Here is a 72,089-nt window from a genome sequence, read left to right as displayed (position 1 = left end):
ATTGTCTTTGTAGGAGATCCGCGAGGATGCGAAAGTGAAGAAGAGGAACCGCCGAGGTTATTGGGCAAGAAATCGGATCGATGGCCCGCGGCTAGCCAGCACGACTTGAGAAAATCTCTCGAGATAGAGAAAAAGAGAGATATCGGCGCGCGAAATCGGGCGCACGAGCCTCGTTACGATTCAGGCCTCGATCGCATTTCTACCGTCTTAGTCCAGCAACCTCTGCACTCTCTCTCCTCCTCTCTCCCTCTCTTACTTGGCGAGGACGATACGGCTTTTCAATTTCGCGCTTATCGCGGCAATGGCGGTGGCCCGAGCTTTAATCCGAATTCGGCTCTTGGTGAATTTACAAATATACGAGCCAAGGATCTCCTCCTCTCTTGAGAAGCTGGATTAGAATCGCAAGGAGGCGCCGGCTTAAATAATCAATCGACTTCTCCTTCTACTATTCTTTATCCTTGGAGTCCCCTGACGGCGAAGCTTTGACCTGTCTTACGCGTATAATGTTTACCGTCCTCAGGCTTTGCTCTACTTTTTTTTGCTCTAACGTACACTCTAATACTTTTGTTTAATGCTTGCCACGTCCAGCAAAAACAAATTCTTCTTTCCTTTTGCAGTCGGGTGAGAAACGAACGGAGAGATAGAATGAAAAGAGGTGTTGTTTTTCGTTGACCCTCTTTTCCCGCGATGCCTCATTGTCTCGCCACCGAAAAGCACTTGACGCTCTCTCACTCTTATCGGACATACGACTGCTGCTGCTTGACGTTTTGTCTTACTCTTTCCAGACTGCAAGCAGTGATCGCGAAACTATTCAAGTCGTTGCTCTTTCCCTTTTGTTGAAGGATCTTTATAGCGACACAGCTGTGACGTACCTCTCTTCTGAAATCGTTACCGATAAACATCGGTGAAATACGTAATTTGAAAAACAATCATTGTCGAAGATATTTCACTTTCGCAAATATTAAATCGTGAATTTATAGGTCAAGCACCTCGTTGCCAATGCATTTATTCAAGAATCAGATCCAAAAGCGTCGTCGGCGTCGTCGAGCTTCGAGTAATCCCTTCTAATTTGAACGAAAATCGCGGGGCGCGCGCGTCTTGCGCCGAAAAAAAGGAGGGCAACGGGCACTTCCGTCTCGGCAAGCTGACTCCACGACACCTCTATTCCCTCCCAAATTTAATCTTTGCATTTAAATCATAAATCACGAGCGCGCGGCGGCGGCCGACTTTTAAGAAGTCAGCAGAAAACGAGACGTCAAACTTTCCTCTAACACTCGAGAAACAGGCGGACGCCCCCCCCCCCCCCCCCCCCACCCGCAGTTAATTTGGGAAATCATTGTTATGGAAATTGAACGGTTGTCGGTGACTTTTCTAACGATGGTAAACGTATTTTTGTGCTTTCAAATGATTTTGAACGTTTTTACAGAGAATTTAGTAAGTGATTCAGTGGTAAATGTTAAATGTCAAATATTTTTAATGTTTCTTTCATTTTCTAACTTGACAAATGAAAAGACAAAGTCAAATTATAAAATTTATTAACTATATATTAAATCGCGTTTTATAAATTTTCATTGCAAGAAGAGTATAACGACAATAATTACATAACAGGCATATAAAAATAACAAGACGAATAGTAATTTGTATAGATGATAAAATAATACTATCCTTACAAATATTTTCTGTAATTTTGCATGATGACTAATTCAATTATCATTTCATATGCCTTAAAAAAGACTTAGAAATTTAATTTAAAAAATTTTCAAATTATCTAAACTGAATAATGAAAAATTGTTATGGAAAAAATTAGATTGTTCGTAAATTTATTTAGCGTTTCATATAATTATGTCTGGCCAAAGCCTGACCCACTCTACTGATTTTTTTCCAGCAAAATCATCAACATTCATGGTCTACACCTAACGATTATCCGTTAATAATCTCGGTTTTCTGTTCCTTTTTTCTGTCGCGATTTCGCTTCTTTTTTTTCTTACTGGTGATCTCAAACTTCCGTTTACGAGGAAGACTGGTAGGATCTACATGAGCAAACAGTCGTATCAATTGACATTGTACCTTGAAAAAGGCGATATTAATGTAAAATACTCACGGTTTTCTGGTATGTTCATAAGTTTACGTAGCTCAGCTCGAACTTGCTTGTTGATGATTTCTCTGCACATTTCATCAAAAGTAGGTGGGAGCCATCCTAACTTTTCATGACAGCTCAGCATTTCTGAAATTCTACCAGACTAGGAGGAATCGCAACACCAGTTTTCAAGCAGAAAGAGAGAGAAGTATGAAAAAAGAAGAAGAAAATAGCGTCGGGCCAATATCGCGAAGGCCCGCGCAAAATAAATAAGCCGTCGGCTGTCGGCATTAACGTGCCCGCCGTAGTAGTAGGAAAGTCGATGGAAGCAGGCCAAGAATCGGACGAGACGAAAATCGCGAATCGGACGAGTTTGGTCGCGTCACGTGTGTGCCAGTCGATGCTTTGAAAGCCAAGAAGGAGTAATTAGGCTGCCAGAGATGTGCTTTTTCGCTTGTGCGTCTCTCTGTCTCTTTTTTTCGTTGGCGCGAAACTCCGTTTAATTACAGACGATACGCGCTTTAATTAATGCGAACGCTGCCAGTAATTCGAGAGAAAAGAGGTAAGCTCAACGAGCCTTGTTTGAGGGGTAAAACAATCTCGCAAATAAGCGCCATCGTAGCGTAATATAACTCGTGAATAAATTTACAAATTCATTATGAGAATATGTACGTTTGATATTTTCATAAGAGAAAAATAATATTTATATAAGTATATATGCTTTAATAATAATTCAATGAGACGTAGAGTATTGTTATAAAATATATTATAAATCTATTTTCCATTGACACTTAACTTTAAAAGCATACTTTTAAGTCTATAGATGAAAACGTACCTATGTTCATATTTTAGTAATCAAATAGTTATTCTATAATGTATTTTACAAATGCTGTCATTTTAATACACCTAATAAAGTTTTTGATAATTATTCTAACATTATGCTGCTGCAAATCGATTTCAATATCAAATCTTTTTAGGTTTAACGCACGAGCAGCCCTCCTCTACTTCAAATATAGCAACTCTGAAGTCGTTAACGTTAAAATACTGTTTATTATTCGGTAATACTAAAACCTTCACGTGCCGAAAAGTTTGTTTACACGTGCCTGAGCTCGGTTTTGGTTGCCTCGCAAAGTAGTCAGCACAGGCATTACCGACATTGCTGTTGAAACAAAAAAAACATTTATTCGTAAAAATGTGCGCCTAACATACGAAAATTCATCGTTTCTCTCTTTTTTAATGTACTCACATGCATTTGTAAGCTTCGAATGTTTGTTGAAATGCTGGTACGTTGATCAAAAAGTGAGATAAAGTAAACTCGTCATTAAAGTTTCGAAGCAATGGTTTTGGAAGTTCTGTGCTTACTACTACAGAACAAGCTCCTCTAGGTCGATCCCTTGTACTAGTGTTGCGCCCCCAAAAAGGAGAACGCAGTCGAAAATCACGACGCTCTGAAAAGTATTTTATGACTTTTGGATCTACGTATCCTTTGTCTTTGCCGTTATTCGATAGAACTTCACGAAGTCGATCGAGGCCGACTTTGATATTTTCTGAATTTTTTACATTTTGTTCCTCGGTGGTGAACTAACGAATAAAAACATTCATATTTTGACAAATAATCGATGAAATGACAAAAATATTATTTCTTACACTGTTAATGCTTTGTTTGTCGTAATCGCCAAGACTGCTTTGCACGTCTCGTCGAGGTCGATTAAACCAGATGCCCTTGTGCCGACAACATGTGGAGCTTCCATGAAGAAGCTAGTTAATAATAAAATTACTAAATAACATTTGACTGACAAAAATTATTCCAAAATGAATTACCAAAAACAAAAGTAGCAATGCGCTAAGCAAATGATTCCACATTATTACAGTTAATATATCGAAATTTCAATGCAACCTCTGTTCAGCTAATAAATTACCGTCAAACGAAGGTTTTTACGTTTGATATGATAACTGCCGCTGTCATTTATTTTTGTTCTGATTAGCGCATTTTTTCATTTGCGTAGTCTGGAGAAGCTGAAATAAAGTTAATTACCAAGGCGATAACGAGTGTATCTCATAATTAGCTAGATTGATCATTGTGACGAATATCCAAGAAAACGATTTTTAAAATAGACTTTTAGGGCAACGTACCTTTCAGAATTTTGTAACCGAAGAGCGGCAAAGAAAGTCCGACGTTAGTAGTATTTTTCCGAACGATGGTAATTTCAAAATGTTTTCTTCTTCACTCTAACCTCAAAGTTACAATTTTGTCGTTGCATATCCCTGCTCTTTATGCGAGAGGAAAGAAAAAACACGGTCCAAAGTAACACGTGCGTCGGAGCTCTCTTGACGAAACTCGTTACTTGCAGCACTCGGTTCGTGTCGTAAACCTCGCGTTTCACTGAAATAAAGTCTCCTTCCTGGTACCTGATGTCCGCGAGTGCGTGATGCGCGTAGCGCGAGAGCCAGCTAATTACTACAAAGCCGTGATTTTGGATTGGAAAAAAAACGCAGAACGGTTAATGTTTTGATAATACGAGGAGATATATCTGACTTGGAGGAGAGAGGGGACTTCCCTCCTACTTGCTCTCTGTTGTAACTACAAACTTGTGATAAATATAGTTGTGCGGTGTACATATAGTTGAGTGCTACTCGGTAACTTCTCTACTGCAGTGATCTACGAACACCGCTCTGATTATGCACTATTAGCCACTATACGACTAACATCTATATACCGCATCTATTATATTAATTTGACTGTAACTTTTGAAATCGTGTAATTTCTTTTTTTTTTTCATTATTTTAAGAAAATATCGAAGACTGCTACTCACATGCGAGTAACAAATTAATCAAAAAAGTGTTCTATATTTGTTAAAGCTACGAATTCGAAACGAAACGAACGAAAGTTCGAACGAAAATTTCAAACTTTGTTTAGTATGTGCATCATAAAAATATAACAAGTAGTACGGCCACACTTATTAATTAACAGAAATTTTACAGAAACATAACGCTTATGTCGTATTCTTCTTTACCAGTCGGCAACGTCAGTAACTCCACTTCTCGATGCATTTGCTTATACGTACTCATTGATTGCATTAACTAACTGCCGCCAATTCAAACAACTCCGGGGCTAATTTTAATAAAATCGAGAAGATTTGTGAGTTTTTATCGGGAAACTCTTTGACTTCTTAATTCTTACCGTAACTTTATTTAAAATGAGTCAGGTAACAAGAAATGTATAAAATAGTTTGAATATGTTATCACAAAATAGATTTGTTACTCAGAGACATTCAGAAATGTTGATCATTTGGTCAAAATTTGTAGTGTGTACCGCAAAACGAGTACCACCATATTTCTCTCTGGATGCATTGGTCGCACATGAAAAATCCTGTTTGGCCCTGTTTTCTCTCAGAATTCAAAAATAATTTAATTTAATTTAGATTTATTAATCATTTAGCAATTAGTAGTTTTGAGGAACCGTACCACTATTGCTAATATATAAGCCAATAGAAAGTGTTTCGTTAAAATATAAAGGAAGGCATTAGGCATTAACACTCTAATTTTCATGGAAATCATTCGTTTTTGAACCATAAATATATTTAATACTATTTATTTCCCTTGAAAATGTCAACAGTTATCGAATAAATGATAATAAATGTTTTTTTGTGTATAAATGTAAGATATATTTATATTATAAAATATAATAAAGATAAAGATGATTTTGAATATTGATTGGATATTCAACTTTATTTACATTCTATTTTATAACTTTCAAGCTTCTAATTAAGCTTTTCTGCGTAAATGGACCAGTCAAAGTATAGTGTATAGATCTTCTGAGAATGACAAAGCACAACAAATATTGTTTTGAAGTTAGAAGCTGTAAATTCATTATAATTGTACAAAGCACTGTACTTCCTGTCTCCGACAAACTTTGAATCCAATACATTATTTGTTATTTTATGCTCGCTTTATCTTCATTTACTGGCGCGTGAATAATTATTTTCACTTGTACTCTTTCGTTCAAGCTTTCGCACGAAGAACCAAAAAGTACTTCTCATTAGACTGTGAGGCATTCAGGCCGAAAGTCCGGGACGGAAAAAACATCGAGAAAGAGAAAGAGAGAGTCGTACACTCATTTTGCGCGTTCGTCCTGTGTACGTTTCTCGAGAAGATTCGAGACGTCAAAGCACATCGGTTGAGCCGCTCTCTCAGTAGCAGCATCAGCCACTTTCCTATCCTTTACCCTTAATGAGATTAGCGGATGATCCGTTAAGCTTCTTGGACATGCTCTCGACTTCTGCGCTAAGGAATATATTTCGGATCTCCTCTCTCTCTTTTCAAGGGAGAGCAGGTCCGCCTCTCGCTGTTTATTCGTAATTGCCGGCAGCCGGAAAATCTCGGCGTTCGCGCTGTAAAAGCTGCCCATCGTCATTTTAATTCATGGCGCGGAGCCGTTTACGTCTTCCCTCTCTCTTTCTTACTTCACTCTTATCGCTTTCCAGCACAACTTCGCTTTATATTACATTTACGAGGCGGAGCGCGAGCGCGCGCTTTATTGCCGATACTCACGGCTGATATTTACAACTCGCAGCAGCAGACGCGAAGACCTGTCGAAGGGCACATAAAAGCTTCCTTTCAAAGCGAAAAACACATTTCTGAAGTTGGACGCTTGACGCCGGGAGGAATGAGCTTCATCTTGCTCGCCAGCGCAAGACGACGCGGATACATCCACGCCGTTAAGACTATTTGGAGCTGGCGCATCATCAATTTCTCGCAAGCGCTCGCCCGAGCAACTGTTGATTCCGCTTTGCTTTTTCAGCGAGAGCTCGCCTCGCGAAAATCGCCGGATGAACATTCGACAAAAGTCTGGAATTGGTTTATCAGAGTGAAAAAAAAAACGAGAACGTTTCGGCTACGAACAGCAGTCAAATTAGTAAACTTAAAATCCAGCCGATCGATTGCAAGTCTACGAGCGGTTCAACTTTTTTTTCCCCTCCCCCGCATCTCCTTTAAGTGAAACATCAATATTCGAGAGACCGCAAATTAATAATACGCGAGCTCGGCCAATCTGGCGCGCGGGCGGGAGGAGTTTTCCTCGTGGCGTAACGAAAGGGGGGTAGGAAACTTAGAGCTGCGAGCGGAGAGAGCAATTTCCCGGGATACCGACAGTTCGATCATTTTGAAACAGTATACCGGTGCGATACACGAGAAGAAGGAACGATGGAGCTTGCAAGAGCGAGAGAGAGGGCATGCTAAGTAGTATAGGTTTGCTGGCAGAAGATGCCTCGGGGAATATGCGCGCCCCGACGAAAGCAAACACGAGAGCGAAAGGACGACATTAAGGAGGAGACGGAGGGAGATATGCGCGTCCTGCTCTCTCTCTCTCTCTCTCTCTCTCTCTCTCTCTCTCTCTCTCTCTCAAGTTATCATGACTTGAGCTGTAATCCAGAGCGTCGTGTCGAATTGAGAGTTTGATATGATGAAAGATTGTGTCGAATAATTAAACTAATGGAGATTCATTTTAAGATATTGATATCAGTCGTTTTATAAAGGTCATTACAAGTATGGAGGATGTAGTTCTCTTTTTTCTTTCATTGCGAGAAGATATATATGTGTTAAACAATGTATAAATTTATGTTAAACAAAGTTCACCTTACGTGACGAACTATAATCGATTGGTTTTGTTTTATTTTGAGAAAATGTAATGTTTGTGTGATGAAAAATGTTTTCGTTTTATATTAGATTATAGGTTGAAAATTGTAAATAAATTGAATAATTATTCATTATTTGAAACATAGCAAACACTTGTCCTCGCTAAAAGCTATTTTATCAGAACTTCTAATTGACTTATTTGTCTAATTATAGCTGGAAGTGTGACGGCAAGTTGCTCTAATTATGACTCTAATTGCGTGTGTGTGTGCGTGTGTGATAATAGAGCTCAAATCATCTGAAATGAATGTTACACATATCCTAAAATTTTAAATATAGAGAAGTTAGTTTTTAGAAATCTACTAAAATGAATGAATCAAACATCGTGAATATTCAGTTTCTACTGAATATTATATTCTTTCTACTTGTGGTACGTAAAATATTAACTATTTTGTGTTAATGCAACGTTAGTCGTGATATTGACAATATTTCAGTTTTTCCGTTGAATCTTCAAATGAAATAAAATGTGGTTTTTACAGCAAGACAATTTTGCAGCTTTTGGCGGGTGTAGAACGCTGGCAAGTCCCCATTTGTTATATTAATATTACTAAGGATAATAATTAATTTCAATTAATCATTATAGCTTAAAGAACGTCATCCAATAAATATGTTTGGTGAAGATAATAAGCGATATTTCATCATAAACAATGACGTAGTAATACAAAAAGTTGTATCTAACTTATGTTTGTAAGTTCATGCATTATAAATTCTCGTTTGAAGATAATAATTTCAACTGGCACTATTGAAATTTTGTTCTACAGACCTGATCAACCATGCGCGAGAAAAGGAACGTGTGAACAAGTTTACAAGATAGTTTCACTACTTGCGGTACCAGCAGACGATCATCATTCTGATTATCAACTTATTGATTTCAAATTTCCCGATGGTTGTAAATGCATAAATCTGTTTTGAAATTATTATGATATCGCTATATTTTTCCAATTACGAACGCTTTATACATGTTTTATTCCATTTAAATGTAATGGTATTTAATTCATTTTATGAAATCTTTATAAAAGTACGGAAATATTTGACCTAACCTTGACCTGCCAACGGAAAGTGTTACATAATAATAAATATTTTAAGGCAGATATAGTGAATTATTTTTATTAAAAAAAAATTATTTATTCAATATAATAAATATGAAACAATTCATGTGCGAAGTTACATCTCTTACCTTGTAAGTGAAAGTGTGACGATGCGACATATCTTTGCAAAGAACTGCTCACAGTTTTGAGACTGTTACTGAGATACATTTATTAGTTTAGTTTAAAAAAGCTTTTACTGTTATTGTTAAAATCTCTACTAGATGTTTTAGCGATCTGAGACTTTTAATTTCTTTCAAGTCGAAATTAATGCCATTAGATAAAACTTCAGAAAACAAATGTTATCGTTCTTATAAACACTCTATGATTAAAGTAACCATTCTTTGACGTCACTTGCTTCAATGTTGACACACAAGTTCCACGTCAAAACAATATCTCGCTTTTTTCATTTATGTAGCACGTTACTGTATTTTGAAATATGATAGTTTTACCCGGGTTATAAGTCACAATAAAAAATAATGTACGTATAAATGGATTCCGAGTCTAGCAAGTTCAAGTTGTCTATTTGCATATCTACTACCAATAAGTAGCATTTACAGCGTGCTTCGCACGCAGATTTCCGATTACTATCAGAAATACGTATTTAAATTCAATTTGAAAAGTTTGATAATTACAAATTTCCATGTTCGAAGTCAAATTTTTGAAATTGAACCATTTTAATTACAGCCTGTATACATAAATTACTTAGTGAATGACCAATATGCTAACTCTATGTAAATTTACTTATCCAATAATATAGCAGCACCGTGCCTGACGTACAATAAAACATTAGTTGATAATCATAATTTGATTCAAATGCGATTAATAATTTTCTAATTACATAATACTTGATGCACAATTGTACAAGACATCTGGTATAAAAAGAAAATCCTCTTCAAACTGGCATCGCATAGTTTCGCAGAACTTGGTAAAGTTATGATTGCCTTTAGCGCCTTATCAATGGCTAAATGCGATACTTACAGTAAAGGTGAGATGATAAATTGGCGCTGCGGTGGCGTATCGAGGAAAATGTAATAAGAGCTCTACTGCGAGACAGGAAAATGAGATAGTACGAGATATCGAACATTCTGAAAGCTTGTATTATTACGGGAATATCAGTTCCAGTCGTCAACTTTGGTTTCAAAAGATCATTGCTTATTTTTAAAGTACTCATAAAGTTTCATTTTTTAAACGATTGATCTTGGAGTAAATTTCACTTTTTAGAATTTAATTTCAAACTTTGAAAAATTTTCATCAATTTTATTATCTAATCAAAGAAGCTTTTACATAATATTAAGGGGCACAAAACAAAATCGAAAGAGAGTGAGAGAGAGAGAGAGAGAGAAAACTCTCTTATGAAAAGGGACGCCGAATAAAGCCAATAAAGATATCTTGACAGTAGCAATAACGAAGTTCGAAGTGCAAGTCGCAGAGGCGGAAGAACGGAAGCGGCACGGGCGCGGAACTATAGGGGCACAAATGAGAACGGAAGAAAAACACGTCGGACGCGCGGGCGCGCGGCTGTCAGCTCGGCGGTGCGCAACAGCCTTCGAAATCCAACGCGCAGGGGGAAAGAAAAGAGCGCGGGCAGAAGAGCAAAACCGACGTGGAAACGGAAGCGCACGCGGAAAGGAACTCGGCGTTGCCTCTTTTTCTGCATTGATTTTTCTGAAGTAACTTTGATTTGATACTTTGTTTCTTTCGCGTGCGCTCTCACGGGATGTGAATGAAGTTACGTTATTTTTTTTTGTCCTCGTTTGAGAGACCAATGCGCTTCCAATTGGCGATTGCGCTTTTATTTATCATTTTTGACGAAGTAAAGGCGCTCGTTGTTGTTGATTTAGAAAGCCACGTTGATTGCAGTTTGTCGATAACCGTTGTTTGTTTTGCAAATAGACTCCGTCGCTTCGTTTTACCGATCAATCAGCGAAAAGCATGCAAAAACATTGATTACTTGTTTAACAGTATATATTCGCATCAGAGCTTCTCGGATGAATAATCGTTGTTCACGGGATAATGTGGATTACAATTGGATGAGTAACGTTAACAATCGATTATCTAAATGGGATTTGGATTCAGAGCATCTATCCCGACGGTAACTAAATTCACGCCGGTAATCTCTACTGTAAACGGATTAATTTAGTCTCATTTATTCTATACCCACTATTTCGATAAAAAGAACAACCGATTCGAACCTGCTCCTCTTAGAGCATCGTCGACATCAAATGAAAAAAAACAACTCAATTTGCATTTGCCCCGTAGCGAACGAGCCTCTCAAGGATAGTAAGTCGAAGCGACAGAATCGATTGGCCAGAGGTGTCCTAATGCGTCTCGACTTTGTTTTACTTTTCTCCGAGTCTGCTGGTGCGCAGGAACATGTCCGCGCGCGAGGAATCGAGGAGCCGCCAGACAAAAACTGACGCGAATAAATGGTCGGCTTTATTTTCGACCGCGCGCTTTGCCTAGCGAGCAAGCGAGCTTTATTGTGCGGGGTAAATAAGGATTTTCCTCGCGCGCGAGCTTTGAGATATCGTCGTGGATTTTCATTCGCGAGAATAATTTAAATGCTGCCATCAGAAGCTATAGGGTTTTTTTATTCCCGCCGAAGAGAAAAACTTTTCTATTCTCCGCGGCGGAGAAGAAATTGAAGGACGGGCTTCAAACTTTACGTCAGATTCTTCGGAAGCGATTGCTTCATCGCTCTCGCGGATCTCCGTGAGATCTACGCGCCTACACTCGGTCTTCTCGCGCAAAAGGGGATATCGGTGTCGACGCTGCGAACACCGACGACGGAGCTTTACTTTCTATCTTTCTTGGCGCGCGTATCTTTTATTTTTGCGCTCGCGACCCATCCCCCGAAAAAGAAAGAAGCACTTTCTCAAGTTAAAAGGTTTCCCTTTCCCTTTTAGTTACTGTGCGTTCGTTTCGTTTATTCGTGGCTCATTGCTTGTCATTTATTAGCTGATTATCCGAAGAGTTCGATAGCGAAGCGGCTATATGAATCCCATGACCCGACGAAACATGAGAAACGCATCGCCGCGGTTGGAATCTAACGAGCAAAAATTCCTTGGTTAATTTCTCCTTCGCCGTTCTCTCGCTGAAAAATTTACCTGTTCAACAAGCTCGAGCATATAAATTGCCGAGCGCGAGTAAAGTCGGCATAGCCGGAAGCAATTGCAGCTAGCCGCGCGCAATTTCCCGGCAATAATATGCAGCGAAACGGCGAGAGCCGGAAGAAAACGCGAGAAAGGCAAACGCAAGCGAAGGAGGCGAATCCTTAATTGAGACGGCCGATTTTCCGTGCTCCTTCTTATTTTTACAGCCCCCTCCCCTCCGTTCCCCGCGGCCGCCCCGGCGCTTTAATTAAGGATTCCAGTGCACGCGCGCGGAATTCGAGCTTCGAACTTGGCCCTTCGGGCGATCCTTACGCACCGCGCGAATGCGAATTTCCCTAAGCACTCGTGCACACGGCCGCGCGAGCGAATACGTAATCTCGATCGCGACGCGCGAGCTTCCTTCGCACAGGCTAGGAATTAGAACTCGCGGAGCTAAGGAGGCGGGCCGAGGGAGGGCGAGCTCGTGTTTGGAAATGAGAGCGTAAAGGGGGGCTCCTGCTCGAATCAAACATTCAGAAGCTTTTTCGAGCCGCGAGCTCTTTCCAAATAAATTATTCCAACTAATCGTTTATTGATATTGGCCAAATAGGCATGCAGCCGACTGCAGTCGATCTCGATTATCTATAATTACGCGATTTTTGGTTGACGAATGGACTCCACTTGCTTCCCTCTTCATTATGCTAATTGAATCGGTTAAATTCGTCATAACGTTGTGAGTCTTCGATGTCAAGGTTCAGAATTGATATTGTCGAAAAAGGAACAGAGGAGAACTGTAAAAATTTGTGAAGGCGACAGCGGAACGTGAAATATTTTGCAATCGCATCACGTATATGGTATCAATAATTTAGACCAACCACGGGTGCTCCAGAACATGTGACATGTTGTACATTTTTATCAATAAAGAATCGAGAGTCTCCGCATGAATTGACTACTTACATCGCAGTTTTCAATATCACTAGATTACATCGACCCTGACACCTGAGCTCAAAACGAATTTATCTGCGGTTTGTAACTTCGTCAATCGATTAACAACGATCCCAACCATTAAAAATTTGACTTTTCACTTTCATTAAAAATTGTTGACTCACCGCAAATTTTCCCCTACAAAAAGCATCACGTAACATCCACCCTGCTCAGAAATTGCGCACAAATCTTTCGCCCAACATGTCTCGCTTTGCGAAATAAGAAATCCATAACCCTTTTTCTTCGTCTCCTTCGTCTCTACGAGGTATCGCAAACAATCCGTTTTCGTGAGTTCGAGTAGAGCAAGCGAGAAAACTGGATTATGGCGGTGGTTTGCGCCACGTCGTCGTCACGACGAGCCGGCTTAGCACGACGAGCTTATTTAAGAGAAAATAAGGAGCCGCCTGTGAGAAGAAAGGAGAGAATCGAGACGCCGACGTGAGCTATATACTTATTCTTCCCTTCGATCGTTTCTCCGCACAACGCGCTCTGTATAACCCTATGAGGAGCTTCACGATAGCAAAATTTCTTTCTTGCACTTCTTTCAATGATTATTATATGATTCACAAGATAATCCCGGGGTATCCTCAGATTGGATTATCTGTTCTTAATTTTATCAACTACTGCGTTGCGGCTTTCGCACTTTCATTTTCATTGCGTTCACGGAATCATACTGAACGCTTCCATAAGCTCTTTGTGAAATTAATGACTACAAAGCTCATAGCTCATGGGGGGAAACTCACAAACGAGTATTCAGCGGAATCACGACATTCTGTTAGCGTAATAATGCGCACTAATTTTTCAAACGTAATCAATCGATATTAAAAATGGAAAGGATAGAGTGTTCTCCAGCTCGCTAATAAAGCTCATTTTACGAGCTGAAAAATTCGATAAATCCAGCTGCCGAGCCATCGGAATCCACCGATAAAGCTCGGCCATCTTCGAAGCTTTTTCTTTCTTCGATAGCGCGAGAAAAATATACGCGCGAAGACGAAAAAAAAAGCGTGGAATCCGTGCACCGCCTGAAGACTTGCGCATTATTCATACTCACGGTGCTGCGCGCAAGAAGAAGAAGACGAAGAAGAAAGAAGAAGGAGAAGGTAAAAAAGGGAAACGTCGGGGCAACGCGCGCGAGCCCTTTCGATCGATCAATTATTCGTCGCGAACTACGGTATACAGGATTCGCCTTTCAATGTAGAAAAATTAGTTCTCCTTTGTTTGCACCTTTCAGGATTCTTCAGATTCGTCGAATTCTTTTGGATTCTCGAAAGCTTCTTTCACTGCCTCAAAGTCAATGCTGCCACATCAGCTTCTGGCAATAAAGCCCCTGAACATTTATTACGCGTTGTTGATGAAACCACTTTACGAAAGCTGGAACCATTACCACTATCAGAAACGTCTGCATCAGCGCTCGGAATATCTCGGTAAATAACTTGCGAAATAGTCTATAGTACCATGACACGCTTTCTTACGGGATCATCCCGGAGTATAATACGCATTCAAACAAAATGAGAAAAACTTGCGGCCGCAATTCGCTCTGTCATCGTCGTATCCGACTTGAGCGATGTGCCCACGATCGCGCGCAACGTAGCGTTATATACAAGCTCGGCACGCGCCGATACGTGACCGGCTTACTGTCTCGTCGCGCATGCGTAAAGCTTGTAATTATGAAGGGTATAGTCTTACCGTAAAGCTTTTATTACTCTCTCGTATATCACCTTTGATGCTTTTTCACCTCCCTACGCGTACAGGTATACCGATAGCCTGAAAATTCCAAGGGAGAGGATTTTCGGGAGGATTCAATCAACCAAAGTGTTACGTGCGCTAGGAGGTATTTAATCTTTGTCATCCATTTAGGAAATCACGCGGTTTATGGGATCACGGTCGTAATATTATCGGTTATGTGACTATCCTAAAGATTAGATGAAGAGATATTAGACTAGACAGCAGTGAGTAACACTAGTGTTTACTTGGTTTTTAAAAATGACTATAGATGGTGGAGCCGTTTCTTTTCTTCAATCATTGAATGCTTATGACGCTTGATAAGTTCGAATGCAGAAAGTCGACGTTTCATTTTTTTACGATGAATTTATCACTTAAAGGTTGATCTATCCTCTTGACACGTTATTTTAAATATCATTTGAAAAATTAAAAAATATATTAGATCTATCGTAGAATTTCTTATTACTAAAAAATATCACGAAATGTATATATTTCCAAGATATAACCAGAAAACAAACGTAATTTGCAATTCAGTGTAAAAGAATATTGTTCTTCATCAAATGATTCTCATAGAAATTTACTTGGTAAAGAGAAGAAAAGGAAAAAAAGTCAAAGAATCAGAAACTTGCACTAAATCGAACGAAAGGTAAACGCACTTGCAGCTGCCTGGCAGTTTAACAGGACGCCACTGCCAGCAGCAGCAGCAGCAGCAGCAGCAGCGCAGCTTGACGTCGTCGGCAACACGCGAGGATTTTGCTCGCGACACAATTCCGGTAAACAGGCGCGCATATATACGTACACAGCTCTCTCTCGCTCGCGCTGACAGTTGTTTTCCCGGGGCGTCCAACGTTGACCGGAAATTGAATTTCTCTCCCCGATGGTACGTGTACCTATACACCTGTAGCCCTCTCTTGGATTTTTCCATTTTCATGGGGGGCGACAAGGCTTATTTTTTTCCTCCCTTTCTTTATATCACTGCAAGCTCAGTTTGATGATTTTCTCAAAGGGACAAGCATACGCAAGACTTTGAAAGCAGATGTCGATTTAAATAAAACCTACTTGCTGCCGCTGGACTTTGGCCTCGAAGATTAAATTTTTGATGGATTGACGATTTTGATATATGCTGTTCTCAGTTCAAATCAGATAAACATGTTTATCGTAAACAACCACACGCTAATCAAGAGAAGAATGTAAACATGCTTCTAACAAAATATCTCAAGCCATTGCCAAGGTCTACGGAACCATCTATAGGAAGCTCTACGATGTGGTATCATCTTAGTCAAGTGACAATGACCGGAAAACCCATTATCCACGTTGAAATCAGTATTCAAGTAGTATCTCTTGTCCTCGTTTCAAAATAATAAAAGAGGAGGAAGTGTAAAGGACGCAAGTAAAGGATCAAGGGAGAATGAGAGGAAGAGACTAGCATAGATTAGGGAAAAGTCGTGCGGGGCCTTCGGGCGCCGGTGCATACATAAATTATCGAAGGGAACATAATTCAGAGAGGATGTGCCCGTGGGCTGATATCCATTCTCTGAAGCGTTCTACAACTCTTATTTTTTTTAAAGCTTCGTGTATGACACGTCTTGTAGTCCAGTCACTTGTACAGATATGAAATGCATACATTGTTTCATTAGATCTGGAGATTGTACTCGATTTATTTATCTTCTGATAAGTTAAATAAATACTTTGTACGAAAACATGTTATTTTCAATTAGCGCCGACAGTGTATTTTGAATTTGATATTATAATTACTGTCTTTTCGTAATAATAATTATCATCATTCTTAAACATCGGTTATATTCATAATTCATCGTTGTTTGAGTTGATTTGTAAATACACGATAAAAAAAAGGCAAAAAGAAAGATCGCCAACGAGCCAGGCCGAGTGTCGAATTCTCAAGGAAGCAATAAGGGGTGAGAAAGAACATAAGAGATAAAGAGGAAGTCGACGGATAAGAGCAGGGGGAGTAATTTACTTGCAAATATCGAACGTCAAAGGCGGAAGTGGAAAGATCGCGCAGTATGTAAAACAGTGAAGAAGAGAAAGAGGCTCCAGTCTTTCGAAAGAATACGTTTGCATTTGGGGGGGGGGGGGAGAAAGAGCCAGACGGACGAATTAATTGAACGATTGATTCGTTCGATGCTTAAGTGTAGCACAATCTCGCGAAAGAATGCTGTGACTGAAATGAAATAAAATTATCATTTGATTTGCATGAATCAAGCTGTAATTTATTCATGAATCGTGGTTACTGGAGTTATTCGAGCGGTGATACACGTATTGCAGTCAGTTCAATTTCACAAAGTCGATCCAATCACCCCTTTAAATGCGCGGTCATTTGGATATCAAAGACATTAAATTGTACTATATAGAAATTAAATACGAGAGAGTAAATACATTAACCTTTGGAATAATTGTTAACGTAAAAAGAAATGACAATCGACAGAAATGTAAAGCCATTGAATTTGTTGTAGTTTATATCATATATTTTTATGACTTTCATTTAGTCTGCGCGAATAAGCTTGTAGTTTTTTACTGACGAACTAGTTCGATTTAAATACCGACAACTTTTCTCATTAAAACGTAAAGCAGTCGTCAATTCAGTCTACTTATTTTTCCTAGTAACTATCATTTTAAGGTATTAAATTCTTTCGTGGTATCCGTCTATGGTCGATGTAAAGAAAAAAAATCACCAAACGATAACGAAAGAGAAGGGAGTATATGTTATACATGGCAATCGAATTACGTATCCATTGATCAGGAAAGATATTCCGAGACAAACAGCCTCGAGGGAACGTCAGGAACATCGATACAACAGCAGCAGCCAGCAAGCGATCAGGAGCTTTCCTGTGGTCGTCCTCCCGGAAACTCTTAAGGGCACGCTGAGTGACGTCCAATGTCTACGATGCTTACCGTGTAACTCGCCCGGATGCCAACGATCGTTCGACGTTTCCTGCTCTCGCTTCACTCCGTTGTGTAGTTTGGTGCAACGTGTACACTTTTAGCTCGACATGATACTCGCTTAAAGCTTTGCATAACTTTCGTCTCCTTTTCTTTTTTCTGTTCAGGACAGCGACGCTTTTGATGCATATACTTAGGTCTATTGTTTTTATTTCGCGATTTCATTCTCAGCGCGAAAGCTCTGTTTTACCGAATGTGTGTTTAGAAAAACAAAAGGCATCAAACTCGACTGTAATTCCAATAAAATTTTAATCCCGGCCGTAAATATGATAATCCAAGAAATTTCCATTTTAGAACATTTTAGAATTCTTTGTTGCATGACTTCGCATTGTCCAGTAAAAAAAATCAAAACAAAAAAAGTAAACACAAAGGAAGCTAACCCAATTTTCACCCTCTCGCGTACCCCTCCAGTCAGAGAAAAGACAATACGAAAAACTTCATTGGAAGCCCTTAATTTTCATTAAAACCATTCGCTCTCGACTCGTAGGAGAATCCTCGCTAACAATGCTGCGCAACGCTAAAAGAAATCGATTCATCGGGTATAACAATCGAGTCCCGAGCTTCCATTTAATTTTCTCTCGCTGGCGCGCATGGTAGAAATTAAATAAGCTCGGGCAAACAGAAAACATAGAGAAGTTCGTTAATGGAATCAGTATTCCGCCAAATAAGATAGAGCTTTACTTACGACCAGCCGCGCGGTTTGCATTTCAATTCGAATTTTATATTTCGCTAATCTCGCTATTGCACTCACGATCCGGCGTTGCGTCAAAAGGGAAAATGTGTATACGCACATTTTCGCTCGGGGTCACGATTCCACATTACATCACGCCAAGGGGAAAGGAAAATAAAAACGTGCGGCGTCTTATCTGGAGCGCTCCCCGCTCATACAAGCATTATCCTGTACTGCGGCCTCTTAATGACTCTACTTTCTGTCTACCCCTCTTACTACTCGGCACTGGCGCGAAAGAAAAACCGCGCGCACCCCTCTATCCTTGCCCTGTACTCAAGAAAATCTCGACGATCTTGCAGATAAATATACCGTCGCTTGGCATTTTTTTTTACCGTGGATTATCACGCAGGTGTGGATATGTCGCGACATTTCCGCGTTAAATATTTTACACTGCATTTTATCTTTCAAATATATTTGGGGACAGACGTCTGATGCGTCTGAACGAGTGTTGAAAGCACTCCATTTTCATGAGAAATAGACGCCGAAAGAGTGAAGAAATTCGTTTACACGTGTTGTTGACCCAAATGATTTGTCTTCAGAATTTATTGTACTATCGATCAAAGACTTGAACATATATTATTGCAATTCCACCGAATTATCAAACGGAAAATTTTAATGTGATTCATGAACCAAATTTCCAAATTTAACTGCAAAATTTATTATTGTAAAATATCTATGATTCGTGCATTAAAAAATTAATCTTCGCTATATGCTATACTTAATAAACCTAAAAAGCGCAATACTTGTCTTTCGCTTGGCATCTTGAATTCTACGAAAAAAAGTAATTCAAAGTATTACAAGATGCTCGGGCTCATTACGCTGATCTTCGATAATTCTTCCTGTCGATAAATGTGGAGCCACGTGCTCGAACGAAAAATGATTTATCGGTGGGCCATCGATAACTCGCGAGTGAACGGGGACTGGTGTGTACGCGTGTGATTGATTTATCAGCAAACTACGAAAAGCAAATCTCACCTTTTTTTTATTTTTTTTTTTGACGCAGCTGCACACAGCCATACGATTTTTTAAAGAAAGACGCGTGCGCTATTTATGTGTGATAAAAGTCAAAAAGGCCCTCTCGAGTTCGTTGTAAATATATGTGGTATGAAGTCCAAGAAATAGCGAGATGCTATATACGCGACAAACCGATAGCGTTTATATTTGGAATCAGCAAATGAAATCGTTTGCTGGCTTTCTTTGGGCATTATCTATAATCGGGTCGAAAGTGAACGTCAATCATGATAAACGATAAAAATCAGGCGAGAAATAAACTGGCGGGTGGACTCTTGATGTAACCTACATGGGCACACGATTAAGTGTTTCGTCGAATCGATAATTCTAATCGAACTAATTTTAATTTATATTTTGTGAAAGCGAACTTCTGAAACGCATGCATGTGCACGTAACGTCATGTACCTCTTGCAAGAGTATAGTTACATCCCGTCACTTGCCTGTCGCGTTTTATTTAGTTTGCGCTAGCTTGCACGGTGCTCGAGTTTTTTTTTTTTTTTTTTTTTTTTTTTTCTTTGTCATTGACTTCTTCCGCACATGCGACAAGAGAAAAATACGAGACGGCGAAAGACAAAATTCCGAGTGAGTCACAAAATTGAAAGTACGAGAATGTTACGAAAGATGACGTATAAAGAACGAGAGAGATAATGTGAGACAAACTTACACAGGGAACAGACAAACGGTTGAAAAGACGACATTTTCCGAAAGAACAATGTGGTAGATCTACGCGTTTTTTTCTTCAAAGAACACATATTACAATTACAGAGAACGAAATGAAATTTTCCTTTTATTGCCCGCACGATGTAGGCAAATTGTGAAAATTGTACTTTTTAGTAGAAACTTGAGATGTCATTGGAAAACGTTGCAGAAAAGATATTATTTTAGTAATATAAGAATTAAACTGCAATGTTACAGATTAAGTTATTATTGTGTTGAATTGTTAATTGTAATTCTTACGACGCGCGTCAAGGTACTCTTGACTTCAGCGACTATTTTTCTCGATTAACCATAGATAAAAATTACGTTTTTCCACTCGGATAATCAGAGGGTAAATCTTGAAATTTAAGTTGATTAATCATTTATTAGTTATTTAATTTCTGATTGGTGTTATTATATTGATAACAAAATTTTAAATTACTATGATGCGTTTATCTCAGCTGCGGTTTAGAAGTATTTAAAGAAAATTTTAATTCATTGAAAATTGCGATTTCGATTGAGTTTTTGGGAAATAAGGACGAGAATATCATAATGAGCGGAATACATACCTAATTAAGTTTAAACTTGTCCAAATTATATTTCCAAAACTCCTAGTCACGATACAACGCAATATCAAAACTATTTACCGAAGCTCGAAGACCAATAAAGTATCAAAAAGCATAAGAGAAATAGGGTCGTCGAATCAGTGCACGCACGCATACTACAAGAGAGAGAGAATAGAAATTTACATGGAAGCCTGAAGCGACTCATGCATACATACGTGCCCGTACACGAGAAGCTATTAAGGGGAGCAGTGCAGCTGCAGCTGCAAGCACTGCACGCAGGCGAAATCGTATCGAGTATATACGCATATAACATTCAGAAGGCAATCCCCCAAAGGAGAGAGTATGGAAGTGGGATGGTGAAACTGAAATCGCAATTCGCTTTATACAACGCGACTATGTGTACGCGTGCGATTTTCAGGACTTAAACCGATACGCCAGTGTATTCGACTCTCTGTATGTATTAAATTTATTAGCAGAATTGTGATGCATCTTGAATACTACGTGTAAGGTTAAGCTATTGGATGTTGATTTTGTTAAGTTATTATACTCACTGATTAGTATTATCAATTTTTTTTAATTTATTGGTTTGAAAGAAAGCAAAAGTAGGAGCGCCAAAATAATTGTGCTGTTCAATTGAATTAAAAATTTAATTTATCATAGGTGTGTATAGTTTTTTGTCCATTATTGAGAAAAATAATTCATTCTGAATATATTCCTCTATAATTTTCCAAAACATTGCTTTTAGTCTTTCAGGAAGTTGTCTTTTAATAATCATTTTCCATTAACATTGAAGCAGGGGATTTATCAGACGACAAGTACTGCAGTCGAAATTGTCGGATAAAATTACAAAAATTTACAGTAACTCGATAAAAAATACCATGTAGCAAATGTCTTTCGAACATCTTCCTTTGCTTACATACAAATATAAAGTATCATACAAAGCAAATAAATGTACAGCATCAAAATGAACTTCACTCCTTTCCTTAAAAGAGAAAAGAACACAGCTCATAATAATTGCGCATATTCCTTGCGGCACAGTAGTAGAGAAAAGTCTTCCCTCCCTCAAACAGTCACAGCGTCTCGCAAGGAATAAATCTCGATGTTAAGGAGCCCAGGGTGCGATGAAAAATCTCATATCTCTCTCTTCTTTTTTTCGAAGGAATGTTTTTCTTTCTCCCTTAGCGAAAAAGGAGGATGAAGAATCCATCGTAAAACAGCAGCGAGGTCGCGAAACAAGCGAAATTGCCCGAGCAGAATCGTCTTCTCAGACGCCATAAATCGAGTGCATATAAGGTGTGTATTTTATCACCGGCGACACAATTAGAAACGATGATTTCTGGCCAGAACGAAGAACAGAACGGAGCTGTAACCAGCCGACTTAAATTTTGTGTTGCTCTCGAAGGATCCTGTTATTCGTCGAAGATTGTCTGTTGTTCCCGCGCACGCTCCTCAATTTTATTTCCCGCCGGCTTCACCTTTGTTTTCCCTATCCATTGGAAAGGGAGTAGCGGGGTATAGAGCACGGTCCGGATATCGTAAACGCAGAAGGATACGAAACCGTCGGTGGCTGGATTGTATATGCCCGCCGATATACGAAGCGAGCCATAATAAAGAGCGCAGCTACTCTCTTGAGTTTACGGTTCATCCCCGGCGATAAATACACGCCAGCGGCGCTCACGTATTCTAAGGGGCAATGTGTGCGGTTCGCTTTCACAACGAGTGCAGCTTTTTTCCCCCGGCTTTCACCTGCGCGCGCGCGAGCTTGGGACCGCTAATAGATTGGCGTTGTTGTTTTGATGAAGTTCGTTGTCAGTATCGCTTTTTTGTCTCTCCTTTTTCTTTTCTCTCAGTCGTTGACGATTGGAACGACGTTTTGTTGCTCGTCGCTCGACTCTTCATTTGCCAACCATATTCACCGATTCGAATTATTACTGCAGAATAAGCAGTATCATCTTTCGAGCCCGAGCGTCGAGTAACGACAAAATACGCAGCAAAGTAAACGGCCTAATAAGCTTACGCGTATATAGTTAGGGATGGGGTCGAGCCTTTGTGACGACAGAGAGAGAGAGAGAGAGACTCATTGGGATTAAGCCATTGTCATAGCATGCGCGCCGGTTATTATATTGGCCGAAACGGCTAGCAATAATAACACGCGGTCCCATGCAGATAAACTCACTCTCACTTCGATACACAATAGTATAGAGCGCATAGGCCGGCAGAACCGCGAGCGCGAGCATGTAAAAGCGCCTCATAATCGTTATTAGCTCGTGACGAGAGAATGAGGCTCATGTGTGAGCATACATGTGTGTGTGTGTGTGTGTGTGTGTGCGCGCGCGTGAGCTATCGCGCGAACGTCCTTAATGACTTGGATTTACACCGGGGAATATCGCTTTGCGGCCTGCTAAGCACCTCTAGCCCGCGCTCGCTCGCGCATTTCCCCGCAAATTGAATTAGACGCGCGCCCGCGCCCTCGCTGCTCGCGACAACCATCTCTGTGTATTTAAAGCTTGGATTGCGCGAGCTCTATCATGCGATGCCAGTGTTACTACTCCGTGTTCTCTGTTACCGTTAGTTTCGTTTCAACCTACGAGCAAAATTATTTTCTTATTCGAGTCTTTATTCTGACATGCGAGTTATTCTGTTTGTCGTTGGTTGAATACCCATGTTATAAGTTTTCCGTTTTTTCTTTGTTTTGTTTTTTAATTTTTAAATAAAATGATAGCATAATTTATGGTTTTTTTCTATCTACTTGATGGTCCTAATAAAAGGAATCAGTTGCAAGGTAACAAATCAATTTGTATGAATAATATCCGGCAGTCCACATTATATGAAAAAAGTATTAAATCAATCCTATGAGTCTTTTGTCCTTAGATATGAGCTTTCATGTAGATAATACTTCTAACAAATTAATTTCTTATCATTTCTTTAAGTTAAGCTCTACTTCGTGTTTTTGTATTACACATAAGATAAACCAAGCAGATAACTCTACCTGTTAATAAAGTTTGCTCAAATTCACTTGACTAAACTAGTTGAATATATATTAGCGTATTTTCAGTATTGAAGTTGTAAAACACTTCAAATGGTTTATCAAAAAAAGAGTGGTAAAATTTACGATTGCTCAATGCATAAAATTAGCAATGATAAGCTTATAAATTTTTCAAACGTTCTGATGAATATCAGCTTGATGCGATAATTTTAAATTTTTTATTGATACACACACGCAACCATTTAGGGTACACAAGCTTATTGATCGATTCACTGATATTCATCAGTTGTATAATAGAAAAATTTCTAGCAAGAAATCTTCCAATGGCATTTTTCTACAAAATAAGTTAAATATTTTTATGAACGTTATTAATTACGTTATTATTATTAAACGAAAAAATATCACTTGGATATTCGAACATAAAGCTGAAATAACAACTATTTGCAGCTATCGACAATAACACACGACATTTCCGAGCAAAAAGCAACAAGCACACAATCTCGATCTTCTCTCCCAGAGGACTCTCAGGTATGGTCCAATTGTCAGACTTTATCATTATCAACTTGTTTACACTGCAGCGTAACAGCAGCAGCGTCTTTCCATCGCTTCGTCGAGTTTTAGCGAGAGAAAACAGCGTGGATCGATTTGTCCGCTTGGACGCGGCAAATTGAGGTGTTTACAGCTGCGCGCAAGTAAAGGGAGTTTGTTTAGCGTTTTCCACAAGTCCTCCGTGTAATTGAGATACACGGAATTCACTTACATTGGTCCCATTTTTACATTTTTATATTTTTCCCATTAGTTTTTACTTTTGGCGATGTTTGCTCGTTATATACTGCACATCCATTTAGTTACGTAAGACGAAATAACGATATGGCATGCACGGAATCATTTTTATTTTCTAGAACTTTAACGGTTTCAGCTCTAGTTGTAGAAGACTCAAAAGTGGGTTCTATATTAAAAAAAAAAAAAATAATCGCCGATATCCAGCGTTACAATTGATTAATGCTAAAAAAGAGCGCGAAAATTCAAATTTTCGTATACTTTAAATTATTTGTATTATATATCTAGGAGTGCAATATTTATATTTTATCAGTGAATTCAATTTAATAATAATTAATATGGATAATAATCTTCAAGAATAGAAATATACCGTTAATATATCAATTTAAAAACATAAACAGTCATGTTTTGAAATTATCAGTACAAATCGATAATTTAATAACCATCTGTGATAGGGAATATTATCGTATCAAAATTTGGTTATGTAAGAGAGAAAGTAAATAGAATGAAATGGAGAAAAATACATTTTTATCTTCTGTACAAAATATTTATCAGAATATTAAATCCATTAAATTTGAAAAATGTTCATGGGTGTTATCAACGAGGCAACAAAAAAACTCGATGTTAAAGTTGAATATACAAAATTACTATACCCATACTAATATAAGACTGGAGCTGTAACTACTAATATTGAGTTTATGAGTATAATAGCTTAGTGCATTTTATCAATCGTAGGTTTAACTCATCTTTACATAATTTTTTCGATAAATAAAGTGAAAACTCATCGTTTTTGTGAAAAAATGAGCGTGAATTCTATTTTTACTCATCAATGAATATCAATGTATTTCAAATAGCATGATTTATTCATGCCCATTACAATTTCCAAGATGGCTTATAAAAGGTTTAAATAATGTAATACATATCAGAAAAACATAAAAAAAAGAGCATGCAAAACGCGTTAAATAACACTAGTTATATAAACTTTCGATTTAGTTTCAAACGTCAGCAATATATTATTAAGTTTCAAAAAAATTACTATCAAATAATGCTCTTATTAGTCTTCAGATACGTACTTGCGAAACATACAAACAACTGAAAATCCATGGGCACTACACATGCAGAGATTATATGAATGAAAAACATTTGATTGACAAAACACGAGTTTCGATACACGTAATTATCCGTCAATAAATTGGAAAAAAATGAATTAATTTTTTTGTTTACGATCAACGCAGCACGGCATAATTATCTACACGTGACTAGTTGGATATTGAATTGATGAGTGACGTTTGCGTAAACTGTGCAAGCTTGATCAAGCAGGAAATCATAGTACGAGCTGTTTATTTACCATCAACACTGCACTAACACATGTTGCAGTGACCGAAGAACGTCTGACTGATCAGAGAGGTGTCTCTGTGCTTATATTCACATATTTTCATTTCACTAAACGTCAATGGTTTGATTCAGCTGTTCTGCGTAATGAATTATTCGATTTAAAAACTCGACATTTTCGCCTTCCTGTGCTTTACTGATTGAAAGCCAAATTTTGCTTTAACAACTGTACTTTTACGTAATTAAAATTCGAAAAATAGTAGTCTACATATTGTTTGAGACGTGTACAATGTATCATAATTCTAACCATTATGAAAGATTTCTTGCTTTTTTATCGTCACAATTAATCTGTACTTATGAATAAAAAAATACTATTTTTCAGAGCTAATGAAGGAGATCTTTAAAGCTCCATCACGATAATTACCGATACGAGGCCAGTTATAAATGTAAGTAGCCGTTGCCTTCTGCTGTTGAGTATCCTCGTTGGAGTAGACCATCAAAGTGCAAGCAGCTGAGAGTCCATTAGCTGAGCAGTGGCAAAGGTTGCAGTTATCGTAGAATAATTCACCGACGAGACATACTTGTCCTTGTAAATGTTCGTTCACAACATGTGGTTTATTTTTTTAGCGTACAATAATTTTTACTCTTTCAGATTTGTAAAATTTAGACAACAATGAAAATATTCATGAGTTCGAAAGAGCTATGTTGTAGTTGCTTGACTCTTTTGATAGGCAAATCGTAGTGGTGCAAGTTGCGGAAAAGTTGTTCAAAGCACAGAAACAAAGATTAAGGGGACTAGCCGGTGTGAAATAGTAAATATTGAAAGTTTCATTTGTTAGCATATAAAAGTCGTCTTAATAAAGGTTTCGTCACGAAAACTTTTTCATCTTAAAGGGCTCAATAAGAGCTTATATTTTCTTGCTCACGAGTACCAAAATCTTATTTAAAAGCCCTATAAAGTTCCCTTAATCGTAAATTTTATTTGTTGAAAACAATTGACTTTATCACGCCTTTCTGAACATTGGAACAACGGAAATTGTTTTAGGAAGTCTCATTGTCTTCATTATGATATGTACTATGAAATGAGCGGAGCTAATTTAAAATTAAATAATTTTTCATGTTTGTTAATCAGTTTACCTAAAATTATATATTTTTTTTCTTAATAAGATTTAAAAAATCAGTCGAAGAACATGAAAAATAAGTTTTTTGAAAATCGGCTTCACTCATTTTATAGTGCAGATCCTAACGAAGACAACGAGTTATCCCAAAATGATTTCCGTTCACTTTAACGTTCAGAAAGGCGTGTGAAAGTTAATTTTTTCAAAAAATAAGACGTTACGATTGAAGAAACTTTTTAGGGCTGCTAAATAAGATTTTGAGACTCACAAGCAAAAAAACTGAAGCTCAAATCAAATCCTTCAAGATATAGAAAGTTTGATAACGACGTTTTTATTAGGATGACTTTTATACGCTAACAAAGAAAGCGTTCATTTTTTACTATTAAGCACCGGCTGGTCCCCTTAAAGCTATTATGAAAGTTCATTTGTGGGCATTTTTAGCCGTGGATGTATCTAGCTGTGATAAAAAAAGTTATATCATTAATATAATCTATATTAATATATTTTGCTATTTACAGCTAATTCTTAACTTGGCTACTAAAAAGAAACAATTTTTTATATTTAGCCATCACTTCTATTACTTCCGTGGTGCTATTGACTTTTTCGCAATTACGAATAAATATTTATTATTGAAATCTATTTAGAAATCGAATAGAGTTAAATAAATTGATACTTACTAGATTTAGTTTTAAAAATGCCACAGTCTACAATACTTGCACACAGCCGCGCATGCATCATTAGCGCATGCGCATAGATGCGATTTACGTAGAGAGCCGCGATGGCTTAGTGGATAAAACGTTGGTCTGACTCTTAAGCTAACTAATCGCCCCATGTACATGTTAACTAAAGCCCGCAAAGCTTTCCACGCTAATGCTAAATTATTCTATAACAAATTCCTCAACTCAAAAATAAAACTTATTTTTTATTTTTTATTAATGAAATCCAACTTATCGTACGTGTATCAATTGTGGTTCAAATAATCGTTTGATACTATAGAAAAGCTTACATTTTTCGAATGTTAATGCTTGTGTACTTGTTTGTGCAAGTATAACTGTATCTTTTAATTATAAACGATATATTATTAACCAATGCTTACATAATGAGGCTGGTCAATTTCGCATTGATAACTATTATTAAGTTAAAAATTTGGTAGTATTCTACTTGAGTCCTTGATAGTATTAGATGACTAGGGTTACAATCAAAATGCTATTAATTTACCCATGATATATCATTGGGCCAACCACAATAACTGGAAAACGATCCCACTGTTATATGATCTAATTCCGCCATTATAATATTCAATACCAATCTCAAATCGCGATATTAATGATACCTAGTCGCTTAAATTTATTAAATGATACTAACCGTAGTTGGCTGATAACAGAGTAAATTTATTGTCGAAATTCATACAAGTGCTAAAATAAAAAGTTAAATCGAAAGAATTCCTTAGTGATACTGTATACTTATCGTTCATATGTAATCGTTAAGTTTTTATTTGTAATATTAACAAGTTATTCGTATGTAACTTAGTTTCGGATTTGTAGCTCCTAAGATTTTAGTACATAAATAATTAAATATTATCAGGTACAAAGATGTTTTTATATATTTTTTTATCATTTTCGCTATCAACTAAAAAATATTTAAGCAATCTACGTAGAAAGCTTCACCAGCGCGATAGTGCCATTATTATTCATTTAAAAGTTATCTGCAGTTTTATATTAAAATACTTTTCAAAATTCTGCCGTAACATTATAATTTAACACTTAGTGATTTAATATAAAAACCTACCTTCATGTTTCACATTCTTTGTAAATAAAAACTTTTTTTAATTTTATTCGACCTCGCTAGTATGAAATGTCAAATAAAATACGACATATATTTGAAGTAATCTTTAACGGTTTTCATTGTAATTCTCATGTATTATTTCAATTTATTACTAAAAAAATTATCAAGTAAACAAAATTCATAACAAAATTATCCCGATAATGTTTAAACAATAAATTTTTAAATGAAAGAAATCTAAGGCGAATGCTCACATTTATGAATCTCCACTTGCTTACAAATTGGTGTGTATAAATGCAAAAGATATGATCGTGAAACATAACTGACAAAAATTGAAATAAAAAACTTTATCATGAATTTAATTTTTAAATGGAATTGTTTTTTTTCTGAATGGAATGGATTGAACGTTTTTATTGATTTTTATATAATTTATTTTGAAAGTAATTTTAAGTATACAGAGATGCAATTATTATGATTAATTTTAATCAATTATAGATAAAATAATGTATAATTTAATAATTTAATTTATTATTGTATTATTTAAATATTTTTCTACATCATCGCAATCATTTCTCTTTTAAATTATTCTAATCCATTTTTCGTGTTTTAATTAGTTGCTCTATTAATAATTGTCTGTATTTTTCTATAATCCAAAAATTTATACACTGCATAAATGGCTTAGTAAAAGTTTTTACTACCATATTTTATTTAACGCTTTGATCTTGACCGGATCGTTTTATCTTCAGCATCAAAAATTTGATTTTCTATTTTACTCAAAAAATCAGTAACGTATTTATCGAATTCATTACTACTCTTCCATTTCGTCGTAAAAGCATGATTAAAATTTTCTTCTAATGTAGGTTTAATAGATTCTGCAGCATTATCAATGAGAAATTGAGCGAGTAGCTTGAGTTCTTCAAATTTAGGTTTACTTAAAACATTATCTTTTGTGTACTCATATAGATCTTTAGCTTTTGATGAAGGGAACGTTTGAGCAATTAACAATATCCTGTAAACAATAAATATTTAATATAAATACGTACTTATATTTATTATATTTATATTTATTCATATATCACGTTATTGAATTGTATTACTAATATTGTAAAATAGTTCATGCTAAAGTAATAATCGAAATGAAAAAAAATTATTTCAATTGTCTGGTTTCTTATGCAAGGTTAACACAGTTGTAATCGTAATTGTGCTAACCTACTATAACATAGTTTAATACTATAATATAGTGTAATGTCGGTTAAATAAGACTGTTGTTGAGAACTTGTCAATATTATTTTGTAACTAGTATCTGTTACTTACACAAGTAAAATTTTCATTTTATAAAATCTAGAAACTTATTGTAAAAATGAAACAAACAAGACAATTTTAACGTGGCATTTGTATGACACTCAGGCAAGTAGACTGGTTCATTATTATCGTATTCCAATGATAACACAATCATTCTCTAAAGCTTCAACCAACAACATGTATTATCATAAAGGAAGGAAGTGTGCATTCCGAAACATAATATTATATTACCTTTTAAGAGAAAACTTTTACTTGCTGAACAAATATTTCAAAACATTCACTTGTAAAGATTTATTTTTTACTTCATATTCTTTAATATTTATTTACTCATATATGCAAAAATAATTATAGTTTAGGTTTGAACTATTCTTTTTTTATCATTTGATTTTTTTTTTCTAAATATTTTCACTCGATGCTAAATAATAAATTTACACAAACTAGTTATCTAAGCCAACATCATATGTTATACACGTCGCGGTTAAATTTCTCGACAATAAATACTTCAGCTTTTTCACTAGACTCTTAAGCAATTCATCCCATTATTGTTTTTTCAAACATTCGAGCTGTGTAATAAAAAATAGAATTTATACGACAGATTGAAAACCATATTTTCAAAAAATATTAAGACTTACTATTTTGGACAGAAATTTTCGTGGACCGTCAATAGGTTGTTCACCGCATACATTTATGGAAGCTTCGATACATTCAATAAATAGATATTATATATTGATAGAAATATAGATTGATAGAAATAGATTCTCTTCAAATATTCATCAAGATTTTACTTTTCATTAAAATACTAAATCTATACATTATTTTGTAGACACATTACAAACACTTTTATACCATTCGTTAATTTATGTATATAAAATCAAATTAGATAACTAACACCTTGGACATATTTTAAATAATAGACAGTATTTTTACATTTATAGTGATAGTTAGTTTTACAAGAAGGGTTAGAATAGGAAAATTGAAAATAGTAACACACCTGTGACGACGGGCAAAATTTTTAATTATTTTTTTTTTTAATTAGACGATGAATTACTCCTTTCCCTTCATTTTATTTGAACATCTGTATCTTTTCAAAACAAATTTAGAGTTATTCTAAAAATATCCATAACATGGAAACATCAACATATTCAGCCTCTAGAACATGCATCACCCTTCAAAAGAAAAAAATAAAAAAGGTTCAGGCTTCGGTGCCATACCAATAAGGAAATCTGTCGAGCGAGCGAAAGTCATAAAATTTTTACCACATCCTGTTTTCCCTTTTCGTGAAAATCTAGAAAACGGTTATGTTACACAAGAATATCTAAACGAAAATAATTATTTTACAAAATTCACCCATTTATAGGTATTCAATTTCATCATCATATGTTTTTTTTTATTAACAATAATCCCCGAAGTTCAATCAAGAGTAGCACGCTTTAATATCCACAAAGCATATTTTTATCAAAAAAGAAAATTAATTAAAAATTACGAGTGAAGGACGAAAATATCTGAACATTTAACAAATGACGATAAAAATAAGATTCAAATATTGACACCTTATTAATACGTTTTAAAAAAATTATGTCTTTCTCTCAGTCTTAATGTATTTTTATTTTATGTCAAATATAAGCTGAGGTTTATGTTTCAAATATATGTTTTCCATACTTTTGATAATTAAGTTAATATTTAAGAGTAAATAAAACCATCATTTATATATACTCAATAAATTCAAAAATATTCATTACGAATAATAAATTTTGACTTATATCGACAAAATTCAATTTTGTTAATAGGTTTAATTAATTAAATTGTAAAGAGCTTTGCGAGAAAATATAAATAAATAAATATACTGAATAAGAAAAATAAGGTAAAATAAGATACATCATAAACCATCTCTGGAGAGAATGGCCCAAACCTAAAAGGATACCACCCTCAATCCACCAAAAGATGCATGCCCTCCGGCCCATTTAAGAGGGCCACTTTCAGCGAGAAAATCCCTCAGCCAATCCGTAAACTAACAAAAAGCTTCAGGGGCCTAAGGAAGGAATTTTCCACCTCCCTCAGCTCTCCAAGAGTATGAGACACTCGAAGGAAACTTGAATAAGCAGTCCTACGCCACCACCGATTCAAGGAAGGAAATCAACCTTCAGCTTGAGAGAAGCACTCAAAAGACACACGCACATACACACACACGCGCGCGCGCGATCACCTAAAGCTCTAACTTTTTAGTACGTTTAGATTTCTGTTTATATTAGAGAAGAGATAAAAAGTAAGTCAAAAATCTAAATTCAATTCTTATTTGCCTTGCGTAGTTAGCTCGTTTAAATCGTGAGTCGCGCCGCGTGGTAAGCTCACAAAAATCACAAGTCGCACCGAGTGGTACGTTTGTTGATAGTAAAATAAAGCAACGCCATTCAATGAGTCACCTGGCTTAAGCTCTTAAAACTGCAAACCAAAAGTACTCGCAAAGTCACACTTACGTGACACACCATATCTTCAGATTATCACGTATTACAGCGTTATTGAATGAAGAATTAAATTTGAGCTATAAGGTTAAAGTAACTTTTCTTATTTCCTTATCAGTTAATACTCTACACATAGAATATAATAGTACATTATTTTCCAGATAATTCAGAAATACAAGATGTAATGAAAGCAATAATTTTGTAAAACATGTCCAAAGTAATTCATCTTATTTCTAAATCATGAAAATGTCATTAATAACTAGCGAAATTTTTCAATTCTATTTATTATTTTTAATAAAAAGTTAACATTTCTGAACAACTATTATTTGAAAATTTTTTCAATTTCAGTAAACTCTAAGTAATTTTAACGACTTCATTTGCAGTATTATAAACGAGGGTTTTTGTGATTTCTTTAGCCACATATAGAATACTTCAATTTATTTAGTTTTCAAATTCGTGCAATTATAATTAATCGTAATATGTCGTAGATATCTGTACGATAAATCATAATTAAAAAATAAATCTGTTTTATTTTTATTTATTTAGCATTTTTAAAATATTGGTCAGATTCATACAATTGAGCCGTTTCAATACGAGATTTGTGAGTTATAGAAGCGGCAGTAGTATTAAATCATTCATTTTATTCTTCATTCGTATCTGAGTTAAATAATGAAAAATTGTTATGTCATTGTAGTATAGATAAATATGAGAATGTGTTAAATAAATTATTTATTAATTTAAAAATTATAGAATTTGTTAATTAAATTTACCATTTGTATTTATAAACTTTTCACAAATTGTATCACTTACTAATGGTAACTAAAACATAAGTGAAAGCAAAACATTAAGAACGTAAAAGATACTCATAGTCAAGTGAGTATCTTCTAGTAACCGACAGTGCATGCGCTCGCTGCTTAGAGAGTGTCTATTTAACATAAAAATAGAGTTAGAAAATGATAAAAGCTCCAAATGCTCTTCAGGATTTTGTAGAAGAACGTTACAAGATATATTGAGAACTTTGGTAAATTCAAAAGTTTTATTTTTAATATTGTTTTTTAGTCTCGAAAGCGGTCGTTTAAGCGTTTGTTCAAACATTGAATAACATTTATAACTCGAGAACGGTCAACATTACGAAAAATTTTATAGAGACCTTTTTGATTTAGGCTGATTCAAAGAACCGAATAAAAATTTCAAATCGTAAAAACTCATTTTTGAAATTGTTAAAATAAATTTAGTTTAAACCATTTTGCACGAGAGTTTCTTCTGACTTGTATTACGACTTCTTTCTTGAATTTATTCAGGGACATATCTAGAGGGTATTATGAAAAAAAAATCGAATGAAAATCATTTCCTAGCAAATGCGAGATTTTCACTTTGTCTGATATTATTTGAAGTAATTCTTATAATTTACGTGTTAGTTACCCGAGCGACAAACAAAAAGCATACACTTATTTGAATACAGTATTCAAACGCGAGTGATAAATATTCACAGGCCTAATGATTGATCAATATTGTTAATTGACAATATGAACTAATTTAAAACTTCTACAAATGTTTTCGACAAAATTATAGTTATAGTATCTCAAAAGTGAAAGATAGCAGCTTCGTCTCTAAATTATTAACATCAGAAAAGCTTGCTTTCAAACAAATTCCAACAATGACCACAGGTACATAGACCCTATACATCGCTCGCCTCGCAAACATACTTTGCCTTTTAACCATAGGAACCTTCTGAATTCACCTAGCTGATCTCTGTCTCTCTCTCTCTCTCTCTCTCTCTCTCGCGTGAGCATTAATTAATGTAACTCGACGAGTAATACGAGCATAATTACTTTGCTCGAGTGGCTCTCTCAGTCTCCCGGCCAAAAGTTTGCTCGTTATATCGAGGCGGCAGCCCCATGTGTCAAGGGGCTCCCCCGTAGCCCATCGATTATCTCGCTATTTCGCTCGCGCGAGCTCTGCATCCGCGCTGTAATAGTATCGTCGACAAACAACCTGTTTCGTATACAGTATGAGAAAGAGAGAGAGAGACCATTGCTCTCGCGTACCGTCGAGTTGCTGCAAGCAAGAATCGCGCGTGCAGTAACTATATGTGCTCGAGCTCCTTCGATGCTGGACGATTGTACGGTGTTGCGAGTTCGTAACAAGTTGAAAATAGAAGAACATGGCGATTCTATAGTTGAACATTCAAATTCCAATATGCAAATTTTCGATATTGTTAAGGTGATTATATTTCATCATCCCTCGCTTTTGAATTTACTACAGGAAACATATTGAAAACTTTCCATTATTTCGGCAAAAGTTTTTTATCGCCTTGTTTTCTCTCTAATAACCCTACTTTCTACCTACGTTTTAAAATAATAAAAATAAAATTATAAAAACAATAAGCTTAATGTAGTACAAATTGTTGTTTCGGTGCAACAAAGGTGCACTCCCGATTTACTATAGTTATCCTGCAGAGGGAACACTAACATATCAGTCCGAGACATCAATTTAAATATAATTACGTAATCTGCTTCAATTATACATTTCAGATTTGACTTATTTAACAACCTATTACCCGCTATCTTGTGGAACGGGTCGGCAGGAGAGCATAATTTAAATAAAAATATTACGATCTCGCATACAATATCACCGAAACAAAAGTCCAGTAAAATAAATCAAACTCAAATCTGATAAACATCTACAATTAATCCATTGATGGTATGCTCAGAAACGTGAGGGAAAGCTCTGTTTAATCGCATTCGAAAACTATATATATACATCCCATCTCGGCCGCACGTGGGCAAACAAACAAAAGCCGAATTTGTCCGCGAGAGAGTCTATGACGTAGGAGGACCATCTTTGCTGGAAGTAAGAGGAAGAGAAAAAAAAACGTGAGAGACGAGAAAAACCCAGGGGGAATAAAGCCCAAAGATTTCCTTGGTGGCTGCCACTTCTGGAGGCTGCTGCTGCTGCTTGCGCCTCCTTCGGCCGAAACCAATTACAAGTTCCTTTTTCCTGCGTTCCTCTGTATCTATGTGTGTGTGTGTGTACGCGCGCGCTCGCGAGAGTATGTGTGTACGAGAGAGGGCACGTCTCGGCCGTGTTTTTCTCTTATTACCTGAGCACACACAACGCGACGTCGTGGCCAGACGACGATAGTGAAGAGACTTTACTAGTCCAGGGTGTATGGCGTATGCCGAGGGACAATACCCAGACCAGCAGAGTGATTTGATTTTGAAGCATCTAATATTGTTGTGTAATGTAACTACCAACCAGTACATGGTATAAGCATAGGTATGCAACAAGAAAAACTATAAAGAAAGCCATAGTTAACCATCGATTTTTGTATTTTTGGTAAATATTATGACGTACAGGCTTTAAAAATTCTAAAAGATACTACCAATAATAGTTTGAATTAATTATATATATTTTTAGCAGCACTCACATTAGTTAAATAATTGTAATAAAAGATACAATTTCTGCTATACCAGTCTCATTGTTCATGCACTGACGTAGCGGGGTACTAAGATTGTCGAAAGATAAGTGAAAAGCTAAACTGAGAAGAGTAGATTTTCCGTAGCTCGCGCGCGAGTTAAACGAGCCTCGCGTATGGCTAATGAAGATTAGCTCGGTCAGATATCGTCACCGTACCGAGTGAGAGTAGTAGTGGACAAGCAAGAGCAAACAAACAGGAGCGCGAGCTTTCGACGTTGGATGGCTATATATACATACACAGGTTTAGACCGATGGCATGTTTGGCAAGGATAGTCACATCTTCATAGAGACCACACCGAACTGGCCTCGAATCCTCTCCCTCTCTCGCTCTCTCTGCCTCGGGGATATGCCCATTATGTGTGCGATCTTGGGTCGTGTCGCTTAGCCTCTATGCTTCCCCCCATTGCATTGTTTACCGTCTTGCACCGCGATACGAATGCTATCAGACTCTCGCTTTCATAAAGGGAATCCCTTATTGCTTGCTGCGACGTATATTCCCTCCCTCTCTCTCTCTCTCCCTCTCTCTCTTTCTCTTACGTGTATGTTTGAGGCAAGATTAATTGACGGCTTTTTAATGCGAAAATTGATGCGTAAATATCTCAACTGAACGACCGTTGGATACGAGAGTAAGAAAATAGGCCATAGTATAGCTATCGCCGTTGTCGTCGTCGTCTTAGGACCCCTTTTTCCCTCCCACGGGTGTTTTAGTGCCAGCAGCCAGCCAGCGGAAGAAGAATGGAATGCGAGCGCGCGGAATCCAATCGCAATAGAGTTAAGTGTTCGGAAGTAAAAGCCACCGCTCGCGTAGCAGCTGCAGCAGTAGCAGCAGCAGCAGCAGCAGCAGCAGCAGCAGCTCGACCTCGATTACTCGCCGGGCAAGGATTTGTTACAGGCCATCCTTCTTTGCCCCTTACATTGCTTCTTTCTCAAACGAAACCTACTCTACTACGACGTTCCGATAGCAAAAGGATCGCGACTCTTTTACTTTCGTTTTTTCTTTATTTTTTGTTTGTTTCTTCTTGTTTTCTTCGTTTTTACGTCATTTTCTATCGTGACGCTTGATTGGCCGAAAAAACGATCGAGGCCGTTGGATACTTTGCGCGCCCGAGTAAGTAAATAGACTGAACGTCGTTTCCGATTGAACGTGTATACTTTTTCGTACGAGCATTGTTTATTTTTCCATGGTCATGACTGGTGCGATGTCTTGCTGAATGAATAGCTTGTTGTCTTATAATACTTAAAGACGCGTAAGTAGGAAATAGACTCGCAAGAAGATCGCCAGACCTGTAGGAATCCGATTCTGATGAAACTTTAGAAAAATATTACTCATAAAATATAAAAAGTTACGTGTCTTTTAGTTTGATTTCGTAGCCCTAATCTTTGAATCTTTAAATTTATCCGAGATATTGAAAATTCCATTCCCTCTTGAACTTTTAATAACTCTTAAAAAATAAATGTATCTATCGTTATTCATATAATATAATTGTTGACTAAACTGATCAACCTTATTAAAAAAAGGCGTATTAGATAAAACGGAGAACCTCTTGTGGTTTTATTTGTTATATGGACAATTTGTCCAAATTTTTACCAAAATCAGTTAGTTTACGATATAGAAACAATTTTCCATAAAATGAGTAAAACATATCTTAAATAAAATAGAAAACGTATTCGCTTCTAAAATAGTGAAGAAAATTGAAACAGATAACTTTAGATTCGCCGAACACTTTAACGTTAACCTTCCAGATCTACAATTCTCTAAGAGCTTTCGTCTTTCTATCCTATCCTATCATCGCAGTAAAAATCTTCCGCAGGTCATAACGACGCTTGGCATTGCATCGTTACTAGCACGTGCCACACACCGGTGCTCTCGCTCGTTGCCGTAATATCACAAGAGAGAGAGAGAGAGAGAGAGGTAGCGAGGGAGGGAGAGAGAGAGAGAGGAAAAAGTTTGTCCGGCGACAGCAGTCGCGAGACGAAAAAATCATTCGACATCATTGGCTGCAATCTCATCGCAGTATAAAAATTGCGAAACTCTTCCTCTCTAGCTCCATTTGCCGCACTGAGGATAATGGCTTGAGCTATTTACGCTTTTCAGAGGCACACACTGCTCGCGACACTAACGACACTCAGTATGTGTTTGCTTGTGGTTATATTCTTTTAATTGTCAAGTGGGATGGAAGCGACCTTTTTCACTCATTCCTTTTAATTAAAAAATTCTGCACTTCAAAAACTTGAATACTGCTAAATTTAAACTTCACTCTTTAAATATTATTTGAATGCAGAAACATCATAGATTATAATCACACGTTATAATTGAATAATCAATCTTAAACTAACTTGAACAATAGATTCTTAAACCTGAATAGAAACTATTAAGTACTTAAATGTCTCAAGTAATAATATTATTACTTTTACGATGAAGCAATAAGCGATTGGAATAATTTATTTAATACCGATTCAATTACTTTATTTTATTTTAAATATAGAAAATTTTTAAGTTTGACATTAAACTTTATTACTACAACAATAGTTAGAAACGTTTTTAAAATCGATAAGTAAATTAATTTCATGAAAAATTGTATAAAAATTAGGCTATGAAAATTTTCCTGAAGAATCCATAAAAAAGAATTATAATAACCACGTTATTCGGAAAAGAAACTTAATTTTAGGGTGGTTACAGTAATAATTTGTGGAAGCTTATCTATGATCAACGTATTTTGTTGATAGAAAATTCTTGTATGCAAGACTCAGATGAGATATACTATCTTTAATTGATAAATAAATAATTTCATTGAAAATTATAAAGTTACAAATTAAAATCTGACCGGATTAATTAATAAAACTCAAGTATATTGTAGGATAACATACTCAGATATTAATCAAGCTATTACTCTTTGTTTTCGATCTTTAGCTTTTAAAACAGTCATTATTTCCAATATTAACGATGACTTCATCTGAAAAAAAAGCTATACGAATGTGTTTTTATTATCAAGGGTGTATTCACAAAGACGCCGAAAACCAGAAAGATGAAATGTCCATATCTTATAAAATCAGAATCTCGCATTCACTTATACTGTAAGAAGAAGAAAAACCTTTAACATCATTTCTCCGTAGCATCTCCATGTATTAAGGCCAGTCAAATCTTTTCATTTTCCTGGCCTTTGCGCAAAGGTACAAGAGCGACACGCTGACGTAATATCATTTAGAATTCATATTACGCGGGCGCTCGCGCGCGCATCTCTCGGCGAGAAAGATGGGAACAGTGACGACAACGAGGGGGCCGGTAAAATTGCGTTAACTCTTTTGTAAGAACGAGAGCTGTATTCCATATTGAGTGGAAAAGTTGCGTTACTCTTCCTAAGAACGAAGAAGAAGAAGCAGCAAATGGAAATAGGATTCATCTGCGATGCGATGATCTTGTGCGGTTATTAAATTTCAACTATTTTAATTACGCAGCTACTTGCGTCGGCGAAAGCTTTTCTTTTAAAAAGTTAGCGAGCACACACACACACACACATATACCTACATACACGTACCTACACACCACCTGCTTGAACATTGTACTCTCCTCTGTTATTTATCGAGCACCCATTTCCAACACACGGCGCACCGAAACCCTTTCGGTCTTAAGTTTCTCGGTGAGCGCAAAAAGACGAGCCGTTGCACGCGATTGTGCTATCAGATTATACTATGAGGGGCATTTTCCAAATTGTCTTGTTTTATTTTTTTTTTTTTTATTAACGATAAAATTTTCAAAATACATCATTCTATGTTACTTATGTTTTCCAGGTATGTGAATAATTTTATCGATAAATTAATAGATCAATCAATATATAATATTGAAGAGAAAAATCATTTTGCATGTCAAATCTCTGTATCTAATCTGATACGATTTATAATGTTAAACATATTATTGATACACAATGTTGATACAAAATCAAGGTATGAATAATCGAAAAAATAAAAAAATTTAAAAAGTAAATGAATGACATAACAAGTGTAAATATCGCAAACATTTTAATTTTTTTAAATATGATTATTGATAAAATTTCAAAATGTTATGAAATTAAAATTATATATATTTAATTCAAATTAAATTGTATATATTCACAATTATATATATAGGAACGATTGTCAATTTCGTTAGAAACTAAACAGTGAAACGAGTGGCTTATTATTAATTAGACAAGACTGCTTGTCTGGCGACTCGGATTTTAATCATTAGTAAAGCAAAGGCACAGTAAGATTATCGAAGTGAGTACACCTGGAACCTCAGTCTAATCTTATCGGCTAACGTTCAAGTGAACAGAAAACTACGTATCAAAGTCTAGCATCTGAAATTCTCCTGCGGAAATTCAGTATATAAACCGCAGATCGATATACTATCAGGTAGTTGCTACGTGATAGCCTCACGGTGAGTATCGATAGCTTTCCATTTCAATAGGCGTGAATGTAATTTGTAAATTCATTTTGTGGGATTTTTTCTCTTTTTTTTCATTTACAGACAATGAAGTTCTCTGTTGTGTTGATCACAGTCCTCGCTGTATTCGGGACACACCAGATTCAAAGTGTTCCTATTCTGTCACGAGGACTTCAACAGGATGTGCAAGATTTTTTGTCTCTTATACCAGTGGAAGAAATTACTGAATTGTTCTTCGAATATTTAGCTAATGATGAAGACTTCGGTGAGGCTATGGACTACATTTTGTCAGATGAATTTAAATCTCTGATCATTAGTGTTGAAAAAATGCCAGAAGTTCAAAATCTTTTGAAATATTTAGAAGATGCTGGTCTCAATGTTTATGAATTAATCAATAAACTCCATCATCTATTGGGAATAGATCCTATTCGACCACGTTCTCAGTACAAGATTACTGGTGGACTTCCTGGCTTCATCGAAGATCTAAAAGCCCTATTGCCACTCGAAAAGCTTCAAAAATTGTACAAAGAAAAACTTGAAACATCAGAAGAATTCGCTACGTTAATTTCGATGTTAAAATCTGCTGAATTTCAAAATTTAGTTGACCGTGTTATGGAAAATCCTGAACTCCAAAAAATAATTAATAATGCTGAATCAAAAGGTGTAGATGTACAAGCTATTTTTGATTTATTGAATACTATTCTTGGACTTAAATTTCCTCATCGGCCGTCTTTTTATTTTACTAGAAATTTAAAGAATGATTTAGATGACTTTCTAGCATTAGTACCAAGACAAGCTATTGTAGATCTTTTTTACAAATATTTATCAGAAGACGAAGACTTTGGCGAGGCATTAGACTACGTTTTATCTGATGAATTCAAGCAACTTGTGATTGACGTTGAAAGTATATCAGAAGTCAAAAACCTTCTCAACTTCCTTGAGCAATCGGGACTTGATGCTTTTGAATTCATTAATAAAATTAATGATCTACTTGGAATTCATAGAATCTCATCGGTTTCAAACTATAAGGTAACAAAGATTACTGGTGGACTTCCAGGATTCATTGAAGACATAAAGGCTCTACTTCCTCTTGATGAAATAGATGCACTTTACAAAAAGAAACTTGAAACTTCTGCAGATTTCGCCATGTTAATGGAAAAACTTATGTCTAAAGAATTTCAAGGAATTGTAGATCAGGTTCTGAAAAATCCAGTGATGCAAGATTTAATGCAAAGAGCAGAAGCTAAAGGTGTCGATGTTCAAGCAATTTTTGAATTCATAACAAACATTCTTGGAATCAAATTTCCTAGCCGACCAACCTTAATGTTGGCAAATAATTTACAAGATGATTTTAATGATTTTCTAAGTCTTATACCAATTGAAGCTATAAAGCAACTGTTCTATCAATATCTGGCCGAAGATCAAGATTTTGGTGAAGCAGTCGACTATATCATGTCAAGTGAATTTAAGAATTTTGTCGCAGAAATTGAAAATATGCCAGAAATCAAAAGCCTCGTAGATTTCCTTGAAGAATCAGGACTTGAAGCATACAAAGCTATTAACATTATTAACGATTTTCTTGGAATTGATAGAATACAACCGCTATACAATTTCAAGTTTCAAAAAATAACAGGTGGTCTACCTGGATTCATTATAGACGTTAAGGCCATTCTTCCTTTAAAAGAAATTGAAGAAATGTATCAATTAAAATTGAAAACTTCTGAAAATTTTGCGAGTTTTGTAAAACGCATTCAGTCTAAAGAAATGCAAGAACTTGTTAACAAACTTATGTCAAACCCCACTGTTCAAGACTTAATTAAAAGAACAGAAGCAAAAGGAGTTAATGTACAAGCTCTTTTCGATTTTTTGACATCACTATTTGGTTTGAAATTCCCACGAAGGTCAGTTTTATTATCACTGGGAAATTTGAAAGATGATCTTGATGATTTTTTAGCATTGATACCGGTCAAAGAAATTAAAGATCTCTTTTATGAATACTTATCAAACGATGAAGACTTTCGTGAAGCTTTAGACTACATTCAATCGGATGAGTTTAAGGGATTAGTAATGGAAGTTGAGGGATCACAAGAAGTCAAAGGTTTCCTCGAGTTTCTCGTAGCTTCTGGCCTTGACGCTTATAACTTTGTCAATAAACTCAATGACTTCTTAGGAATTGACCATATTACTCCTATTTATTTGATCAAGAACAGAAAAATTACTGGTGGATTACCAGGTTTTATTGAAGATGTTAAAGCGTTGCTGCCTTTAGACAAGATCGAATCCCTATACAACGAAAAACTACAGACGTCTGAAGATTTTAAAAATTTGATAACTCGTCTCAAATCTCAGGAATTCCAAGGCCTTGTAAACAAGTTCATGGTTAATCCAGCACTTCAAAATTTGATGAAAAAAGCAGAGGCGAAAGGTGTAAATGTTCAGGCTATTTTGGATTTCTTGACAGCGCTGCTTGGGATTAAATTTCCTCCGCGTCCACAACGATTCTTCACTACTTTTCAAACATACAGAAACGAAGAGGTGATGGAAATTTTAGAAACAATCTGGTCTATGGTTCCCACAAATGATATCGGCGATGTAGTTCTAGACTACCTTGTCGAAGACGAAGATTTCAGAAAAGTTGTAAAATATATGCTAAGTGATGACTTCAAAAACAACTTAGTTGATGTTGAAAATTTAAAAGAAACAAGGGATCTTCTGGAATTTTTGGATGTAACTGGAGTCAAAGTATACGAATATTTAAATTTATTGCACGATATACTTGACATCAATAAGAAATTTCCACTCAGAAGAAGTTTGAGAATCACTGGAGGAATAAATGGATTATTCCAAGACATATGGGCCAAATTGCCTAGAGATGATCTTTGGGCTCTATGGAATGAAAAAATGGCGACGTCAAAGGCATGGCAGGAGTTTGTAACACGGTTGGAAAAAGTGGAACTTCAAAATTTGATTAATCGTTTACATGAGCATGAAGGCTATCTTGATATTCTAAATCGACTGGAAAATATGGGTGTCGACTTTAATGAAGTTATCAGACTTATCAAGACTGTCATCGGTATTGAATTTCCGAAAAGGCCATTCTGAATAATTTTGTAAGTATATGTAGAACTTCATCTTTTTCCTTAAATATTACAATTAATAGTTTTAACTATCCATGCAAATTAATTGCTAAATAATAAAAATCGCTTTTATATTGTAATGAAATATTTATTCTAATTTTGATATTTTTAACTAATAACAATATTGTAAAACTCAAATTATATATTGATTTATTTATAGCAGATGAATTACAAGAAGAGTTCTGGAGCATAAAAGTGTGCCATAAATAACACCATATGTTACAAGAAGTAACAGTCTGAAACCGGTTACATTATTTTTTTATAAGAAATAATTAATAAATATTTATTTAACAAAATAATAACTTTACTTCTTATTTCAAATCAATGCAGAATATGTAAATATTCATTTTTATAAAAAACACTGACTAGTAAATTGAGTAACAACCTTCATTCTCCACTCATTTCATACTCCTTTAAACATCATCATAATATAACCTAGTATAATGAAAAATGGTAACAAAAATAATGACCTGAATAAGATAATACAAAATTACAGTTAATGAAATATAATTTCAATGTCAAACTTATGTCTTGTAAAATTAATGGCAATAACACGTTTCAAAGGAAAAGTAAAAGTATAATCTTATTTTGAAATCAGGTAAAATATTTGTCCTGTTTCATAATTCAAACTCGTGCACATTTGACACCTGTAGAATTTCAACCATCTCAGCTTCGGCACACATCGCCGCGAGGATGAATCAGGCGTCGATCGTTTTCAGCGTGGTCGGTGCAGTTTCGCTGCTGCTAGCAGCCCTCCTGTTCAACGGCTTTGCAATATTCCGAATTCCACGTTGGAGAGATGAGGAGAAGGACGACAACGCAAAAGACGATTCAAGCTCCCTCGAGCGGGATTTTCGGGATATCCTGAGCACTTTACCTCTGACGAAAATGCGTCTTGTCGTCGATAGATACGTTAGGTCTGACAAACAGATCAATGATACTATTGCATTCGTCAATGATCAGCAACGTTTTATCTGCATGGAACTAATGAAAATGCCGCACGTAAAATTTTTTAAAATTATCATGTTATATCTTGGACTTGAGCTTGATAATTGGATTGCAGATTGTTGTAATTTTTGGAATTCTCTGCCAAAATATGATAGTACAAATTCTTTGTCGGAGGAGGGTGGGTTAAGTAAAATGATAAATGACATTACAAGGTTAATTCCAAAAGCAGTGCTGCACGAATTGTTGTGCAGGAAACGGCGTGAATCGAAGAGTTTTGATATGTTTCTTCAAACTTTGAAATCGCCGCAATTTCATCATTTATGTACGTCGATACAGGAGAACACGGTTTTGCAACGAAACTTTCACTGGGCGAGAGAAAGTGGCCTCGAAGTCATATTTGCTGTTGAACTTATTGGCGATCTTTATGTTTATTTAACTACTGCTGTAAATTGAAGGAATCAAAGTAATAATTTGTACGGTTCTTTGACTTAAATTAATCGTGATAGAAATATTTTCATACAAGAGTTATTTCTTGAAACATCAATTGGTGAAATTACAATGTTTAAGATAATATCCATTCTGTTATCGTTACCCGGTTATAACGAACGTGTAGACAAGTGCACGAAAGGAATTCTCGAACAATACTGTAATAGGATAAATCATTTAATAAACAAAATTCCAAGATTTAACAAGCTAGGGTGAAAACTAGAGATCCCCTCTCTCTCTCTCTCTCTCTCTCTCTCTCTCTCTCTCTCTCTCTCTCTCTCTCTCTCTCTCTCTCTCTCTCTCTCTCTCTCTCTCTCTCCCTCTTCCTCCCTCCCTAGAAAAGAATGGATACCACAGCGACAGCGTCAATTTATAAATGTAGATGTGCAGAGATAGAAAAGGCAATAGAGAGCTTGAATTAGCGAACTAAAAAACGTTGTCGCACAGCAGGGTGTGAACTGTCGCCAGCCCAGCAGCGAAAACTTTCGAAGCTATTCTCCAACGAGAGAGAGAGAGAGTGAGAGAGAGACCGTAGAGAAAAAGCCTTGTCATTATTATGTATCGCGAGAGCGGCTGACGGACGAGTCCTATTTCAATTTCAGCAAGTTAATTGGAATTGTTTGCAGCAGCGACAGAGAGAGAGAGAGAGAGAGAGTCTCGCGCCTCATACAGATGTATATGTATATATTGACTATACACTCCTTGACTTTCCAGCACTAGCGCGCGCGTCGAGCCCGTCTTCCCTCGAACGGAATTAATTTCACGCGACACCTCCCGCGAAAATGCCTGTGCTCGGCACGGAGGCTTCGACCTCCCCCCTCCTTTCTTCTCCCTTCGGCACCGAGATAAGCATCGACGCTTTGTTTTACGGGCGTTTAGAGGCTTCGCTCGAGCGAGCCTGATCTGGTTACCTCTGAAGTGAGAGAGATGGCAAATTGTGAGGCTAAGTAGTTTATTAAATGCCGTCGTATTATCTTTCTTCTTTTTTGTTCTACTGGATGATTGAATTTTGTTTGATTTTCCTCTTTAAATGTTGTATTTCCGGGCTGATGAGAATTATTGGAAGTTTCTGATGAATATGAAATTTAACATTAAATGATAACTGCTTATACTGCTCATCTGGAAGCAATTGACATCGTATATTCAACTGAATAAATGTCATCCTATCTATAGATTGATTTTTTAAGACACTGAGAAATATTTATTTGCTAATTAAGCAATCGATTACAATAACACGAAATTGATGACACTGATAAATTAATTCAATTCTCTAACTAGGAAATTACAATGAATGAGAGGTCGGATGCCATTTTCGATTAATTAATAGTCGCTCGAACAGGTCAGCGCTGTGTGAAACGTTACATATGATCGTCTGGAAATCACCGTCACATGCATCAAAGGAAGCGCGTGTAGTGGAAAAACCAAAATACAGCTAGAGCCATACACAGGCAAAGGCATATCAACTCTCGTCGACATTATTCCATAATCGTGGGGGTTGCCTCTCAGCAGCAGTAGTGAGCAGAACCACTGGGCTGTCCCGCCATAATGTAACTCGTCTCACGTGAGAGGAAGGGAGAGAGAGAGAGAGAGAGAGAGAGAGAGAGAGAGAGAGAGTAGAGCTCAGACAATGGAGCTATGCTGCTCAGATATTGAAGACGCCCGAAAGCTCAGTGTGTACCAATCCCCCTCTCAGTGTGTACCTCAGAGCCGTCGCCCTCTCCCTCTACCCTAGTCTGCATTATTAAATTCAGTAGCTCTCTCTCTCTCTCTCTCTCTCTCTTTCTCTCTCTCTCCCTCTCCCTCTCTCTATACTCTTTTGCGGTAGGATACAATGAGCTCTCCTCTCTCATAGCGACAAAGTGGCCTCAGTGTTTTGGCTTCCTTCGTTTTTTGCGCTCGCTTACTCGCTTGCTTTCTTATTTAAAGGTACCGGTTATTACGGCTAGACCGTCTGATGGAAACCCGCAGGAATTAATCTTCCCGAGTGTTTACCTTTTGTTTTGTTCATGCCCGAATTTCCTTCTCTTTTTTCACCAACTTTTGCTCTATGTATACATGAGCCAAGGAAAGAATATTTGGAAGAATGTGAAAGAACGTAACGTGATGGCTTTGCATAATTATTAATCTTCGAGATTTGAGAAATAATATAATGCTTTGATCTTGTCGATGCAAACTGCTTTTCAAAGATATCGAATTAGTAGATCGAATTCGAACGAAGTTTAAGGCCTCTCCATATCACTCTAGAGAGCTATAGAGAGGTATGGAAGGATCTTAAATAATTTTTTGATTTTTATTATTTCTCCTTTCCAAGACTTTCACGTGGAAAGTGGTGGAAAATTGAAAAAGAAAGAAAATTCTAAATATTTTGCAAATGATTTAACCCACTAAAACAATATACTATAAGCACTTGCAATCTCGACAATGAACGTCTCACATGATGCATTATGTTTTAATTATTCGTTTGACAGAAGCCTCGTAATTTCGTAGGATCTCAAAACACATCCTCAATAAGCTCGTTGACAAAGCTCGCTCGCGTGTAAACATCCATGTGCAAACATTGCCAAGAGTGCACACAGCTCCGAAATGGTCAAATTTAAAGGTAGCATAATATTCGTCTGCGAAGAAAATCTCCATTATAGATATAGAAACGCGTCGTCGTCGTTGACACTGGGCGAAAGAATGAAAATTCCAAGGGACAAGCACGAGGCGCGAGAAAGACATTTAGAAGTAGGTAGCAGACTGATCCGCTTACCGGGTTTAAGTCAAGTGCCAAGAGCGCAATTCCCTACCATCCACTAGATGGGATGCTTCTCCCCTCTATCCTCCTCCTTTTCGCGCAGTAACCTTTCTTTTCTTCTTCTTTCCTTCCATTTTTTTCTTTCTCTCTCGTTCTCCCGATGTATTCCAGCTGCCTTTATTCTACGAGTCAGCTGCAGCAACCTCGCGACTCGCTCTCGTTATTAATTCTATTTACTTGCTGAAAGAATGATTTTTAATGGAAGGATTTTATTGCGGCCTTTTAAAGATATTGCCGACGCAAAAGCTTTGTGACGAGTCGAGTGAGAGAGTGAGGAATTGTTTCAGTGTCGAGATTATGGAGGAAAAAATTGAATTTAAAGATTGATGAAAGTACGAAAAATAATGAAGCCAGTTTTACCCTGAAAGTGTGAGAGAGAGAGAGAGTGAGAGAGAAAGAGAGAAAGGGATATAGAGAAAGAGAGAGAACAAAGTAGGATTTAATTACGTAAATGGAAAGAATCCTTTGCGACTATTTAATGATTCTCCTGTCAAGCTCAGATAACATTTATTCAAAGTTTTATTAATAATCAAATTTCAAACGATATTAGATCAATCATATGACTATTACAAAGCTTCTCTCAAATGAAATTATATCAATCATTTTTGTCGGAGAAAAATCCGAACAGTCGTTTCATGATCAAGCCTCATCTTTTGGTAATCATTCAAATCAAATTAACAGAGCAAAGCGGCGAAGTCGAATCAAATTGATTTCGAGGAAAAGAATCATCTACACGCTTGACGATTTACACGATCTGGAAAGTTTTAACTCGAAATTGAGTAAGTAGATTGGTCGCACTCCGATTGTTTACTCACCTTTGAAAATGTTATAAATATTATCTATCTTATAATAATAGCTATTTTATTTTAAAAAAATACTTAAATATTTCATAGAAATACTTTAGCATATATTTTTATGAGTGTTATTAAAAAATTACACTAGAAAAGTTATTTTTACCTGTAATTGTCCACCTTTCAATAATAATAATAATAACCTTGAAATAATTTGTAAAAGTTCGTTTAATGATTGAGGAGGAACTGATGAGACAGATGATAACTAAAGTTGGAGTAGAAGTTTATGAATTGATAAATCTATTAAATAAATACAGATAATTTACGTGACATTGATAATTATCAGAAGTAATTTATTAAATTATTCGTTTTCGGTTTCCTCTTATTATCGTTATTTTGTAACAGTTTATATAAACAATTACGATTAAAGAGATAATTAATGTCATACAAATAACAACTATAATTAAGAAAGACTTCCATGAATTAAAAAATGTATACCAGCATAGATATAGTTAATTGTTTTAATTATATCGATACATTCAATACTTACTTATAATTTCGCTGCTATTTCTTCGTAATTTGGACTTTCGTTTTAAAGTACCAAATATATAAATATTTATATATAATTTCATGAAGTAATGTACCATATATAAAATGCCACATACGGCATCTAAATTTATGTGCAATAAATGATGTACATGTTGTGATATAATTGTATTTTTTTACCTAAAATGGTAATGCTTAATGTTATTAAAGGATATTATAATAAAAGATTTAGCATTTTAATATCAATAAGACATTACGTTTGCAGAAAGACTCTAGCAGTGATTATTACTGAAAATTTCTTATGCATTCATAGATGTTGAGATATACTATGCTGTAGCAATTATTTGTCTCTACTTTACAATTTCAAACATAGAAAATGAAGCCGTACATCGACCGTTGCTTACGATTTGGATTTCCAGTTCCTATTTATAAAAGCTCTAATTGTCAGGTTGGAAATTGGCAAATGGTGATTTCGAAATATTTCCCAAGCCGTTCACGTTCTTGCGCCAAACGAGATTGCGTCGTTAACCTATCGATTGGCGAGTCGTAGATTCCTTCAACTCCCACCCACACAGACAGAGCAGCGGCGATATAGATACGATTGCAGTAAATGTATGAGATAGCGCTGACGTTTTATTTTCTGCGCGCTTATAGTTGATCAAGGCTCAATTCAAACGGGATAGCTTTCGTCCATGATTTTTCGCGAATCTGTGTCTGGAATTTGTTATGGATAGAATTTCTTGTCAGCGAAGATATTTTTCTTTTATTTTTATGTTTCTGATAGGCTTGAGAGAGATTAATATTCTACTTGAAAAACAATTTCTTACGAATATTGACATACGTGATAATAACAATATCAACAATTCATTAATCTCAGATTGGTGTAAATAATTGTGAAAGAAATTCTACCAAGATCGATAGAATTTTTATCAAGAAAAGAAATTATTACTGGGTTATCAAAAGCAAATGTTTTTGCAATATTGTTAGAACAAATAATAAACGGAGCATGATAAAGACAACTTCTAATGTTTTATCAAGAAAAGTAATTCCTCACGAGAATATCATTTTTACCCACAAAGAAAGGTAGATCAAACTTTCATCTACGCGCACATGCATCAAATGGAGCAAGAATCGAATGCAACGATTCTACGGAGAATAAAGTACGCATGATCTCTCATCGTTCTATCAAAGTGAAGGCGCAAGGGTGATTTTGAAAAAAAAGAGAGGGTTGCTTTTCTCAGGCGCGCGTGAAGATAGATGCGCGAATGGAATGGAGTCGCGCGTTCGTTCGGTGAATTTTCCACGCGATTTCTTTCCCTCGAGCCTACCTTAGCAGCACCCATCAATGTTTACCGTCCTTCTTCCTCCTCCTCTTCTTCTTCTTTTCTCGGTGCATTTCCTCCAGCAGGCACAAATGGAGGCGCAGAAAAAGGTAGATAAGGACAGCGGCCGAGCTTCTGACGGAGCGTCAGTGTGCGCGAGAGAGGAACGTGAAAAAATTTGTTAAAGATAGATTTGTCCTCGTCGTCGCACCGCGCAGCGTAATAACCGCGCCACCCCGCCGACGTTCCTTTGCCTTATCTGAATTGCTAATGTTTTTTCTTTGTTTGTTCAGGGGCTGCCTATTGTCGGGGCTATTGTACCTTCGCGAATAAAAGCTAAGTTTGATAAAAGGAATAAATGCAGTTATTTGATTACCGAAGAGCCTCGGCCTTTCTTCTTATCTATTTTAAGTTTGTTAAATGTTATTTAGCGAAGTCATTTTAATTATGCGAAATTTAGAAAGTATCCCAGCTAAAGTTTAATGCAATTCTGCAATGTGTGCCAAGCGCTTGAATTTACGTGATCTACATAACCGATGGTAACTTTAATTATCGCTGTAATGCAAGCAATTAATTAAATTTATAAATGTGCACGTAATTTTTAATTTTGGTCATTATTTCGCACGGTTTAATCGACTTTTCAAATACTCATAATTGTGCAACGCATTTTAAAAATGTTGGTCGACAAGCGTGATCGTTTCGTAAACGTAAATATATAGTTTCATCGTAGGGATGCTCAGATGACTGGGACGAATTTAACTCTCGAAAGAGTCTGTATTCAATCTTCAGCGCTGACGAAATTAAATTAAAAAAAAAATGAAACTTGCAAATGCAAAGAACCATCCTCGACAACAAAACACTTTTCTTCCTTCTTTTTTCTTCTCACTTCGTTTCAAAAGCTATAGGCGCACGCATCCATCCCCTGAAGCTATTACATTTCCTTCCTCTCTCCGTGTTATTACTTCGTGCTGCTCTCGCAGGGGAGTCTCGGCAGCACACAGCATATATATATATATATTACACACACTGGGTGAGAGAGAGAAAGAGAGAGAGCTACGGACCGATATGCGGCAGACGTCTTTCCATTATGGCATTCCAATACTTATTGTGGCTGGCACGCGCGAAATTCATTCATTCTCTCTCTCTCGCCTCTTCTTCTTTCACGTCGTATAACCCCTCCGACGACGCGATGTGTTGTCGATGGGTTCATTAGAGCTGCCATTTGTCGCGTTACGGACAAGCCGTCTGCCTGCGATATTTCGATTCTTCGTCTTCCTTTCAGTCTGATTCTTTCTTCTTTCTCTTTCCCCTCGTTTTGATCGTGCAACAGTTTGTTATTACGAATAAATGTGGCGAATCGATGAGTTCATTATCCGATTAATGACTTCTTTTTTATTATCATTACCTATACGTTCGTTTAGAACGCTGCAGAGGTACACTGGGTATTTGCGTGCATTAGCTTAGTTTCCTACATAGTCATGAGAAGCGTGCAAATAATCTCCTACACTACTTTGACGTGCAGTTGAAAGTGGAATCCGAACTACCAAGAGTCACTATAACAAGCATATGAAAATTTCATTTCTGAAAACGTTCACGTGCCTGGGTCTGAAACCCGACGACCTCGTGTACAGATGCCTGAACACTTACCCACTGAGCCACCGCGACTCCCCGCTATACTCCCTAATATATTACTACCGACATTCTTTGGTAAATGGATAATCACGTCGTCTGGCTAATGAAGATTATTACTACGGAACATCTTTCTTCTCCGTGATTAGCTATTCTCATTTTTATGTGTTTGTTCAATTTTCACATTAAATTCTTATTATAAAGAAATCAATATAAATATTACAGACGATTATTTTTACACAACAGTACATTGCAAATTTAACATGAAATTTTTAACTTCATCTTATTCATAAAATTACGATGTAGATATTTCCCAATAAGGGCAATGGAATTTTCGTTTAGAAAAATGAATTTTTGTTAGAAAAACTATCCCTTGGTACAATTTTTCGAGAAATAAAAAATCTTTTTTGTTTTTCGCGTCTCCATCCATCAGTGCTCATCGCGGCCAGTGCCGAAAGAACGAGCGAGAGAGCAGCTAGTCAAAACTTTTTCTTGAAACTCATCGACGGCCATCAAGTTTCCACGACAAAAGCCGCACACCAACGACGACGACGACAGTGTCATTAGCATCGCCACGGGCGCGGTGATTGATCGCCAATAGAGATACGCCATCATATGCGTTCTCTCGTCCATAGGTTATTAACATGTGCGATCGACTTGACATGTTCCTTCCTGTTCCTATATATATTATACATGGAGCTGCCTGTGTGATTATGATTTTTCGATATTCAAATTTACGGCGCGAGCCTTTGCATGGGGCGTTTCTCGTCGAATTCAGCTGAAATAAACGAGTGCGACAAATCATTTCAACGATTTTTCACGGAATGATTTTTCACCCAAAGGTGCGATGACAGGGAGGATGTGGAAGGTATATAATATAAAAAGGTGTCCGTGTCCGATACACATAGCTGGCCGCGCATAGTAGCTGTGTAATTCCTGATAAGCCATAATAATACTGAGAAAGAGCTGCTCCTCTTGGTCGATGCAGTGCAACACACGTGCAGAAGCGAAAGTCAGCAAAAAAAGTTAAAGGAGCCAATATATGCTTCTCTCTCCGCCGTTCCACTTAATCTACCATTAATTTCACATTTTCCCAGAAAATGTATTATTTCTTTTAGGTATACTTCAGTATGATTAGCGCTACCGTTAAAAAATTCAGCACGTTCACTTTACTCTTACGCCTTAGTGAGAGAAGCCTTGAGCCCACTTATCATTTTCTACACAGACTTCTTTTCATTTCCACGAAGTACATCTCCATAAAAGTTTGAAAGAGAGGCGAGGCTAACACAAGCTCAATTTCAAGGGATGAATCGAATAAAACTGCTAAGAAATTGATTAAAGAAAAATGACCGGAAAAAGTCAGTCATCGACATCAAACTAACGTAAAATAGAGAAAGAGACGGAGAGAGAGGCCGCGTAATCCGACAAAAAGCCGCATCATGAAATAGAAATGCACATCAGGCGTAGTATGGAAAGCCGGTGTATGCCTTTTACATAGCCTCTTTCGTAAAGAGAGAGAGAAAGTATCATTTGAGGGGAGACCTCTTACTCCCGGTTTTTCCTTCTTTACCCTCAAATGGCCCCTAATTACAATTACATTTAATTTGCCGCGGATCTTATTCACCGCGGCTACTCTGTTGCATATTCATGTCCACCGCCAGTTAAATATTATTTCTACAGACACCAACTACACGAAAGATGGGAATGGAAGGTAGAAAAAGAGATGCTCTTTTGCCAGAGCTTTACTTTAGTATTTGTTTTACGTTGTTCGTCATTCGTTATTCCGTTCGATTGATGGGAGTTGAAGGATCGATTGTACTTGAACAAGCACTTCTTGTTCAATGATAATCTAATTTATTTATAAGATTGGTGCTGATAATATTCGCTCTGTAAATAGGTAAATAAATATGGTTACATTTAATGGCTTGATGAATAATTTATTCCTTCGTTAATGTGAACTTATTATCCATCTTATCTATAAAATACGGCACTCAGCAGGCGTAAATGAAAAATTGTAATTTACGAATATACAAACAACTAAAAAAACACATTAATATCTGAAAGCAACGTCAACGTAAAAATATATGAGCGAAGCATCTCTAAGTCGCAATATAAAACACCGACTAAATGTATATACTTTTCCTGGCCTTATTGCGCTGCGCACTTGAGTGAGCTTCGGTTGCTCATGGGATATCGCGGAAAAACAACAGAGAGTGAGCGCGAGCTTGAGAAAAATCCCCAAGGGTAATTAGCGCGGACGGAGGCATTAAGAATACAGGGCCAATTTCGCAAGGTCATTTTTCACGCTAATCTGCGGTCGCCACCGCCACCGCCGCCGCTGCGACGTAGCGTTTGCCGTGAGAAACGATCCGAGTGTCGCCCGAAGGACGTCAGTCTTTTTCCTCTCCCCCAAGATAAAAATGCACCGATATAATTGACGCGCGAGAGTGTGCGTGTGTAATGCTTCCGATATAGATGAAGGTGAATCAGGTTTGTGGAGTTTTAAGGGTCGAATGCACTTCGTAGAATGTTTATTACTAAGTATTGAGATTTCTATAACGATCGCTGCTGGTTTGTCCACCGATTAATGTATAGAAGGAATATTGAATTATTTCAGATTTATATCAATTGACATTTTTATGTGTATCAGTACTGAATCCGGATACTTCTGTTATTCAAATAAAACAGACGACGTCCGCTTGCTACTTTCGCACAACTGTGATGTATGTTATAGTAGATCGGTAATTATAGTATTTATTTACAAATACTCTATATTTCAATTTATCATTCCTACATTGATGCTTATTTAAACTACTTGTAGTATTTTAGAAAAAAATATTCAACAAGTAAAAGAACAAATTAAATCTAATGAAAATTTGATTCCAATTGAAAAATTTTACAAAAAACATTTTGCAATCATGTACCAAAAATTAACTTGACGTCCAATTGTTCTCTTTCGAGACACAAGCTGTGTTACTCTGATTTAATTATATATTGAATAATTATTGAATCATAGTACGTTTGTGAAATCTCATTCAAATTGTTCATGTATAGTAGTGTGAATTTTTGTTATGAATTTAATGCAGACATTGACCGCTATGGGGTTGAAGGCAATTTAAACATCGAAGTAAATTAGATACACTAAATCGATGAATATGCGAGACTAATTCATAAATTCTGTATATTACAGTCCATCATTTGACAACAGTCACGATGTTGCAGTTTTGAATTTTCGACTACTGTAGCGGAATTCAATCGACATTATGGTTAAAGTACAGCAATTGAAGTAAAATGAATAAAAAAACACATAAATGTGAAGTAAATGTAAATATCATTAAGCATCGAAAATTAACTGTAGGCGTGAATTTGTTAAATTTTAGCATGCCTTTTATTTTTATTAAAAAAACATTTTCCCTAGAGAGACTCACGGCGTAATACCCACTTTAAGACGCGAACACGTTCGGCGCAGAGGGATTCTCTCTCTTTTTTTCCATCGAGTTGCAAGCGGCGCGGCGTGGCGTATCACTCGAAACTAAAAACACTTTGCTCGCAGAGAACAATATCTGAAAAATAAACAAACTGCTGTAGCATGTAAAAAGTTTATAAAACAGCGCTCTCTCTCTCTCTCTCTCTCTCGACGTATCGGAGATGCGCAAAGTCGATAAAAGGTTGGAAGAGAGTTTTCGCTGTGCTTCTTTCAAAACAACCGCTTTCCACGTCATGGAGAGAGAAAGAGAGAGGAAGGGAAAAAGAAGATCTTTTTGATGGCTTTATACAATACTCTCTAGCAAAAAGTAGCGTGCGCGTGTGTATTTGGAGCTTATAACTTTACCGTGAAAGCGTAATCTTTCAGGTTCAAAAAAGGGAAGCTTATAGTTTCCTTTTCCTACGTGTTACAGCTTTCGTCGAATGTAATGTTCACAATCGGAGAGCTGAGAAAACACACACAACCGCAATTACAACTTTCCAAAACTCCGTAAGACCCTCGAAATGGAGGGATTATCATCACAACGAAGTTGACGCAGGGATAAAAAAAAAGAAACGAAGAAAAAACACGATAGCCTGATCAGAAATTAGAAGCGACCATAGCGCGAGCGTTAATCTCGTCTAACTTCAAAATCGATCGCCAGTCTCTCTCTCTCTCCCGCACGCAACTTCGGCGAAAAGTTTACGCTCGCTCGCGCTGGCAGAAGCTTGAACTGGAGGGCTGGTAATTTAAGGTCGCCCGCTGCCGCTAGGCAACCCGATTATTCGGTATATCGTTCACGCAGTCTCTAATCGAATGGAGCGTATTTCAATTAAGCTACGTCAATCACGAGAGAGAGAGAGAGAGAGAGAGAGAGAGAGAGAGAGAGAGCTAAACTTTCGTCGATCGTCCATAATAATTTTGACGTTGCGCGAACGCAGAGAGAGAGAGAGAGAGAGAGAGACAGAGACAGACCGACAGACAGAAGCTGTTTTTTGCGTTCACTAAAAGTAATTACGCCACTTTCGGGTGAGTATAGAGAATAGAGGTTCACCATTAATTTTCGCTTGCGAACACCCACGTTTGGCTATTGAGGAGTCATTAAGCGCTCAAGTACACACGATTACCGCAGAATCGAAACCACCATCCATCGGCTATACACACACACACACACACACACACACACATACACACACACACGGGTACACATATATTCGCAATATCTCTTGGTAGACTCGTGGAATATCGTGGTATTCTATTTGGCTACAAGTCTTGCGAACTAACGTGTATGTTCCATCGAGCTAAATGGCGGTCGATCGTCAAGTTATTTTGAAGTTCTCCACGTCGTATATGCCGCTGCTGTTAGTACGCAGCTCGCTCGCTCTCGCGTATTATACTAAACTTCTATAACAATTATGAGATGGGAAAACTTTCCGCTGTTTCGTGGTTTTTCAACTAAAGCCCGCCTCTGCGCCATGCTACACCAAAACTTTGGGATTATCACGTCAAAACGGGAAAACTCTTGTGATATAGCTTTATTGATGACTTATGATATATTATAATACCTGCAAAGCAAATATATCACTATACTTTTTATTGATCGAAAAACCGCAGGCATATGCCAGAATTGTATAATTTAATTGGAAAATATATAATACGATTGATTCAAAACCTATCTTTGGTAAGCAAAAAAAATCTACAAAAAAAAATTATTTATATCGTCATTATTATTGTAGTTCAAAAAATACGAAATAAATCCATGCTATCATTGCATTTAATAATATGATAAAAATTAAGAAAATAATATAATTGCCCAAGCGAAAAATCTAACCAAGATTTCCAATAATTTTTATAAATCATATATACCAATTATCGGTTCCTATAATTTTATTAATGTTTCAATTTGAAATTTATTACAACTAGAAGGACATCATTTAACGTCAATGTATCTTCTAAAATGAAAAAGCTACAAATATTATTCTCAGTGAATAATCAATGTTGACAGATTATTTTTCTATGATAATTTGATAAAAAATATAATCTCCCCAGTGAGGAATCGAACCCCGGTCTCGATTAAATTAGTTGGGTGCACATACCACTATACTACCGGGGATCGGTACGAAGATTTGAAGTATAATTTCTTTTAAGCTAAAATAAGTTTGCATATTTTTGACGTTACAACAAATTTAAGTTAATACATTCATATAGTTATCCTTTCCTATTATATTTTTATGTTTCTGCTTGTTATTAGTTCAAAAATGTTATACAAATATTTTAATGACATTATATATTCTAACACGAAAAAGTTAAGAAAAATGATCTTAAAAAAGAATCGACGTTGACTCTTTACTTTTTAAAACATTATTTAACTACACTTACAAAAAAACTTTTGAATGTTAATAGATCAAATTTAAGACCGACCGTCGATAAACAAAAATCTTACAACAACAAAATTTTTTACTGCGTCGTGATAACATCTCATATGGAAATCCAGCGTTTACGGCATTTACTTTATAATAAACAATATGAAGACAATTAAAATAAAAAATATTATAATCTCCCCAGCGAGGAATCGAACCTCGGTCTCCCACAATACAAGAATTAGTTGGGTGCACTTACCACTATGCTACCGGGAATCGGTACGAAGATTTGAAGTATAGTTTGTTTTAAGGTAAAACAAGCTAGCATATTTTTGACGTTACAGGGATTTTGATTTAATACATTCATACAGCTGTTCATTCCTATTAATTTTTGTAGTTTTAGCTTCATATTTATTAGAAATAATATTATTGTGCACATGTTTTAACGACAATTACGTATATTGTAAAATGAAAATATTACAAAAATATTCTGAATGAAGAATTGACGTTAAGTCTTTTGTTTTGAAAACATCATTAAGCTATATTCCCAAAGAAATCTACGAATATTGACAGGTTAGATTCAAGACCGACCGTCGGTAAGAAATAAAACGCTAATCGAATATTATTAACTGCGTCATTGTTATCATAGCTAAAAAGGAAATATCAAATTTATACAAGAAAAATTATTATTCCAATTTACAATAGTGCGATGAACATTATGTCAAATAAAATTCTACTGCAAAAGTTTTGTAAATGTTAAAAATCAATAAACCAAAGACAAAACTAAAAAACTAATAAAATATAACAAAGATTGCCATGCAAAAGGTATAATTAATAATAAAATCAAAAAGAAAGTGTTACTATAGATATTGGTAACATTTATGTATTAAAATATTTGTGTTTTGTATTAAATTTGTATTGAATTCATGTAACGAACAAAGTCCGTTTCTAAACCGCGTCAAGGCTAGAATTAATAAATTCCATAATTCAGTAAGAGTTTTGTAATTAGAACATTTTTTTTAAACTTAAAATTCTCAAGATTAATGAAACCGAATATAAGGTTTTTGAATAATGAAAAATTGTTGAAATAGTCATATTCCATTTATATTATCGATCATCTCGTCCGACCACAAACGACTAAAAAATTAAAAAATATTTTAAAATAGGTGAAAATTATAAATCTATCGGCACATTCGTCCAAAAGATACAAGCCCTCTCTCCCATTCTTCTGCAACACAGAGACTGCAGAGAGTAGTGAGAGTATAGCATCAGGTTCTCGTCGCGATCGCCACGGATAATCCGGATTTGTAAGCGATCGATCGGGCACGAATAACACGAGCGCCTGCTTATCTACTTTTCTCTCTCTCTCTCTCTCTCACTCACTCACTGTTACACCGATAGGACCGAGCACGCGGGCCGTTCAATTACAGTGATGCTCCAAGCTTGCGTTTTCCGGCTGCTTGATAAGCTTCCAGTAACGCGGCAAATGCGCTCTCTTACTATAGAGTAGAGGGTGCAGGACATAGTTGCAACCTTGTTCCTATGCATGGCAGTGCTACCTTGATTACGTTGTCTTGTTGAAAAATGAGAAAATGCTGCCGTTTGTATGATATTTTGCTTTTATAATTTCGTTAAGAACCAGTTAATAAGGATTGGCTTTGTTAATACATTGAAAAATCCAAATCACTAGCGTTATTAGTAAGCATATTTCTGTCGTAATACAATAAAAACATACTTTTCAAATCAACGACAACGTGACATTCAGTCGTCAATGTTGCTTCGTTTGCACACTGGAGAGTCTTCTCCAAGCTGCAACCCTCGTCATGCTCTGGCATTTTTGTCGATCGCACCTCCACTCGACGCTCCCCTAGAAACAACTTTCTCTTCCTCTTTTCTTCTATTTTTTTTTGTTTTCTTTTCTCTTTTTTTCTGCTGGGCTTCTCGAAGATGCAACCACTTCATTTTCGACACGGCGCATGCTTCCATTTATTCCGCGTCGACGGCAATGTTTACCTTAAGTATGCACTTTGAACGCTGATGTCGTTGTTTTGTGATTATGGAGGGTAAATTTTATCTGGGTGATTCCATTATTGTCGTGCTCCTTTACGCTAAAGAGGAAGGGCTTATAAGGAACGTCGTTAATTATTTCATGCAATTTGCTTTGGAGATGCTGTGACCGTGGTGATTATGAAATGCAATTAGTTGCTTTTAATTATTTTGAGGCTATGGTAATGATAGTAATTAAATTAATCCATTCATTATATATATTTTTTCTATTACTAGTAATTGTGTCAATACTTAATCAATTCCGTTATAAAATTACTTCATTTTTTACTATCACTGTACCTGTGCATAATATAGCGTAACCACACATGAAACACGCTAAAGACGAGTAATGGAACTAATCATAAAATTTAGTCATGATTCACCACGAAATATACAATATCTTCTTGTAATATAACACATTATCTATATGAAAACGACAATCCCTCTATGATCAAAGGTATCATCTAGTAAGAAAATATTTTATACTAGCTTTTTATGAAGGAATAACTTTTAAGAATAATATCAAGATGTATATTTGTCTATACTGTATTAATTAGAATGGTTAATTTTTTTTAATTTAATTTTTTTGCTAAGGCTCATTTCTAAGTAGCTCCAATAATTCACTCGATTACAAAAATACAGAAATAAATAACAAATCATTTGCAAGCATTACAATCTCAAAGCTATTTTCCCGAAGTAGTACACCATCGAATGAAAAAGTTGCCTTAAAATGATATAACAAAAGGAAAAGAATAGCATGCAAAACAGAACGGCCCTAAGGAAAGAGCAGCGCAAAAGTAGAGCAGGCCAGGTCGCAGGTACAAACATGACGCATTCACCGACACAACGCAGCGGAGAGGCACAGTTTCGCAAACATTTAGCGCACGTCCGTTCTATAAAGTTCGTACACGGGGTGCTCGAGCGGGAGTATTCTCTAGGTTGCGAACGCGTCGCGTGCCTCCAAGCGGCGGCAGCTATAGGCACGGCGACGACGCGCCGCGACGGAGGAAAGCACGCAGAGAATGGCGCAAAGTTTTTCCACGCGAATGAAAGATAAATAGTGCTGCGCGTATGGGGACGCAACTGTATAGCACGCACCCCGAGGCGCGATGGCCTCTTTCTCTCTTTTTTTTTTTTTTCCTTCCACTTTTTCTTTCGACCGAGCGAGCTTGTGTTTTTCAAGAATACGTCTCGTTTTCGTTACACGCGAGATATCGGATGATACTGCAAATCGACTGCGGATCCGTTTAAGAGCCAAACAACGTGTTCGTTGTAAGTGGCAACTTTGCAAAATAACAAGCCCTCTCTGTCTCTCCCCTGCAGCCGGGTTATACGTGCGGGTCTTCCGGTAGACTGGGCAAGCTTAATAGCCGTAGGTCTGCAAAACGGCCAGCCATCCATACGTAAAGCGATTACATCGGCGGGAGAAATTAATAATAAGATATTCCTTTTTGCGTCCTTCTCCGCTCTTGGAGCGTAATGGCTGCGAAAGGGCTTGCTTAATCCGCTTTCCCGCGCCACTAGCAAGGAAAACGCCAAACTCTCTCTCTCTCTCTCGTAGCCCCTGGCTCTTCTTTAAGATTTATCCTGAGCTTGCAGCGAGCCCGTGCTAACGTATTACGTTTTGCCTTTTGCGCTTGCCATTATATATGCCAGTGGATTTGGCGATCGCAATCGATTAATGTACGCGGCAACAGGCGAGACTCCGATGCAATTTTTTATTTTGAGAAAATACGAAATTACCTTTTTATTTTCAAAATACTACATCATTCAGCAGTAATTGTAATTTCTAATAACCATGAATGGAAGAAAATGCTTCGTAGATGAATATTTGTCGTTTAATAACGACCGAATTTACATAAAACATGGTCAAGTGTAATAACACCGCAAACTGCTCAGTGCCGATACCGGCAAACCCAAGCCAACCTGTCGAACAGCAACGTAGCTCGCAAATTTGTAACTAAATATAGCTCGCCACAGCTCGTCGATTGGCAAGTTTAAGGTGCGAGATCCGCGTCAGGATATAAAAACAAGCACGATAAAGTACTGCTCGCACAAACACGCGGTAGTATTGCGTTGTTCGGCGCGGCGGGGAGGGGGAGGGCGAGAACAAAAGTAACGTATGGCGAGCCGAGAGCGGAGCGAATGGGCAGCGTCGGTGTTATGGGCCGTGAGGTGGTTACGGGAACGGCGATCGTTACGCGGATACGTGCTCCGCCTGGCTCGCCTCGTTTGCGATCTCTCTCGCAAGCGCGAATTTGCGCGCCGATCTTATCCCATCTCTTTCTCGCTTTTGTTGCAGCTACCTACTCGCCGGCGCTTTCTCAATTTTGATACTCGGTTAATCTCGTTAGGCGCCACCTTCTTCCCCGCGTTCGTACCGGCATTACGGTCAACTCGACTCGGCGCACGCCAATTAACGCTCTTCGTTCCGCCGACGAGGACAAGGAAACGCAAAGCGAGAAGCGACACGGCGATCGTGCGCGCGCCCGAGGCAATTTATCATATCGGCATTCCCAATTAGGGAATTATCAATAATTTAGCGGCAGAGCGCGGCGCGACACGGAAAAATAATCGATGCGCGCGAGGCAGCTTTCGACAAAGCGAATCGCGCACCGATCATCTCTCGCGCGTACGCGCGCGAAGCCGAAGGACGCTGATTACGACGATTTTATTATTCGAGTTTGCGAACGAGCGAGAGTGGGAAAATTCGGCGTTTCCATTAAAGCATGCAAATTTATCGAGGTGGCGCGTTGAATTTGAAAAGAGATAAATTATGCGGTGTATTCCCTCCTACCCCTATCCCTCTTCATCGCTCTCTCTCTCTCTCTTTCTCTCTCTCTCTGGCTGGACGCCACTCTCTCCTTTCGTTCTCGGCCTGCGAGTGCCACTGTTATTTATGATGCTTATTGTCCGCGTACCATAAATTGTCTCAGTATTTACCGGGACGAGTGTGTGTCACTTTCAAGCGGACCTTAAAAATCTAGGACACTTGTGTGTTCGGCTAATTGGTAATTACGCAGAGAGGCATCCAACACGACCGACCAAATATAATAATTATTATTAATACAATATTCAAGCCATTTAATGTTATCAAATCATGTCGGATTTGAACTACCTTCGATCACATTATGTTACTCTCTAATTCTCTTTTAGGAGAGATTCATTGTTGTATAATGACGGTCAATCTCAAAATTAATAAAGGATCTTATTAAAATCATTTTAATGGTACACGACAGGATCCATTTAATTCATTGAATAATCAGACGCGATCCTCCATCTGATTATAATTTAATAATATTTAACTTTGGAAAATCTAATTACTTGGTGTACATACAAATTTGTCCTGAAAATTTCATTAGAACATAACAAGCGGCCGCACTAATAACCTCGCCTAAAGCATCTAACAAACAAAAATTAATAACCCAGGACGAGCTTATTATCGATCGTTAATTTTATTTCGTGTATATATACACACTCGAGTCTTTAATGCGCGAACAATAATCCGAGCGCGGGTACGAGAGGACGCGTGTGTATATATATATATATATATATACATATATATATATGTATCAAGGGGATCTCAAATAAGAGAGGAAGAGAGGCGAAGCTTACGCTCGATAATGAAATGTACACAAGCGCGCACTTGCCACGCTTTCTACTAGCGAATCATATTATGATCCGTGATTTTTTTCTTCGTTTAGTTACTTTGCGTAAATATTTTTACTCACCTACGAAGATAATTTTTTTTCAAGCTATTTGTGAGATAGAAAAATATTTACGAATTTAGAAGAGATTTGATAGGTGATTTTGTTCGTTAGTCCGAGTAGTTGCAATTTTTTAATAATCGAAATGAAAATATTTACAAAAAATGGGAAAACAATTAATGAATATTTCGTACTAATTAACAGATAGATATATAAACATTGAGTTTTTTTATTGGAAGATTTTCCATTGCGTCCGGAGATCACCGATAGCTCCTATGGTTCTCCAGTCCTCCTCACCGTGATTTCTGTGATCTGTAACATGCAAAACACACGTGGATGGTGAAAAGCAGAAAAACCCATAAAACAATGTCAAATGTGTATATTTATACCTGAACTTCTGGTCGCGTGCCCAAAGCATAGATAAGCGCATCGGCAATGTCAGTTGGATCAAGGGCCGGTATTTTATCAAATAAATCCTTCAACGCCTCGCAGTGTTTCGATATCTCAGTTTTTACGAGGCCTGGACTAATGCTCTGCGTGAGAATAAAAAACACACGACACTTATTGGCTGCTTCGCGATCAAATGCACGTTGAAATAAAAGTGAATCGATCGCGCGTGACAAATATTATTTGTCTTGTGAAAAAGGAAGCGAGCTTTTAGTCGTTGCACGTTGTTTGTTTCCATTTATGGTTTCGTTATTTATGAATCTTGAGATCGTGGTAATACGCGCAAAGGACGACCGTTTCGATAATTTCGATAATGCTGCAATCAACTGAAACAATTTGCAAGAACATGATTACGAAAGCACTTAAGTAATACATGTTCTGAGATTATTTTGTTTACAGCAATGTTACAATCATCCATTGATTAAGATTATTTATAAATTGTTATTTGTTTGGAGCCTAATGCAGCATCGCGATATAACTATAAATATTAAAAATCTAGTAAGTAATGAAAAACCAGCATTCGAGTTGAAAATGAAAAAAATGTTCTTCAATGAGTAATTTGTTGAATAGCTAAACAAACATTTCGAATCAACTCACGGTAATCCTAATAGGTGCCCCAGTCAGCTTGATCTCACGTCTGATGCTGTGCGTCATCGCTACAGTCGCATGCTTGCAAGCGGGATACAGGCTATAGCCATTGGCACCTTTCTTGTCCGACAGCGGTGTTTCGGGTATCTCGTGACCCAGTACACTTATATAATTTTCAACAAATGTCACGACCGCAAACATAATATAACCCAAACGCATACGATAGCTGTTATTTGCTTTCTTACCTATTGATGTTGAATATGTGACCTTCGCCGCCGTTTTTACGCATCAATTTGACGGCCTCAGCTGTGCAGCTTGCCATAGCGAGCACATTAATATTTAACAGTCGTTCAAGCGATGCTCTGTCGCTCTCTGAAAATGCAAAGATGAAAATATATGCGAGACTGCGTACGTGGTTTTAATTGAATACAGCTGTCTCTGTGCGTTTGCAGAACGGAGGCGATGCTTTTTTTTTCTTTCTGCTTGGATGGTTTTTACAAGTTATTCGCGAGATAGAAAAATATTTTATTCTTAGTAGAGACATATTGCGCATAAATATGCCAAGGATAAAGTTTATCCGTGCGAACACAAATGTTTTTTTTTTTCTATAATTCATTAATGTCACTCGACGACTTTTCATTTCTGCTTTGCGTCAATCTAAATGGAGCGTTAGAACGGATGCTACGTTTGACATGCGGAATTTCGTTGAGTAATTCTTGTTTGTGAAATCGCGCGTCTACTCGGAAAATTGTAAATATAGTTTCATGACTATATAACTGATAACCATCGACGTACTTTGGAGATCAAAGTCAATTGGTCATGACCGTATTAGAACAAAAAGCTGACCGAAGCAGAATAACTTGAGAAGCAATTTTGATGTTCCAATCCAGCTGTGCATTATACGAAACTTGACAAATGTAATCAGTTGGATGATCCACCACTCTGCTCGTGTAAATTGATGCGATAGGCGATCAATTCCATATAACTTATCGGGGAATTAGCAAGCAGCATGTATCTATTTGCTGCACATTCGCGTGTCAGCCTTGACGTATGCACATCTATACAAATTTAATAAAGCCAGTAGCAGCGATATTATATAGGTTTGCGCGAGACACACGTGTTTGGGCGCGCGTATCGTGAATATGCTTGTGCGTCCGCTAGCATTCTCGAACATCAAAGCTCTTCTCTGTTTCCAAGTATATTCGCCGATAGAGACGGCGCGTCTCTGTTAGTTTGTAATTACACGTGTCTGCGCCTCCGCCCGCGCCGCGTCGACTCTACCGACGCGCAAGCACACACGCAGACAATTAAAACTCACCGATAATTGGAGTGTAGCTGATAACTCCGACGTCGTTCACTAAAACATGGACAGTGCCAAGTTTCTCCACGATCCACTCGAACGCCGCGGCGACGTCGCTCTCGTCGGCAACGTCGCATTTCAGCGCATAGAACAAGTTGCCGCACTTGCCGTTCTCCATTAACTCCAGCCGCTTCTTGGCCTTTTCTAGCAGCCGATCGATTTGAATGTCCAAGCCGACCACTTGCACATTTTCATCGAGCAGGCGCTGACTTATCGCCGCGCCGATTCCACTCGCCGCACCCGTCACCACGGCCACCTTGCCCTGCCAGCGTTCCATCGGCTCCTCGACGCTCCTGATGCGCGTGTCAGCGCGCTGATTGTCAGTGCTCGACTGCGAGACCAACTCGTCATTCACACTACAAGTGAGGATATTAATAGTTATTCGTTCGTTGGTGGAATTGGAGGGACTTCTGTTATCACAGCCAATTGCGAGCTTCATTACTGACCATACAACTCTTTTTACTCGTATAACTGTATATTTGACGTTCAGTAGTTTTGGCTATAGCTTCCTTGAAGAGACTACGAATTAGTAACCTTGTTCATTGCATTTTTTTTCACGTCGAAGTTGTGGATATGCAAATTGGATCACATCGAACGACTGTTCAACAATGAATCTGTTATCATTAGCAAGGAGATGTTTATGCGTTTTATTATCAAAATAAAGATGAGCAGCTATCAAGAATGATCCAGTGAAAAACGAATATATAGAGAGTTGAAGCACGAAGATAGGTAGTAGGTAAAAGAAGAAAAAGTGCTTGCGCTAGCCGGACGTAAAAGGAATATATATCCGCGAGGATTAAGGGTCTGATCTGTTTGGTTGCATTGCAGTCTCCCTTTCTATCCCCCTCAAATTGCTCGGGCCTTTCGCTTTTCTTTCTTTTTCTACGCGTTATAACGTGACTTCCGAGGATATTCTGACTGACGCGCATTAAGTAACAGCCGCTCTTTTCTTTCGCTGCTTTGTTACACGAAGCTTTTCGTCTGGCTTCCTGCGGAGATTATGCTGAGTTTTCGAAATGTTCGCGTGGAAAGCTTGATGGAGCTATTTCGTTCGTCCGCTCTCCTTCCATACATTTTCTTTTTCTTCTTTTAATGAGCGAATTAATGGTGTTGCTTGATCGATCGAATACCAAGTTCACTTTGCTCGTTAGCCACGGAATCGCGGCTGTACGGTCCTGCGTCTGCGTTTCGGCTCTCCGGTTTTCGCTTACGCGCATCGCCCAACCGAAATGTTTACGTCGCGCGCCATTTTTACACGTCGCAAGTGCAGGGCAAAGCGCAAGTCGACGCTCGAGTCGAGAATGCGGGGAAAATTCAAGAAAGGAAACAAAAAAAAAAAGGGCAACGATGTAAACTCGAAGCACTCTGCTTTCTATCGCTTCAATTCTCGTATAACGACAAAGCGCGCGCAACGACGCCGAGGGAAAAAAAAATAATAAAACAAAGCCCAAGCGAAACATCGCAAGTGCAAGAAGGTCCATTTTCCAAACTCGAATCGGCCCTCGGCCAATGAAAGGCCGCCGGCGATAAACATTTTTTTTTCCGTCCTATTCTTTCCGCGTCGTTGCTGCAGTTTTCAAGGATTTCCGGAGAGCTATTTTTTAGCGCGCGCGGCGGGGGAAACTTTTTCATTCGCCCGATAAACGCTCTCTCTTTCTCTCGCAGCGCGCTAGAACTTTTTTATCTGCTCGTACACGGGACATTTAATGATTGCCGCGGGGGCTGCCGCAAATTGGCCGCATTACGTCTCCATGCTACCTTCGCGAATTAGCGCGGCTCTTCTCACCTTCTCTCCACACTATTTGTTTTTTTTTTGTCTCAACGGGACCGAACGGCATTATTGCACTCGCGACTCATGGATTCGTTTTAGCCATACGCTTGGATGAACGCGGCATTCAAACGCGCGTTGTATATTTTACGCGCAGAGCTGTTAAAGAGTATGTATTGGGGATTAAATAACGTTTGATTGCGATGAAATTAACGCACTCGAGCGTACATTTCAAACCAACACCAAATTGGGTATTTTGATTTAAGAGAGATCAATACTGATGATTAAATGCGCATCATGGGATTCGTTCGGACGTTAATTAATATTATTTTTTTTTGTAAAGGTAATTGCTTTGCGAATGTGCTCTGAACATTGATTTTTAAATAATCAATATGCTTTCTGGATGACAATACAGAGTAACCGCAAAGACTAATTTTTCACAAACATGTTTTTATTATAAAACAAATTTTGTAATCTCTAAAAAGCAAAAATGTTTAAATCCATAAAACCACCGTTTGGAAAAGCGTCAATAATATTTTTATCGGGAACACACTCTTGAACTGGCAATCGATAATCCCAGCGTAAAAATCGTTATAAAACATCTCTGTTTATGTCCGTCAAAAGTTCATAGCACGTGCTCAAGAATACAATTAACGAGTTTTGGAGAAGAGCTCTCGGCGAACTAAAAAAAAAATAGCTTCGATTTTTATGGATCCCGCGCTGCTGAAAATGGCTGCAGACTTATCACAACGCCGTCAGCGCGTGAAAATCCGGGAGTTTTTATTCTCTCAAAAAACTTTACCGCGGCGGTGGAGTATACTCGTGAAAATTCATCTTTCGCTCGTCAAAAGGACGCCACATCTGTCAGAAACTTGAATGGATGATCGTAAAAGTCACTCGTGGACCGTAGAACGTACGACGAATCATTGACGAAGTGTGTAAAACCTGACACTTGAATACGGAATTTCAGTGCTTTCAACATTTCTTGTAAACGATTTTACACCTTTGTCAACATCAGCAGGCGATGAGTTGTACTTTTCTTCAAAGTCAACAACATTTAAAAACACAATCATATATAAATAGTAGCCTTAACGCTTTTGTAAGAAAGAAAATAAGGTTCACCGACAATCAATAAAAAGTCAAATCATCCAAAAGTTTCAAAATATAATTTAAAAGAACAGACAATCATAGGCATTTTGACTCGGCAACAGTTTGACAATAACTGGATTCAGAAATGCATTTTCTCGTAAACACTTTCGTTTTCAGTTATGTGTTACTAAGTTATATAAGATCAAAATATAAAAATTAATAATTTTATTCCGTGACATAAAATATAAACGAAAGTATAACTTGAATTTATTAAAGAAGCAACAGAATTAGATTAAAATTCACAAGACCTCACTTCAGCCTATCGACTACAATGATATCACAACCGCCAGATAAGCAAAATAGTTATAACAGCAAGCAATCAAAAGTCAGTATACTATAAAAGTTCCGTCAGATAATCACCGATCCATTGCGTTGGTGAACAAGGCCTACGCGCACAAACATAGAAAGGGTAGAAAATTTGGAATTCAACTCAGAGAGGTGCCAAACGGTTCGACGGCGCGCGAAAGAGAGGCTGACAAACGCGATGTTTACGCGGCAAATAGCCGTTCGATCACACACACACACACACACACACCAACTCTTTCAAGCCCCGCGCGCGCTTTGCTGACTTGCGCTAGCACGTTGTAGCGCGGGAATTGCGAATCACGAGCTTTCCACCACTACTGCGGTCAATCATTGCTTTCTCTGTGTGGCTGTGTTTCTTTTTTTCTTCGCTCTCTCACTCTTTTCTACCTCCACTTTGGCTTCCCCTTTATACAGTGGGATCAAATAGGAACACCCGTGTGAGACTGTGTGCGATTTCTTTATTATGTGATTGTTCTGCTTTATTTTCGGGAAAAGAGCTTTTCCGCCTGTTCCTTTGACGTAACGTTGTTTGATGTTCTCGTTTTTTTTTTTACTTTTGCAAGCTTCTCCAATGGAACTGTTTGCTCATGTGTACGTCATGAAATTGTGAAATAGCAAAGTTTATTGAGAAAAAGGTAAAGTGTGGAGTCTATTTGAAGGTGTGCAGCTTGCGAAGTTGATGTTGAATTGATCGAAAAAAGACTTTAAATTGGAAATTTTATAATTTATTATCAATCGTTTGAGAATTGTCCTAATTGTTTTTGAAAAATTAAAACTTAAAAATAAACTAACAAGTTTCGATAACTTATGTATTGAATTATAATTACATGCTTATACAATAGTACATTATATTTTTCAATGTTTCAAAGAAATTATTCGACAAATATTTTTACATATATTATTATAAAAATATTGTTACTATTTAATTAACGTTGCCTATTTAATTAATTACTATTTAATTAACGAAGATTACGTTGTAGCAGTTGATACGTTTTAGCAGTTGATACGTTGTAAAAAATGATTTCTTATATTCTGTGCCTGAAAAATTTGTAAAACAAATTATTTATTATTCTGACAGTCGGACATGAACTGTACTTGAAATTAAAAAGTAGGAAGTAAGCCAATTCAACTAATTTTTGTGAAAATACTCGTAATTTTATATAAATATAATTTTTTCACAGATTCAACAGCATAGTTTAAAGAAACGTATGCAAATAAAAAGCTTCATTTCGTTAAAAATAGAGGAAACTAGATAAAAAAGAAGAGAAACTTCTAGGTGATAGTGTGTACTAGAAATCGCTGGTATTAGACAAGGAAATTGATGAGGATAGGAAATGAACAAAAAGCCAAAACACAAATCCATCACAATTAGAAGTAGAGCAGCTCTCTGTCCATTATCCCTCAGCACGTGTCACAATAAAATCTCGCGTTGATTGCAGAACCTCCTCCATTGCTAGCCCCCCTGCTGCCGCGCGAGGCTATTGATCGTCCAGAAGTCAGAGGTAACGGCAATTCGGCGCTGCTGGAAGGAAGTTTTAATTAGCCCTTTCCCGAGAGAGAGAGCATCGCGCCGTGCTTTACCGACGTTGACAAACGGCAGTTTGTCGCATTTCTCGTGAAATTAAGGCCACATCGTCGCTAAGACTGAAACGAATGATGAATGCATATTCGATTTGGACTTTTAGGCCCTCGAAGAAAGACTTATTTATCTTATCGCGCTCGTGTGGTTTCATTCTTTTTTTTACGGCGTGGCGATTATCCGTCGGCGGTTTACAAAAAATTACTCCCGATGCCACGAGCCTTTTCTCTTTAATCCTTTCGTGATGGCGAGCTCTTTTCTTCATTTTTTTTATCTTCCCTTCTTTTCCGCGATAGTAATGGGGCTAAAAAGGAGGCTGGAAGGGGGTCCGCCTCGACTGTTTGTCTTTTTGCCGTGTTTGTACGGCTGTGCACTTGACAATTTTATGGTTGGGAATACTTTTGTCGAGTGGTTTAAGAGTTCTGGACTAGCTGCCGTTGGGGCTTGGAAAACTGTTTTTTTTTTAATGTGATACGTGTTGTTTTTTCTCTACCACGAGGAGAGGCTTTTTTTGTTCGTCTCTCTGATATGTTCTTTAGCAAAGAAAAACGTTTGGATTCGGTTTAGAATGCTATCCAAATAAAGAAATGAATAAACAATGGCTTTCTGAATGAATGTTCTCGCAAGTGAAATGAGACAGCCAGTAGGTAAGTAAGCAACATTTTCACGAACGTTGTATATCTGATTGACCAGGCGTTCAAGAATTAAGTCATTATAAATATTTTTAAGGAATTTTTTATGTAATTAACAATATAAAATGTTCGCGTATCATTCAAATATATTTGAAGAGCCGTAAGTAAGCATGTTATAATAACGTAAATAATTTTTATATTCTACATTACTGATCATCCTGAATAATCTAGCAAACCTGATGCATCATTTTTAATAAAAATTCTAATGCACATTTTTAATAAAAAAATCAACATAAACGAACCATCAGACGTTTCAGCAATCGCAATACCAGTCGTTCTAGAAGTTTTATTTATCGACGCACTAGATGACTCAGGATCTGCAGATTACATCATCGTTCAAGCTGCAGCAGGTATTTGTAATCTTATATGCTTGGCATGACAATATCTTTGATAGCATAGTAGTAATTGCACCTAACTTTTGATTGAATTAGAATACCTAGATAATTATTTCGTCTTTTAAATTTAATACGTTGTTTGTGTCACTTGCTATTGAAAAACGTGAACTTTTATGGTTTTTATTCGATCTAAATTGCTATTTATGTGTATTGGCACGATAATTTCATCAAATCCATTTTTATTTGGAAAGGCCAGCTAAATCAGAAAATAAAAATAAAAATCGATTAAACGCAATTTTCATGAAATATTTAAAAAGTTTTTTTGAAATAATCTGTAAATATTCATTAAGTAA

General features: G+C 37.0%; 4 protein-coding genes across 4 annotated transcripts; 1 reads left to right on the top strand and 3 right to left on the bottom strand.

Moving 5' to 3' along the window:
• Positions 1 to 2,867: 2,867 nt before the first annotated feature.
• LOC131672190 (uncharacterized) lies at positions 2,868 to 4,513 on the bottom strand. The gene is made up of 5 exons (XM_058949253.1): positions 4,211 to 4,513; positions 3,899 to 4,093; positions 3,725 to 3,835; positions 3,324 to 3,658; positions 2,868 to 3,236 (listed from the first exon to the last, which is right to left on the bottom strand). The coding sequence occupies exons 2-5, from the start codon at positions 3,938 to 3,940 to the stop codon at positions 3,041 to 3,043; spliced, it is 684 nt and encodes a 227-aa protein (XP_058805236.1). The 5' UTR covers positions 3,941 to 4,093; positions 4,211 to 4,513; the 3' UTR covers positions 2,868 to 3,040.
• Positions 4,514 to 29,082: 24,569 nt separating this feature from the next.
• LOC131672191 (uncharacterized) lies at positions 29,083 to 30,023 on the bottom strand. The gene is made up of 2 exons (XM_058949254.1): positions 29,931 to 30,023; positions 29,083 to 29,625 (listed from the first exon to the last, which is right to left on the bottom strand). Exons 1-2 carry the CDS (start codon positions 29,945 to 29,947, stop codon positions 29,325 to 29,327), a joined length of 318 nt encoding a protein of 105 aa, XP_058805237.1. The 5' UTR covers positions 29,948 to 30,023; the 3' UTR covers positions 29,083 to 29,324.
• Positions 30,024 to 40,364: 10,341 nt separating this feature from the next.
• Positions 40,365 to 43,711, top strand: LOC131672179 (uncharacterized). The gene is made up of 2 exons (XM_058949233.1): positions 40,365 to 43,387; positions 43,575 to 43,711. The coding sequence occupies exon 1, from the start codon at positions 40,365 to 40,367 to the stop codon at positions 43,377 to 43,379; it is 3,015 nt and encodes a 1,004-aa protein (XP_058805216.1). The 3' UTR covers positions 43,380 to 43,387; positions 43,575 to 43,711.
• Positions 43,712 to 63,626: 19,915 nt separating this feature from the next.
• On the bottom strand, positions 63,627 to 66,262 carry LOC131672185 (farnesol dehydrogenase-like). Its single transcript, XM_058949245.1, has 5 exons — positions 65,866 to 66,262; positions 64,793 to 64,919; positions 64,557 to 64,710; positions 63,902 to 64,045; positions 63,627 to 63,824 (listed from the first exon to the last, which is right to left on the bottom strand). Exons 1-5 carry the CDS (start codon positions 66,182 to 66,184, stop codon positions 63,786 to 63,788), a joined length of 783 nt encoding a protein of 260 aa, XP_058805228.1. The 5' UTR covers positions 66,185 to 66,262; the 3' UTR covers positions 63,627 to 63,785.
• Between the last annotated feature and the right edge of the window lie 5,827 nt (positions 66,263 to 72,089).

This window comes from Phymastichus coffea, unplaced genomic scaffold, assembly GCF_024137745.1.
Source record: "Phymastichus coffea isolate CEN01 unplaced genomic scaffold, Cenicafe_Pcof_1.1 PCOF00145, whole genome shotgun sequence".
NCBI lineage: Eukaryota > Metazoa > Arthropoda > Insecta > Hymenoptera > Eulophidae > Phymastichus > Phymastichus coffea.
The sequence above is the reverse complement of the archived record's forward strand: the minus strand, read 5'-3'. Positions and strand labels throughout refer to the sequence as shown.

Coding starts and splice junctions, on each gene's coding strand:
- LOC131672190 (XM_058949253.1), bottom strand. CDS start 3,940: ATGTGGAATCATTTGCTTAGCGCATTGCTACTTTTGTTTTTG. Junction 3,659..3,724: donor ACAAACAAAGCATTAACAGT/GTAAGAAATAAT, acceptor TTTATTCGTTAG/TTCACCACCGAGGAACAAAA. Junction 3,237..3,323: donor TTCGAAGCTTACAAATGCAT/GTGAGTACATTA, acceptor TTGTTTCAACAG/CAATGTCGGTAATGCCTGTG.
- LOC131672185 (XM_058949245.1), bottom strand. CDS start 66,184: ATGGAACGCTGGCAGGGCAAGGTGGCCGTGGTGACGGGTGCGGCGAGT. Junction 64,920..65,865: donor CAGCTACACTCCAATTATCG/GTGAGTTTTAAT, acceptor TTGCATTTTCAG/AGAGCGACAGAGCATCGCTT. Junction 64,046..64,556: donor GGGCACCTATTAGGATTACC/GTGAGTTGATTC, acceptor ATTCTCACGCAG/AGCATTAGTCCAGGCCTCGT.
- LOC131672179 (XM_058949233.1), top strand. CDS start 40,365: ATGAAGTTCTCTGTTGTGTTGATCACAGTCCTCGCTGTATTCGGGACA.